Here is a 72,089-nt window from a genome sequence, read left to right as displayed (position 1 = left end):
TGGAGTGAAGCACCCATCTGAAAGCAAGTGTATGAACTTCAGGAGAAAAACCAGCTCGGGAGCAATGATTTCACACATCAGTCCTTGGAGGTGTGCTGTGCCCAATGAGGAACCAATCACGGTGTCATGCAAATGTTGCCGCTATGCACTCTCTCCTTAATCTTTGTCAATCCAGTCTTTTCTATGGATTTGAAATAACAGATAGAAAGAAAAATTGTAAAGTTGTTTTGCTTCCTTTTTCCGTCTTGTCTTGTCTTGTCTTGTTTTGTCTTGTCTGGTCTGGTCTGGTCTGGTCTGGTCTTGTCTTGTCTTGGTCTGGTCTTGTCTTGCCTTGTCTCGTCTTGTCTCGCTCTGTCACCAGGCTGGAGTGCAGTGGTGTGATCTTGGCTTACTGAATCCTCTGCCTCCTGGGTTCAAGTGATTCTCGTGCCTCATCCTCCTGAGTAGTAGGGATTACAGGCATGTGCCACCACAACCAGCTAATTTTTGCATTTATAGTGGAGATGTGGTTTCACCAGTTGGCCAGGCTGGTCTCAAACTCCTAACCTCGTGATCTGCCTACCTTGGCCTCCCAAAGTGCTGGAATTACAGGTATGAGCCACCGCACCTGGCCTGCTTTCTTTTCTTTTAACAATATGACCATGTGGCCCAATTTCCTGCCTTGAGTCTTATGAATGGATCTCCTCTTTTGGCATTTTGATGCATGCAGTGTTCCCTTTGCCATCTCTGCCTTGCCATTGCTCCTCTTGCCATGCCCATCTACTTTCCTCTTTTGATAGAGACATACATTTGTCTCTCCATTTGTTTTACAAAGGAATGTGGCTGGCTGTGAAGGAAGGGCTATTTTTCCTGTTGGCATGCTGTCAGGCATTTGTGGCATGTTGCAGTTGAGACTGTGTTTATTTTTGCATTGTATATCAGTCTAATTTAATATGATTGCTGCATAAAACTGTCCACCCATACACACACATTTATATATTTTATTTTATAGTCAGGGAATAAGGATTTTTCACCTCTAAAAGAACAAATGGCAGGCTGTGGTTGCTGCCTGCCTACTGAATAGTTTATTGAGAGCATAGTTAAATTAACATGAGACGTGTCATAACATTTTAATTTATCTTTGGAATAGGATCCATGATTTGGCTGACACTGTTTTCTCTTCTTTCTTTCTTTCTTTCTTTCTTTCTTTCTTTCTTTCTTTCTTTCTTTCTTTCTTTTTCTTTCTTTCTTTCTTCCTTCCTTCCTTCCTTTCCTTCTTCCTTCCTTCCTTCCTTCCTTCCTTCCTTCCTTCCTTCCTTCCTTCCTTCCCTCCCTCCCTCCCTCCCTCCCTCCCTCCCTCCCTTCCTTCTTTATTTCTTTCTTTCTCTTCTATTTAATGTACTTCCATGCTATGAACTTCAGGGTAGGCTTAACTCAGTAACTTGGACTTGAAATCATACCTAACTTTTAATTTTTAAAAATTCGGGTTTGAGAAATAAAGTTCCAGATCTGATGAAGGACTGCATGGTGTTACATTTGATAACTACCTCAATATAGTACATCAAATAAAAAAAGCTCCCATGTTTTCCCTGCTTCAGGAAGCTGGAGTGGTAGGACAGTCCACCTGCCTTTATCAAACAGTGTAACTCCCATTCCTCCATCCTGTCCCTGGCAACTTTGTATCCTCATTTATTTTATTTTGCTTATTTGAGGTAAGAAAGGATAGGGACAAATAAAATAAATCACTGACCTCAGAGTAAAATCGTACTGTAGGACATGTTAGCACTTACCGGCCTATTATCTGTGTTCTACTGTGTCTCTACACTATAGAATTATTAAGTTGATTTTGATCCATACAAATCGTTGTCCTGTGAATAATGTGATACCCTAAAAGTATCAAGTAAGAAGTTCTGCTCTCTCTGCTATTTTAAATGAGCCTGTGTAGTTTCACTTCTCTTCCTCTCAATTGACTCCTCCCAAAAGAGTATAATTAGCAATAACTTCTGGGTTACTGTAGCTATTTAGCATGTCAGTAAAGACCTAGAGATCAATGGGCAACATCAAGGCAATAGTCCAGGTTTCATGAATAAATTTCCCCAACCATGAAATTCAAATCGGTTCATCCGGATGCCACATAGAAAGCTGGAATGTGATGCCTCCCAAATAGAATCCCAGGGAGTGCCTTCAGCGGGGAAATAATGGTCTAGCAGACACTGCTCTCCATGAGGGGTAAGCAACAGCATCATGGAGCTGGAATCAAGACTCATTACAGGAAACTCTGAACATTTGCCTCAGATGCTACCACCCTGAGACCCCAGGCTTTCTGAGAGAATGAGTCCAAATGAATACATCTGGGACATAATAAGCCAAACCACAGAGATTTTACACTGAAAAATAAAAAGCAGCAATGCTGGAAGTGAGCCAAGGTTACAGTAAGGCATAATCATATCTCATACTGTGGATGTCCAAGATGAAATATGGATGTGCCCATATGATGAATGGCATATGGCCAAAACAGAAAACACACTTGCCCTTTGACATTACGTTCCAGGCATCTATGTGTGGGAGACATTTCCATAAAGGAAAAAGTGCTCAAAATTGGAAAACAAAGCAGTTGAGAAGTTGATGTTGATGGAAAGATGAAATGAGTTAAATAGAGACAAGTTGCCCTTATAAACAAAAAGACAGACAAAGAGTTATACAAGATCTTGAAGAATTTGTTCTCTATATCCCTAATATCTAAAAGAGTTCCTGGCACATGGTTATTATTCGATACACACCAGATGAATGAATGGCTTTCGAATGTAAACATTACTATAAAGAAGTCATCACTGTGCCCTACAGGAACATACAACCACAAAATATTTTTAATGTTTTTCTTTAAATGCTTGAGAAATAATTTAAACAGAGTAGACTCAGATATTCTTTCTAACCTCAAGATAAAGCTTATGTGGTCTCATAATTCACAAAGGGAAGGTGAACTTTTTAATAAAGCCGACGAGCAACATTCTCTTGAATGTGGGACATTCCAGGCCTGTGAACAAGCCTTTACAGCTGTGCCAACATTCATAGACAGAAGTAGAAGTTTTTAATTGATCACATATCATAGATTCTCCAGAAGAAATTGCAAACTCTAAAAGCATGTGCCCCATCTGCCACCTAGTACCCTGTTCTTGCTCCTATTTAGATGTATAAATGAAACTTAATAAGTTATATTTTGCTGTATATGAGGATTTGGGGCTTTGTCTCGGCTTTGTCTCAAATAACTTCAGAAATAGAATTATACTTTAAATCTTGGCTGATTTTTGAATAGCCAAAATGTATTCATTGTGTGGCTGCAAACATGTAATGTGGTATGCACTTGATCAAAACTTTTAACAAATTGCAGGAAAAGATATATGTTTCCCATATGGGAAGTCGGAAATGAAAGGGCAATGCTTATGATTCAACACTGAAATGTTTAAATAGTTGTTCCTGGTAAAATTAATTCAGTATTCTAGCTCTGTAAAGGAGATCAAAAGGAAAATTGTAGAAACTGTTGCTATCTTTGACAGATCATCTGTAGCAAAAACAAAAAAAGAGTAACTTCTATGGGAAGATTAGGATGTGTGAGCACTGAGGCTTTATGAAAAGGTGCATTCAAGGTCTTTCTTTTAATAGAGTTTGAATGGTTGATAATAAGTATATTGTTCACAGAGTTTTGGGACATGATGATAGAGTCTATTTTGTGACCACCCTGCTTCTTCTGGCTAACATTAAGTATATGCAGAATAAGAAATACATGTAAGATGTTAAGTGGATGACTGGAAAATAAACATACCAACATGTGGATGGGCTTTCATGTAACTGGATCACCTTCTGCTTCTAAGTAGTTAGAGTCCTACGTGGTTACTCTTAGCCTCCTATTGGTTGAGGCTATCCTTCAATTCAAATCCCAGATGAGCCATCAAGTGCAATATTTTCTACACTGAATACCTGTTCTACGCAAATTAATTAAGGGTTAGGTTGGCATTAAATGCAATTATTAACTTGTTTAAATAATGTGGAAGGAATACAGCCAGGAAGAGACATGTCAGACCATTTCAAGATCTCAAAACAGACGAACATCACGTGGGTCCTCTACTGGCTCTTTAGATCGCATTTTGTGCTCCACACTGGGTAGGGTTGCTTCAAGCCACATTGTTCTTATGTTCCTCTTCTTTTTAGAAGTTGGCAGTGAAGCCCAAGTTACAAACCCTGTGCATACCCTCCTTGTCCTCTGCAGAATTTATCTCGTTGTTCATTGCCCTTTTCATTGGATTCCAGGCCAATGAATTGTCCTCTTCCTGCCATTTCTCTGACTCTAACTTGGATGCTTAATGTTTCTCTCCTTTACATTTAATGTAAATTTACCACAAGATTCTGCCCTTACCTGTCTTTTCTTTTCCCTTCTAGAGTTGATCTTTCATTCATGCCTTTTGCTGAAGAATCCTAAACCAATACTCATATTTTTCACTCCCCCTATTTGAGAGGGACAACAGCCATTCTCCTCATAAATGTCCTGTCAGCACCTCCAATTTGGCATGCCTATAACTAATCATCTACTTTCTCCTTATATATGCTATACTACATCTCATCATACTCTCAATTGGCAGAAGCTATTGCTCCAGTCAGGCAGACTCAAAACTGTACAGTCCTTCCTATTGTAGGTCTGCATTATAAATCTAGTGCTAATCTTATAAGAATGTAAGGAAGTAAATTGCACTTCTTTACTGTCTTTCACGTGTATAACTTTCCTTTCTATTATTGCTACTAATCATCTAGCTAAGAACTGTGTCTCTTTAGTAAACAATATCCATAAGAGGATTTGTCCTACTGCAATTCCTTCCTTGAACTTACACCTCTGTTCATCAGACAAGCATTACTACTACCATTACCATTGTGTAGAATGGTAAGAAAAGTATTATTAAAGCAGAACTCTGGTCAAGCCATCCCCAATTATATAACTTTGAATGGTTTCCAAATACTTCCTAAAAAGTAAAGTACAAGAAAAACAAGGAAGACTAATTCTAAAGCAAAAAGGCATTGGGTTATATGAAAGGAAGACTGGAAGAAGAATCAAAGGTAATAGCAAGTGCTTTCCATGCATAAGCTGAAGGACTGTGGATATGTGGTAACTTATCACTAAGTTATGCAAAGAACCATAATTTGCTTATTCAGATCATTACTCTCTTAGACAACTTCATTTCCTAGACACCTTAGTATTATTCTATAGTTATACATATATAAAATGAATGTACTTCCCAATGATGTATTATGGAATACAATCAGACATATGGTTGTAGAAATGGGGCTGGGAAGACAAGTGAGGAGCCTGTGGGATGAGGCCTGCAGCTTGGGGTGACTGGCGGAAGGCTGAACAACTTCTGAATTGTGCCAAGTCTAGAGAAATTCTGCTCTGGTGCATCTCTAAATATCACCAGGTCTCTTTTTGGTCAATGACTAGCTGTGACACCTAGCAGGGAAGCAATGATATGAAGAGTTAATAGCTCTTCCCAATCTGTACCAATCACATTTATTTCTGAAGAAACCTTTTGATGTACTGAAAGCTCTAGAACAAGAAAATTACTTTCTATCTAAAAGGTTCCATTATACCTAACAATGTAAATCACATATAATCCTTCAAATCCAAATAAAAGTTCATTTTCCATAAAGCCTTTCTAGGTTATTAGAAAGGTTTTTGTCCTCTGTATTTTATAGCTATTTGTCTGAATCTCAGTTATAATCTATTATGTCAAGTGCTGAATATATTAGAAATATAATATAATGTATTATCTCTTAATGTATTCAACATTCCTCAATGTCTACAATGGAAGGAGAGAACATGAAATATAAGATCAAAAAACATGTGTCTGAGAACCATCTCTGAGACATATGAGTTTTGTGATGGACTTTGAATGAGGTCCATAACCTTTTTGCTACCCACTTCCATAATCCGCAAAACACCAACAATAATAATATTTTCTCAAACAAGTGGTATACAAGAACCCTGCTGATTAATCTAAAGGTACTTTGTAAATGATAATGTGCTCTGCAAATATTACTTACTATGCACATCCTACTCTGTACCTAACCAGAATCTTTAATATATGAGGCACTAAATAAATGCTAAATGCCTGTAGAATCAAATTGAATTTCAACCCTTCAAGGTGAAATAGGAAATATTAAAACAAAATTTAGAAATGACATTTTATATACACAGATTGTTTTTATAGATAAATGATTTCCCAGATGAATACCAACAAATAGGAAATTGTATTGGTGGTAGCTCAATATCTGGAATGTTCTGCTTTAAACCAATATGTATCTTTATCATTTTTATTTGGCATTATCAAGAAAATAGAATATAGTCAGGGTTGATGGCAGTGCCTTAGGATCTAAAAGACAGAAAGAGCACATTTATAAAAGAGAAACAAATAGAAAGTGAATGAGAAAAAGGGAAATTAATCACTAGAGAGAGACAGGGAAAAAGTAACTTCAGTCTAATGAATGCTATGATTGCACTTCCCTGCTTTCACATCAGTGGGGCAAGTAAGCATCCAGAATAACAAGGAGTCACTTTGCTTTATAGCACTTATGATCTTTACACGAAGCATGAATGTTTTCTGAAATCTGATCAGACCTGCATGTACCTTAAGTTTGAGGAGAAGAGATGAGTTTGTTTTAGATGCTAGATACTCCACATTCAACATACAATGAAGGTCCTACTACTCCTATTTTACAACTAAGAAAGCTGAAATGCAAAGAAGAGATTTCCAGTGATGTTTAAAGATAATTTAAGAGAGCCCAAAGTTGTATTGCCTTTGAGCCTAGGAAACAGAGTGAGTGCTGCGGATAAGATCCATATTCCATGCAGAACCAGTGTATTCCAATTCATCAATGACATTCACCACTCAAGGCCTGAATGACATTCACCTCTTGGGGACTGGAGGATAACACCCTGGTTACAGATAGTGTTTTAATGGCGGAACCAACCATGGTTTCCTACAGACCTGTGATTCCTAGATGACTTATCAGGAAGACGTCCTTAACAAGAGAGCCAGAGAAAGTGGGGAAAAAATAGGGCAGGCCTAACCGCAATCATAAACATAGCTAGCATTCTCTGAATGCTTACTATGTGCTGGGAAATACGTGCATTCTTGACAGCTGGTTCCTTGCTGTTCCTCACAGTGACCCTATGAGGCAGGTACTCTTATTGTGCCATTTTACAGATCCAGAAATGGAGGTAGAAATAGCCACTTGGCTCCAAACACTTTGCTCTTAACAACTGAAGGTGTCTTCATGCTACACCAATCATGTGAGATAACTAAAGCCAGCAGAGTGTTTTTGAACAGGAGTGTCAGATAGTTCACATGGTAGTACCTATAAACAATATGATGAGTTTGAGAAGGGAATTAAGGGACTACGTGAATGAGTGGGGACCTAAGCCCTAATGGGTTTTCACTGCTAAAGAAATCCAAGTTTTTCCAGACCTCAGTAGCCTGAAAGTACAACTAGACCTGCAGTTCTCTGGATACTTGGAAGATGCTCGTGGGGCTCACATTCCTTTCAGAAAAATTTCCTCGATTTTCTGGGATCTGTAGACGGTGGAAAAAATATTTCTCTGTTGCTGTTTTATTCTAGTTTTCTGGTTAGTATCTTACCAAAGCTACTCTTGCCATTGTAAATCTTTTGGTTCAATCTTAGTGTGTTTTGTTGTCTTCTGCCTTCTTATGGGTGGAAGTGTCATGGACAACAGGATGATCAAAATATGTATTAGAAGAAGGAAGTGGAGGATAAACATGTAAGGTGAAGAAGAAAGGCTGACCTTAGAGTGTGTGTCTAACAGCTGCTTCTTTGCAATGCTTTGGGGTCTGTTTTTTTGTGGAAAATGTAAACATACAGGACTGTGTGTTTTGATGACCCCAACTTGTCAGAACCTTGTTCTTCATGCATAAATTCCCTCTAAAACCACACACATGAACTACGTTTTCTACTAGTGAAAATTGCTTCTAGATCCTTCCTCCATACTATGTGAAAATTATGAGAATGATAACATTATAACTAGTAAAAATGAAATGTATGATAACAATTTAAAGCAATGATTCTCAAACCTAACCCTTTTGTATTTATAAATCACTTTAGCAGTATTGTGATACATATGGAACTTCTTCTCAGAATACTGTTATTAAATGCATAAAATATTTAAAAATAAAAGTAAAATGAAATCATTTATACTGAAATACAATTATCAAAATATTAAACAACAAATTTGTGATATAATAATCCATTTTTATTAGCATACTAAATAAAGTTCTTAGCAGCAAGTGTAGTAATTACTGTGATTTCTGAGTAATCATGAGGGTCAACAATATTTTACCATATTTGCAACAACTGTAATATGATTTGAAAATAGCTGTGATTTCCGTGGGAGATGAAGTAACTGTTGCTGCTAGTGTTACTGTGCATGTTGCACAGGAATGTTAGCATTAACAATGGAAGGGTATGTAAAATTTCAGTTAAAGATTGGTGAAAATAAAGAGGTAATTTTTTTCCATCTTTGATTGTCATTCATGATGTCTTGGAGATTCTGTGGACCCAAGGTTTAGAAGGCTGAATTAAATTGGTGTTCTCTCCAGAGACTCTGCTTCTGTTTCTTTCTTTCTTTTTTCGTTTGTTTGTTTGTTTGTTTTGTTTTGTTTTGTTTTAACAGAGGCTCACTCTGTTGCTAGGCTGGAGTGCAGTGGTGCAATGTTAGGTCACGGCAACCTCTGCCTCCCAGGTTCAAGCAATTCTCCTGCCTCAGCCTCTTAAGTAGCTGGGACTACAGGCATGCACTACCCACGTTCAGCTAATATTTGTATTATTATTTTATTTATTTTAGTAGAGAGGGGTTTCACCATGTTGGCCAGGATAGTCTCGATCTGTTGACCTTATGATCCATGATCCACCTGCCTTGGCCTCCCAAAGTGCTATGATTACAGGCATGAGCCACCATGCCCACCATCTGCTTCTGCTTTTTAAGCTTATTAATGATGAACTGTTGAATTTTCAATATCAGTTATTTTAAAACAGAGAATTTGGGAAAGCCATTGCCTTTTTCTCATTCCTAAAATGCCATAAACTAGACTACCTGGTGTACACACCGATATTTCTGACGTCATTTCTAACCATTTGCAATTGTAGGGGGTGTCAAAAGTTACAATTGCTATGTGGGTGAGGTAATGCAATTAACACTTTTATTTCTTGTCTCAATTAATATTCAATTGTCTATCTAGTTATATGCCAAAAGAACTAATGAAAGAAGTCACAGGCCAGGTAATTTTGAAGTGAGATATCTGTGTGTGCAATTACTTATAAGGAGAATTCACAAAGCACATGTATCCTAAAGAGCCAAACCGCAATTTAACCACCCTTGATATATAAAAGAATAGTGAATGGAAATAAACATAGGGAAGGATTATTTGAGGTGGATAAGTAGGTACTACAAACAAAATTTTCCTGTGTATTGCCTGCCCAATGGATAGCCCAGAAATCAGTTCATCTGCTTCTGAATGTGGAATTCTGCACTCCATAGAATTGTTTGTTTTATTTTTTATAAAAATTACCTTAAACTAGAACTTTACAAATTATTTTAATTACATATGTGATACACAAATGCATTGTTATATAATATTAGCTATTACAGATAAAACCAAAGGCCCTTTATCCCCCCTGCACAATCCAACTCCTTCTCTAGATGTGGTTATGTCTATCAATGAGTAAATGTCCATACTTTTCTATTACATATATATAGGTTCATGAGTTTATTTTTATATCATATACATATTTTATAGTTTTCTCAACAATATAATTTTGACATGTTTCCATGTTACTAAACACATATCTACCTACTCTTCTTAGCTACTGAATATGGATATACCATAGTTTATGTAACGATTCCCTTTTTATCCAGCACTTGGGCTTTTTCTCCCCAATATATTTATGTTAAAAACAATGTAGCAACAAACATCTTTTTACAAACTTCCTTGAGCTCACATGATTGTGCTTTCATCATGAATAAACTGATAAGCAGACTTTCTGGGTCTTTGAATGTGTATGTGATTGTATATACACATAGTTGTGTATATAGCTGTAAGAGACACTGCCATATTGTACTCCACAACGTATAGATTTATACTTTTGTCACTGCTGTGTAATATTTCCAATTATCTGTACCCTCGCTAACACTTGACTTTATGATATAAAATGACACTAGACTTTTATTTCTTTAGTCAGTCATAACTGGAAGAGATGATGCAAGGTTAAAGTGATTTCTAAACAGAAATTTCCAGGTCTTGTTTGTCCAGACGTCCATGCTATAAGAGCAAGGACAAGCTCTTATAAGTTTCTTAATCAAAATGAGAAAAGCTAAAGACTCTCCTCATAATAGCATATATAACCCACAAATTCAAATGTGACAGTATAATGTTTAGTTTTCAGTGTGAAAAGAAAGATGGGGGAGAGAGATAGAGAGGAAGACATTGAAGGACAGAGTTATGGGAATGCTCTGGTAGGTGGACAAAGGGTTCCCTAAAGAAACTCCCAATCTAGAGTGAGAGGAAGTAATGGACATTTATATTCAAGTATAATATGTGTTAGGATAGAGATGTGGGAATATGAGAAGGGACACCTGACCCCACTATGGGTCCAGGCCCCCCGACATGCTGAGGAAGGTCGGCTGAGAGAGCTGCTGTGTTTGACAAAGCAGCCACCATGCTTGACTTTGGTGTTTACAGTGGGGTCTGGATACAGAAAACTAAAGAGGCTTTTCTCATAACACATATAACGGAACAGCCTTATAACTCAGACAACTTCTTATTTCGTTCTTTTGCGATTTGGATGGAATTCAACATGGCTCTGCCTCCTGATGATTTCATGCTCAAAAGAGCCTTTGATGGTGGTCCTAATGCCCTTAAAACTTTGAAAAAGGAAAAAAGGCTCATAGATATAAATACCAAAATGACAAAAGAGGCAAACAAAAATATTTGAAATGTCTTTCATTTCCTATTTTCTTGTTTCTTTGTTTTTTGTTTCCATTTTCTTTCTTTTCCTTTCTTTCTATTTTCTTTCTTTTCCTCTTTTGGGGGTTTTGTTGTATGCATAGAAGTAATTCTTAGAAAATGGGTAGAATGGCAGGTGTGTAACTACTGTTGTCATGCTGTCTGTGGAAGTGGACTGAAAATAAAACTTTATAGCTATGGAGAGATGTCAAAAGAGCAGTAGAATGGATATGTCCATATTGATACTGATTTACACTTATGTTTATATTAAGCATCTGCCCATTGCCAAAGTCTCCAGGTTTATTTGCACAATTAAAAACAACATATTCGGTGTGCCAGAATAACAACAGTAACTAGATAGTGCCCCACACAAACTCCTCTGAACATTCTCTAGGAAATCATATTCCTAGTGAGCTCCATCAAACAACAAGCTGAGCAAATTACTGAGACATATTCAGTGCCCTGAAGGTCACTTTCTTTGAACAAGTATAGATACGGCATTTTATAGTATGAGAGCTTTGCCTAGAAATATCGTTTCAAATATAGAAATTTCCTCTAGTGAGCTCTAAATTCAGCAGGGCTCTTAGGAAAACAAGTGGCTTCTTTACAAGGTAGAATAAAACAATACTTTCCAATTGTATCCAAGAGCACTCAGAGAGTGTGGCTGTTTTGTTCCTGTTGTGTTTGTGAGGCATCCATGCTGAGGGAATATCAAGGAGCCAGCTGCTGCCACAGACAGCTGGAGCCAGCCCACCTCTCTCTCTCCCTCTCTTTCTCTCTTAGCAACCTCTCCTGGAAGATTATAGGATGCCTGGAAGGTTTTCTTCCCTAGATCCATGATGTGTATATAGTGAATTTTATTTCTACTTTCTACAGCTCCCAGTCATGTTCAAAGTCCCAAATGTGTTGGTTTATTTCATGCCTCTATTCAAGCAGAAGTGCTTGTGAAATTAATGAAAGAAACACTAATGGAGAAGAAGTAAAAAGGACAAAGTATTTTCCCATCCTTTCCCACTGTCATACTCCTATGAGAGAGGTGCACCACAAGGTAAACAGGGCTCATGTGCTCCTTGAGTTTTCTGAGGCAATAAAGACCCCTTTGCTCTCTATGTGGGAACAAGACTAATATTTTGTCCATGTTTATTGTGGACACTAAGTGGAAAGCATATTCTCTTGCAACAAGATGTATCATGTCACATCCACTTTCTCTAATGGTCAAAAACAGTCTGGGACCTGGCTGAGTCCGAATACAGGAATTTTTTCATGCAAAATAATTTCCTTGTCATTTTATTAAATCTTTATGAAGTTCCCTCTTAATAAATTAACATGTAAAGGATTAACATTTTCCAACCTTGGTGGATATAGACTGCTTGTTTTTAATTAAAAACATTGAAGTCTCCAGAAACAGGATTTGGTGCCAAGTGAGTTTCCCTAATGGAGCCCTGGAACTTGGACACAATTTTTGTCTTGGGGCTGTCAGTTCTCTTTTCTCCTGATTGCATCTCTCTGTAGAATATCATTTATCCTAAGAGGGCCTAATGTCATACATCTACAGGGCAATAAGCATAGCTACTTAAAACTGTGGATTGAGAAGGGATTGAAACTGAGCTCAAAATATATATAAAGATTTAAAGGACACTTCTTTTTCCACATTTGTCCTTTAGGGAATAATTGTAATTGCCATATATTCCAATTTCCATAGCTTAGTTTTTGGCATCATTTTGCAGAGTATGAGGAATTCACAGAATGAACATGCAGTGTTCAAACTTGTAACCTTGAGGATGGTTACTGTCAAGTTTAGCTTCAACTCAGTACTTTCTCCCATTCCTCTGGGTATTCTCTTTTATGCCATTTGTGTACACGCCTCTATTTTCTAGTAAATGTGAAGCTTCTGTTAAAACCTAGATAATATTTTATTCAACTTTATGTATTTCCCAACTTATCTTCTAACACAGTGTGTTGTAAGCAGAAGCAGTTCAATAAATATTGGTTAGAGGGAGAAATAGAGGACAGTGTTTCACAAAGTCAGCTACCTAACATGATTACAGACAGTAAAAAAAATAATCTTTTCATGTTAATAGTATTATAATTATTTTGTGCTTATTATTAGAAATCACAGAGCTTATGATCAGATCTGCAGCTTCAATCATATTTTTATAAGTTAAAATGCAGACAAATTTCAAAGAATAAATATTAACAATATTAAATACTAAAATAGGTTTTACGTGAATATGAGAAAAATTGTGACACTGGCATATTTCAATAGCAACAACATGAGAAAACTCAAGGGTCCATAACTCACCGGTAGTTGTTATTATCCGTGAGTTTTAGCAAAAAAGACAACATGCTGAAGTCAGTTTCAGAACCAAGAGTAGAACTCAGAACTCAAATTATATTGGGATATTGGGCTTCTAACTCCTCTAAATCTTGACTTTCTCATCTAGAAAAGAAGCTGATTGGACTAAACTGGGTAGTCCCTCCTGTGCCTGTAAGTCCAAAAATAAGAACCAAATAATAGTATTCAATGGTGTTCATGAGTACTTTAAAGAGCCATTTATTCGTTGCATTGCTATGTTTTTTTCTCTGTAATTTCTCTGTTCATTCTCAATTTATACAGCATGGCTCTGATCCAATTTGCTGCCAACCACTATACAATCTATCTCTTTATTATATAGGCCAGAATGTGAGGATAAACTTAATTTTGGGCTCTGGCAAGTCAGATCTTGATATGCTATGGTTCCCCTGGTAGCAATTTAAACAAGTTTCAGTGTCCTTTCAGAGTACATGAATGTAGGTGCTTTTTTACATTTTTTCACCTGCAGAAATTGAAGTTTTAGATAACACTTTTCTCTTGGTAAATAACACATTTTATATAACCAGTTTATACTCCCATATGTTTCTCATGGTGATATCTTTCTATTAAGGACTTTTTGAGCACTTATAGGCCTGCCTCATCAATAAAACTAGATTTGTATTGCTTTCATGAGTTCTAAAGTAGTAAATGCTTTAAACAAGGTTTATGGTAAATATAATTGAATTATAGATCAAAAGTTCATATTTATAGAGGAATTACATTACTGGAAGCCTGTGGAAAATATAGCTGATGATAAGTAATAGAATATTTACATTAGGTACAACCACACCAACCTGTAGTCCTGCCTGATACTAATGTTCATATTCTCTTGCTTTCCTAAGTATATTTTCTAGAAATAGAGACATTTGCAATTAAACTGCATACATTTTTCTTAGATTTCCATCTTTTTCTCTGACTTTAACTTTCTTAACATGTCACTCAGTGGGATCTGTTAGAATGGCTAACTGGAAGAAGGTTCCCTTTTGCTACATTTCAAGTCTGTTTAAACTCTAAAATGAATAGACAATTTTACTTTACTCCTTGCATGAAATGACATGAATTAGAACAGTCTAATATGAAATGTAATTGCTCTAGTAATGCTTGCAACTGGCCTCTGAGGAACAGTGTTTGAAGATCTCAGTGGGACATTAATGCAGTTGAAATTGTAGTATACCTCAGGTCAGCCCAACTTCCCAATATTTCTTTAGTGATACAGTAGGACACTATAGAAGTATGTTCACAATCAAATTTACTCCCCTAAGCAGATGATACAGCAAATCTTTTATTCACCTAGGTCAGTTGGCGTGATCTAAGCAAAATGCCTTATTAGATGAAATGTTCCCAGTTACTCCCTGGATTAATACAAATCTGTTTATCTGAATCTACAGCTGGCAGTGTAAACCCTTTTGTGAGTTCATTGCTAACCCTCTAAAAAACAAGGTCACATTGCAGAGTGGGAAAAAAGAAAGAAGACAGGGAAGCAATATAGTTCTTTCAGACAAATAGGGCACACTTTTGAACAACCCAGCAAAGCAACTGAGTAGAGACTGTATATCCCAAAAGGACAAGTAAGAAAGCATGATTATATCAATTGTATCCTTGAGAATTCAAAATATCAATTCCCCTCTTAAAACCTTTAGACCAGCAACCTAGAATTTCCGGAGTCATTTATTTTCATGTAATTGTCTTAACTGTCTATTTTGCTTTGGCAGCAAAGCATAGTCACACAGAAAACGTACATGTATGTAAGGGTCTACCATGAACCACTCATTACATTAAGCATAGTTACACACATTTTCTTATTGAATCTACTTAGTAACAATATGAATAAACTGTTATCATCTATATCTTTCAAGTGAGACAAAACTGAGATTCAAGGAGACAGAGTAATATTTCCCAAGGTCACGTTACTGTAAGGTCGAAAAATTAGGGCCTTAACATGGACTAGTATGGCTCCAAGTCCTGTGTTCTCTATACTGTATCATGCTTCTCAAAAAAATTTGCTATTTTTATTAGTCACAAACAGTATAATCTAAGCAACTTCATATGATTCAACCTAATAAGTTTGCAGTTGCCAAACTTCAGGTGGTGCACAGAACACATTTATTTCATATGATTGCTGGCAACACAAGAGGTACTCAATTTGGGGGACCACAAAACCTCAATTAGTAGCTTTGGATGATTTTAGGGAATGTTTCGTATAATAACCTATATACTTTTGAACAAGGTATAGGCCAGTTTTTCCCAAGCTTTTATGTGCATACAGTCACCTGGGAATCTTACTAATGTACAGATTTGGATTCAGTAGGTCTATGGTAGAGTCTGAAATTCTGCAGTTCTAACAAGCTCCCAGGCGATGTCAATGTTGCTGGTCTGGGAACCAAACTTTGAGTAGCAAGAGATTAGGCAACTATTCTTAAAAATAAGCATTCATTCTTTGAGAATAGTCTGGCACCAAGAGCAGCTGTCTCTAGCCTGCAAATTTGCTAAGAGTCATTTATGTCATGCCTTGCTTTCTGAAGCCAAGAAATTAAGAACCAGGACCTCTGGACTCTATGTAAAATGCACCACAGCATACCTCGTGGCTCTGATCTCTTCCTAACAGGAAGTTCTTCCAGGCCTAAATAAGTAGGAAATATTTAGAGAAATAATCCCTCATTCTAGCTGGATACCACCAACTCTGTGATAATTTATGTAAGTTGTAAGCAGTGAGAAAAAAACAAGATTAAAAATTTCCAGTTATTAAGTAAGCAAATGAATTAATGACTTATTAATCTTGAGAAGTTATATTATTAATTTGGTAATGAAGACACCGAAAACTAAGACTGATCATGATTATAATTACTTCGTAAAGACTATAGGTTATTACTTATTTTTCTTTTGCTGAATAACACACCACTTTAAACTTTAATGGCTTAAAATAATAAATATTAAATACTGCTCAGAATTCATCAGGATGTCTACACTGGGTCAGCTAGGGCTGAGTGGAATAAGATGGTCTCGCTTACAGGACTGAGACCTCAAGTGAGACTGCTCTGTCATCTTGGAGCTGGGACCTCTCTATGTGATCTCTCATCCTCAAGAAGATATACTGGATTCATTTTCTCATTCTTCTATTTTTTTTTCTAGTTTTACTGAACTCGCTGGAGTTTTCAGTAAAATGCCAAATATGAATATTGATAGTAGAGCCCATGTCTTTTTCCTGATTTAAAGGGAAATCTTTCAACATTTCCCATTGAGAATATTTGTTGTAGAGACTCTTTATCAGGTTTTTTTTAAAAAAAAATTGTCTTTACCATGTTTGCTAAGAGGTTTTTCATTACTTATTTATTTATTTTTTCAAATACCATATGTTCTCACTTACATGTACCCGATGTTAGTGGAACTAAACACTGGGTACTATGGTCATAAAAATGGGATTATTCACAGGGTGATTGCAGAGTTCCCAGGAGCAAAAGAGGGGAGGTGCCAGCGTGAAAGCTGATTTTTAATCCTCTTCTTGCATTGTATTTGCTTATATCCCATGGTCAAGGCAAGTCATGAGGCCAAGCTAAAATTCAAGGGATGGAGAAATAGACTTCACTTGCTGGGAGGGGTTGTGAAATACCGAGAGCATCTTTTCAATTTAATACATTTTGCTCTCTGACTACAATTAGTGATACTCCATCCATAGATAAAATATGCTTATACCCATCTCAGGATCCCTCAAAGTCTTACCCAATGTTGTCATCAAGTCTTAATCCAGATGAGGACCCTTGCATGGAATTCTTCTTGATTCAGAAACCTGTGAACTAAAAATATAAGTTGTTTACTTTCTATCTGTCCCACATACAATGTTGGACACGGACTGAGTAACTGCCACAGATACTCCCACTCAGAAAGATGAAGAAAAGGAAGGGCATGGCAGTCACTGATTTATAGCAATTCTGAAATCCAGCCAGGCTCATATTAGCAGGTCTCACTATTTGCGGGGCAAAAGATGATTTCTGATTAGACCTAGTTCTGGTCTTCGTGATTGACTCTCTAATACTACAGTTCCATATGGCTTTTGGCTCCACTCTGGGTTTTTCACTCTGCTCATTGAGACGTCCTTCTTTTTCCACAAGAAATGGTTCCTATTTGCAGCTGAGTAATTTTCACCTTGCTTCTTACAGTAGAAAATGCAAAGGCCACTGGTCTTCTTTTAAATATAAATTATCTTTGTTCCTTTTAGTCTAAGACTGGTTACCTATTGATCTGATTCAGGTTCACTCCATGCCCTGAAAGTCATATTTCTTTTGTTTGTTTTATTTTTAAAGACCAGCCTCTATTTGGTGCCATGTGTCAAATTGGCATGACACAATCCTCTTAGGTTCCTAGATCGTTAATCCAGCTATGTCTTCAAGAGAACACTAACAACAGATCTTATAGTCACTTCCTTGACTTCACTTTTGGCTCCGTACCTTGTTTCACATTTAAATAAAATTATTTTTATAAGATAGACAGACCATTTTATTTTCCAACCATGCAAGTCCTGGCTTCTCTGTAAATTCTGCCGGCAAGTTGAATAGTTCCTTCTGTAGCTCATTGACATCTTCCTCAATTTTATTATTCACAGCCATAAACATCCACTGACACTTTCAACATTCTAGTTGTAGATTTCCTTAGTCAAAACCCAAAAGCTCACTAGGTACACTCTCAGTCTTCCAAATTATCACAAACAACAGTTTTTCCAATTTGGTTTGCTTCTATATCATGAGTTGCTATTTTTTAAGTGTTCTTTAGAAATATTCATGCCACTTTCCCAGGCTTCACTAAGAGTTTACTACCCACTTTTCTAGACTTTATTAACACTTCATTCACAATTTTCCAGTCTTTTCCTGTTCGATGGCCTCAAGTTCAATGCTACACATTTTAGATTTGTGTTCAACGCCACCCGACTTCTAGTATCAATTTATGCCTTAGCTGTTGCTGTAAAACAAATCACTCTAACACCCAGAAGCTTAAAGCAATATACATTTATTCTTTTTCAAAATTCTTTGGATTTTCTGGACCATTCTTATGGTCTGAGTTCTCAGCTGTGATGGCTGAGAGTTTATGAATGTCTGGAACTCTTTCCACAAGATTTCTCAACCATGGAAAGCTTGTCTTGGCTTCTGCCCATCATGGTCTCAGGGATCCTAGTAGCAAGAAATGGCAAGCCCCAAGGTGATATAGTATGTTTTAAAACACTGCATGTATCACATTTGCTAATATCTTACTAAAAAACTAAGGTCACATGGGCAAAGAGAGATTCAAGGGGTAGAGACATAGAGTTTGTGTCTTGATGAATGGAGCTGTAAAATGTTGTGGGTTTTTTTTCTTCTATCTATTATTCTATATTCCAAAGAAATATATTTCTATTCTACTGGAAAACTATTTAAAGAAATAAAAATCTATTTTTAACATAGAATATTAGAATTGGCATTTCATGAAACATGCACATCTATAGAGAGCTATAGATATGCATTATACAGACATATATACACTTATACACACATATGTATGTGCATGCATATGTGTGTGTATTCCTAAATCAGATGTGTCTCTTCTGAGTAAAAAGCATTAGATTCTTATCTTCTTCTAGAATTTCTGTGCAATTTTTTCTCCATTCTATTTTATAGTTATACTTTACATTAATTCATATTATTTAGCTAAGGAACTTTTAAGATGGAATTTAGTTACTCAAAATCATATTAGTTATACATAAAATTTAGCATCAAATTTGCATGAATTATGTAGGTCAAATTATCAATTTTTTTTAAACATAGTTACATAACGCATTCCAAATTATAAATGTTCTTTTAAGAACACCATTTCTACAATTAGTACAGTGTTTATTTTCTATGTGTAAATTTAAGTTAGGTAGAATGTTAACAAACGTAGAATTGAGTTTGTTACCTTCAGTTACCAGTATTTGTCTTGGGCATTCTAATTTAAATTATACATTTAAACATTTCCAAGCAAAATAAATAATTTTTACATAATTGGAATTTATTTCCACCTAAAAAGTAGCCAATTGCTTCAATATTGAAAATTTAATTCATTTAGAAAGAGAAGAATACCTCTAATCATAGAGTTTATCCATTACTCTGCTTATATTTGGAATAATTGAATATGGAAATATTTTGACAATATAATTACAAAGAAGTATGTGGTTTTTACTTCTCCATGACATATTGATTTTATTCAATGTTGCCAATTTTCAAGGAGACTGTGATAAAAGGAAAATGACGAGAGAGAACTGGAAATATTGGAAAGAAAATATTGATTAAGGATATACCACAGATTCTAAGCTGAAAAGGAAAGTGAATGGTAGAAATTGATTGAGACAGAGAAAGTACAAGGTTAATGGGACAAAATAACTCAGAAATGGTCTTAAAAAGAATAAGAAGGAAAATAGCAGTGGAGAATATGTAAATGAGACAATTATTGATGTGTTTCTCAGAATATCTCCCTGTTAATATTTCCCATTAGACTGCCGCTTTGTTTTCAACTTTTAAATGTAGTAGAATATATGTATCTCGCATTACAAACGTTTTCATTAAATATTTCTAAAGTTTTTATGTATGCTCTTGTAACAGTATAATATTTAAAATATATTAATCTTTGTTTAATTCCTATTTTTATCATCTACATGATTGCACAAGAAGTGCAAAAACAGCAGATAATTAAACAATGTTTTTTTAAAATTCAACAATGACCCCTCATCTCTCATTTCTCACTCTCACTTTTTTGGCCATACAGACTAAAAATCCTGTTTGTTTTGCTATTTTAAGCATTACCTATTGACCGCCCACTGTGGATGAGGATTTTCTCTTTCATCCCTTCTTAATTACCAGCACACACATGTCTTTTCCATAATCCTATACTTGCTAAATATTGTAAATTAGGTTAGATCAACATGCAGTATTTACATTAACTCATATTATTATTATTACTACATAGGATCTCTATTCACCATCATCTGGGGAAAATATCCTTTGTCTCTCGTTTGTATTGTGTCTCTTGTTTCTTGTCTCCCACGTCTTCTTCCTTCCTTGGGTTACTCTCGTTGTGGGAGATCATAGCCTACAATAACTTCCAGAAAAAATATACATGGGATTATGGGAGGTTTTCTTACATGATGATATTTTGGCTAGGCAAAGCGTACTCTATTGGAAATAATTTCTCTTCAGAGTTTTGACGGCATTGGCTCACTACTTTCTAGTTTCAGAATTTGTTATTCAAAAGGCCCAAGCCATTCTGATAGCCTAATTCCTGTGGAAATCTAAATTCTCTCCCCTGTCTAGCCTCTGTGGAAGCTTGTAAAAAGATCCTTAGTTCTCTGAAATTTCATAGTGATTTAACTTTGTATGATTTATTTTAGCCATGTGTGTAGGTAATTAGTAAGGCCTTTCAATATGATAATTAAAGTTCTTTAGTTCATGAAATATTTTTGAATTGTTTCATAAATGATTTTCTCTATTTGTTTTGCTCTTGTCAATCTTTCTGGAACTTCTTGTATTCAGATGTTGAACTTTTAAAATTATTTGTTTAATTTTTTAACATTTTCTCATATATTTTTCCATGTATGATTTTTTTGGCTCTACTTAATAGGATTTTTTTTTTTACTAAGTTTTTCAGCATTCTATGAGTTTTCCTTTCTGTTATCACTTATTTACAAAAAATTCAAAAGCTCTGTTTGGATCATTGAGTGTCCTTTACAGATTGATAGACATCTAGATATAGACACACATTTATATATAATTACGTATATTCTGAAATTTCTTTGTGTATATATATGTGTGTTCTTGCTTCATGGATGCAATATATTCTCTTACTCATCTAAAGATATTAATAGTTTATTTGAAAATTGTTAGATTTGCATAATATGTTTTATGTTGCTTTTGTTTCAAGTGTGTGCATGGGTGTGTGTATGTGCTTGTCTTTGTAAATTTTATACTAGGAATTTCTCAGATATTGTTTTTCACCTATTTTGGTCTTTGACTTATTATTATAGGTTTTCTTCAGATAGTGAATAATCCATAAATTTCTACTCATATTATAGTGTGGAACACTGAATAGATCATTGGAATCCCATGGACTTGCTGACTGAATTTCACTATTGAGTGTGCTGCCTGAGCTTTTCTTTTGATAGACATAAGATGCCCATCATTTTGTGCCTTTTCTTTGTAAAGTCTAATTCACTAGAGAAGAATGTGTCAACATTCCTGCTAACATTCTGTAAGTCAACTGGCGAAAGAGGAGGGGTTCAGGAGTCTCAGGAATTGGTATGTAAATATCCACTTAATGCCACCTTCACCTCTCTCATTTTCAGTAGAGTATCCCTATCCACAACTATGCCTAATTTTTCCTACTCCAGAGACTCTCTTTTTTACCCTCTGGAGAGAGCAAACCTCCAGAGTTCTGCTGAAGTACTGGAGGGCTGGTTTCTTGGTTAATGGAACTGAGGGTGGGGATTGGATCAGAGATAGGCAAAGCCCATTAGGGGATCTCCTTGGTTTCAACTAAACATTCAGCTTCACAACACATAGGCCACACTGGGACCAAGCTATTCAGAGTGATCTAAGCAGGAAACACAGCTTGGCAGGAGGGCAACATCAGGCATTCCTTCAAAAAGAGTCCTTGCAGCAGCTCACATGGCAGTTCACATCCAGTAGCTACTGTCATCCCAGGTCACAGCTGGAGGGCTAGGAGGTGAGTCCGTATTAGGATATGTAAGAGTCACTTTGGCTGAAAAGACTCATGACCCATAGTATAACTTCCAGAGTTGCATGAAAAACTTACCAGCCATTACACTCAGAATACGCCAAAGCTACATCCAATCCAGATATAGTTTATCAGCAGTCATTGCATTCTAAGCGGTGTTGCCTGACAACATGGTTCATATACTATTTTTATCAAGTTGCCAGAGGATCAGAGTTAGAGAGTTAAATAAAGTTTAAATTCTGAAGCAAAAGGAGTAGCTTTTCTTAAAACTTTATCCACACAATCTAATTGCTTCTTTTACTTTTTATTTTTATTTTTTAATGAAACAGGAAGGAAAAGAGAAAGTATGAGTAGAAATATGGGAATAAAGGCAAATTAACATAGTGTGAAGATAAGGGCATTTCTGTCTATTTCCTCATTTCCCAGGAAGTATGTGGTAAGAACATCATCATAGGGAAAGGATAGATAAGGAAGTGGGTGATTTGTGGGAGGAAAAAGTGTGAAGTAGCATTTTGGTAAAGTATATAAGGAGTACCCTAACTCCTCCAAAATATATCATGGTCAGTAATTTTTTTATTTAAGAGTATTGGTGTATTACTTGCAACAAATGAAATACAATAATATGTATAATGACTTGAACACGATAGAAGTCGATTTCATGCTCATATAATCGAATTAGGCAGGAAGACAAGGTGATGGCAGGACCCTCTTCCATGTAGTCTAGCTGGGACTCAAACTGGCAGAACCACAGCCATCTTCGAAACTTAACCTACAAAGTTATTGGGTCTTCTTTCTTCCAGCCAGAATGGAAGAATGCAAATGAGAATTTTGTTTGCATTAGGCTTGGAAGTGGCAGCTATGCTTGCAAATGAGCATACCTAATTGCAAGCAAGGCTGAGAAATACCCAGCTATGTGCCCAGTGTACTAAGGAGAGCATGGATTTTGTTGTACGGTTAGTGAGCATTTAGATTTTTTAAATATTTGTATTGAATGCATAAAAATAAACATGTTAAAATCAAAGGATATATGATAGTCAGTTATTTTTAAAGACATTATTTGAAACATCTAATTTCTTAAAACAGTCATGTCAATAAAATGCTGTTTAATGAATTAGTAGCAATGATTTCAATAGCATGACATTAAGGATTATCATTATGTCATTTTAGTAGTGATTTACATGCATGTAAAAATGTATACTGTTCTGTTATAAAACATACCACTAGACTTTCCAAAACTGCCCATGGATCAATTACCTTCATAACAAATGAAGAATTCATCTTTAGTTTTAAAAAATAAATTAATAGCTTATTTTTATCTTCCTGTCTTATTTTCATAGGTATTTGTTTTTTAAAATTCAGGTACCACCATATTTTGCTCAATTGTACATGGCATCAATTTACTATCTTACAGTGGGTATGCCATTTTATAGGCTCAAAAGAAGCCAAACATGGGAGTAGGACTATCCAATTTATTAAAGTAAGTCTGTTACTCTTTCTGATATTGAATGAGCTTATTCTTTTTGGTTATCTTACATTTCTTAATGTAATATGGGAACCACAGGGGGAGGTGAACAAATATTTCTGTCTAAAAATATTCTTTATGACATTAAAATAAATTAATAATAGAAGGATATAGCTTTTCAACTTATAATTAAGATTAAATATTAAAATAGGTATTATCCCCTTAGTTTATAAATGAGAATTGTTTTAATTTTACCAGTAATATTGTCCCAGTTTTATGTACTTATGAAATGTCTTGTGTTTTACTGATGGCGGTTTAAAACATATCCATATTATTTTCTTTTTAAAAATGCAACTTCACAAAAAAGAGAAGAAAAAGAGGGTAAACCCACCATTTGACAGCCTGTTTCTATTCTTTCACATCTTTCTGTAACATTATCCTTTTGATGTATCGGGCTCCAGGAAACAATGAAAGCTTCATGGTAAGTGAGCCATACTTGCATTACTGTTTTTCAGTTACACAGGGATGAAAGGAAAGTGCTGTTCCTACTCTCTGATTATTTTTGCATATGTGTAACTTAGAAAGTGACTGTGAAAACTGAAAACTTTCCATCGGTCTAGTTTGCAAAAAGAAAACTTCTCATGGAAAATGTAGAAGAATAAACATCCAAGTTCGGATGTTGGGAAAATTAATCCAAGGCCAATTCCTTAGGATTTAAAACATTTAAATTTGCCTTCGTTAATGACAGTCTATCCATTACTAAGGAGATTCACGTGTACTACATAATTACTTCATATCTACCCAGAAGTGGACTCTTTGGAAGCCCCTCCTTTTACTCTCCAGTGGAGAAATAACCATGAACCAAGAAACCAAAGTAACTCTCAATTTCAACACTACTGTTCTGCACAATATCAGTGTGTCTGTAATCCCTCAACTTCAGGAAAAAATAGATACAATTACAAAGGAGAACAGGTCTGGATATATTGTTTAGACATATTTCCTACACTTAAAAAAGAAACAAAAAACAATATACATTTGCTAAGAACTTAAAAACCATCAGGAAATATATTTGTAGTCAGAGGTTACAAGACAACATATTCACTTATCTAATTTTCTTTGAGGATAAGGAAGAAAACTTGCTTTGATGCTAATTTAGCATTCCAAGCTATATGAATACAAAGGCTGGTAAGATGTCTCACTGCCAAATGATGCTTTTTCAGAAATTAATGCTAAAAAGATTATAGAATTGAAAATTATCTTATGGACTATCTTTTAAAAAGTCCCTCCTTTTATTGATGACTAAAGTAAAGTGAGATTATACATTGACGGAGATGAAAATCAGAGATGCAAGGTGATATCTGGTGTTCCATATCTAGCTGGGTTTTCAATATCATACCATGGTAGGCATAGAATCTGAACATCAGTTCTCTAAAAGTGTGAGCAGAATGGCAGAAGACCTAGATTTTTGCTCATTTTCTTTTTTTCTTTTGAGTGAGAGTTGCATTCTTATATATTGTAGAAAGGATAGACCTCTAAAACACTGCTCCCTTAAAATTTAGTGTTGTGTGATATTCCTGATCCTATAAGGATCTTTGGTATTGGATAAATGATACATGAGCATGTTAAAGAAGCTCTTGAAGATTATTTATGATTCAAAGTAATCTAGGCACATACCATTTAAGAAACCACAATTTTAAAAAAATAATCTGCCTAGACCTCATTCCACTTCTTTCTTTATCCATCAATTTGTCAAGTTTTTATTAAGCATATATATATATATATAAAAAGCATATATATAAAGCATATATATATATATATAAAGCATATATATATATATTTCTTTTTCCTGTTCTGGGTGCTCTTCTAGGAAATCAATTCATAAATAAGATTGGTAATATTCCTCCCCTCATGGAGCTTAGAAACCAGTAGTAGGACACTCATAGAAAACAAGAAAAAAAATAAGTTAATTTCAAAAGTGATATTTCCAGTGAAGAATATAGAAGAATATGATAGTGTTTGGGAGGAATCATATTTCACAAAATGATCAAGGAAGAACATTTTAAGGAGGAGGATTGAAAGACAATCTAAAAGATAAGAAGACTCTAACCATGAGCAATTTTGGGAAAGAATGTTTCCAAACAGAGGGTTAAGCAAGTACGCAATGAGGGAAAAATCAGGGCTGGGAGGGAAATAGAATTCATGTAAATAGAGCACAAGGAATGAGGATAATTTTGGTGTGTAACGAAATGGAAAAGTTGGCAGGGCAGATTATGAAGCACTTATGGGCTATCATAAGAAGTATGGATTTATCACACTTCAAAGTTGAAAGAAACAAAAACAGTACAACACAGACTGTCCTTTAAGGCAAACATAATATTAATGTTGTTTATTTCCTTAATACTTACCAGAGTGTCTGATATGTAGCAGACAATCAGTAGGTATGTGCTTAAGTAAACATATAAAATTTGTTGGTAGGAAATGGCTGATATTGGTAGTATAAGCAATGTGTTTTTAAGAACCTCACATTTTCATTTCATATCCAGTTCTTAAATAATATGCATATGAAGAACGATGTGAACACGGGTGTGGAGCCCACACAAGAACAGAAGTTTAGTGCATTTCTTTTTGGGAATCTCCAGAGTATCTACTTCACAATAAAATGGAAAGCTCTCAATTTGAGAACCAAACATTTAAAATGTAACCCAGACTGGACCACGCTAAACTGCCTGGGATTTCCTGGCAGGGTCCATTTGCATATATTTTTGAACATTTAAGTAAATTTTCATCTCTTTCATTGCAATTTTAACATTTTTTAAAAGACTCACCAGAAAAGATTCTGTGATGAAGAACATTACAACACTCACAGGGCATCCACACATGCATCCCAAAGGCTTCAAACTGAATGGGCAGACTTTCAACAACACATCCTGTATTATTATAGCATTGCTCTGGGATAGTCTGATTCCTGATGTATATAATTATAGGGGTCTAAACAAACCTCAAATCTTTAGCATGTCCCTGGCCTACATAACCATTACCTAGAGTTAGCTTTGGCTGAGGAGGAAAGTCCTTTACTGCGGGACTCCCGCTTTAATTTTGTAATTTCTCTCAAAGTCAAATTTACCACGAGCCCTCAAAATACAGAGTAGACTTTGAGTGCAAAGTGAAATGCCTGCTTTGTATGTCCACAGAGATATTAGTCCAGGGAGCTCCATGGTTCAAATCCACTCATGCTTTTTTTTTCTTCGCTGAATCATACTTGCTTTTGGAGAAATTAAGTCTCACCATACAAATTATATCTCTAGAGTACATTGTACACCTGGAGAATGCAATGAGTTTCAGGCAATTCTGATGCCATGGGGCAGATTCAGATCATTTAGCAATTGACTGATAGCTTTCACCAACTGACAGCCAAGCAGCTTGAGAGTTAACGTAGAGATACATGGCTGCAATACTAAAAAGGAATGTTTGACTATATCTGAGTCATACATTCTCATTACTGTTGGAAAGAAGGATTTACATTTGGCAGATCTTTCAGTTACACACTATAAAAGAAGAAAATGTTTTGTTCATCCTGGCAGAAACAATATTTTCCCTTTTACATTTATTTTAAAAATAATTTGCTGATTGAAAAGTCACACAGGTAAAACTTTTCTTTAAAAAAGAAATAATGACATTTCCAGGCCAGCAGACTTCAGTTCAAAATGTTAAACCATGCACTGTCTGGAATATTCATTTTCAAACTCTATGCCAATGGGATCAAACCCTGGCATGCTCAATCTACATTTGATTAACACTCTTTTAATATAGAACTGGCAAATCAAAACTCCCTTAGATTCCTGACCTTTGCTCAGAGATATAATGACAAGCTTGAGATGGCCTTTGCTATTTAATACACAAAACATCGACACCTGGCTGCAGTGAAGATGGAATGGAAGAAGGTGATATTTAATTATTAGAAAAGTCACACAATTGTCCAGAAACAAAGTCTGTGAATTAAATGTATATTGGAGAGCTTAGAAATGTCATTTAAATGCTCCTACTCAAAATTCTACTGCTTATTAATCTCGCCTAGACATTCTCTTGCATGAGTTATTCACTATTCAATGTGGTGAGAGTTTGGGTTTCCTAATTGCATCCTAAGTTCTGTAAGGGTAAGGGAAGGTCCATCCATTATATTATTTCTTCTGTAGCCTCCATCTCCTTTTTATTCATTGTTTCTTGAGTGCCTTCTGTTTTCCAAGCAGCAATACTGAAGGTTGCAAATATTAATATCAGTGTTCCCTGCTCTTGGGAACTTCAATGTAATGGAAAAGACAGTTACAAAAACAAATAATTATAATGCATTGGGAAAAGAGGTATACTATAGGCATGTAAAGAATGTTATGGGACAAGAAAGGGAACCACCACATTGGCCTGGGGAGTTAGAGAAAACTTCCCAGAGATTACTGGGGACTTGGCCTTGAAAAGTGAGTGGAATTTAAACCACAATAAGAAGAGGAATACCATTTTAGGCAATGGCAAAGGCCTGGAGGCCCACAGGACCCTGTAGAACATTAGTCCTTGTCCTATTTAACTTTGGCTGGAAGAGAACACCTTCCCTAGAAATCTTGCTATAATTATATGATTTTTGTAAGAGTAATAGGAACATAATAGGAATGTAAATTCTGAGCAATATAATATATCAGAAGTATGTGGTTTAAGGCAAGTAATTTTGAGCCAGACTGCCTGGGTATAGATTCCAGCCTGAACACATAAATGCTTTACTACTTTCAGCAAGTTACATAAGTATTATAAGCTTCAGTGTGCTGGCCTGTAAATTAAGGATGATATTAGTAACTACCTCACATAATTATTGTACAGATTAATTATTTTAAAATTCTTGGAAAAGTGACAGATTTGTGAAAACTTTTTATAAAAAGTAGCTACAAATGTTTGAATTGCTTTTTAATAGCTTTATTGAGTTGTAGTTCATATACCATAAAATTCACCCATTTAAAGTGTGTAAGTCAATGAATTTTAGTAAATTCATAGGGTTTTGTAACCATCACCTCAACTTAATCTAGAATTTTGTTTTTTACTCAAAAAGAAACCTCATACATATTAGAATTCAATCCTTATTTCCACCCAATCTGTTTCTCAGGTCTAAATAAACACTAATCTTTCTGTCTCTGCTGATTTCCCTATTCTGAAGATTTCATATAAATACAATTATATGTATGTGTTCTTTGTATCTGGCTTCTTTCACTTAGCGTAATGTTTTCAAGGTTTGTCCATGTTGTAGCATGTATCAGAACCTCATTCATTGCTGTGGCTAAATATTATATTGTATGAATGTGCCACATTGCATTTATTTATTTTTTTTGTTGGTGAATATTTTAGTCTGCATTTTGGTTATTATAAAAAATGATGCTATGAGAATTTTTCATAAGGATGTATAAGTTTTTGTATGAATATATGTTTTTGTTATGTTTTTGTGTATCTTGGCTGTATACATAGTAAAATTGCTAGGTTTTATGGTAACTTTACTTTTTTTTTTTTTTTTTTTTTTTTTTCGAGATGGAGTCTCACCCTGAAACCCAGGTTGGAGTGCAATGGTACAATCTCGGCTCACTGCAACCTCCACCTCCCGGGTACAAATGATCATCCTGCCTCAGCTTCCCAGGTAGCCGGGATTACAGGTGCCTGCCACCATGCCCAGCTAATTTTTTGTTTTTAAGAGAGACAGGGTTACACCATGTTGGCCAGGCTGGGGTAACTATACCTTTAACATTTTGAAAAACTGCCAACTGTTTGCCAAAGCAGCTGCACAACTTTACATTTCCAAATCTTTTACCCATTTTAACAATTGAGTTGTCTCATTACTGTTCAATTATTAGAGAGTTGTAGATTCTTGATACAACTTGATTAGATAAATGATTGCAAATATTTACTCTCATTCTGTGGGTTGTCTTTACTTTTTTGATGGTGTTCTTTGAAACCCAAATATTTTTAATGTTGATGATGTTCAAGTCACCTTTCTGATGTATTGTAAAGAATTAGTTTCACTACCTTAAAAGTCCCCTATGCTTTATCTATGTCCTTCCCTTCCTATCTCCAAAAACCTAGGAACTACCCACCTTATTTCTGTTTTGCCTTTTCAAGAATGTTGAAAACATACTGTAAGTAGCTTTTTCAGATTGGCTTCTTTCACCTAGAAATTTGCTTTTATGATTTCTCTAGTAAAAAAATCCTTCATGTCTTATTTCTTTTTATTGCTGAACAGCATAATTTGCTTCTAAATTCACCTACTGATGGACAGTTTGGTTGATTCCAAGTTCCGGTAATTATGAATAAGGCTGCTATAGATATGTGCCGGTTTTGTGTGGCCAAAATTTGCAATTTATTTAGGTATATCTGAAGAAGCACAATGGCTGGGTCATATTGTAAGAGCTTGTTTAATTTTGTAAAATACTGCCAAATTTTTCCAAAGTGACTACCGTTTTGCATTCCCATCAGCAATGAATGGTAGGTCCTGTTGCCTTGCATCCTCACCAGCATTTGGTGTTGTCAGTGTTTTGAGTTTTAGTCATTCCAATAGGTAATAGTTTTTGTTGCTGTTGTTTTAATTTTCAGTTTCCTAACGACATATGATGTTGAGTATCTTTTTATATGCCATTCACCATCTGTGTATCTTCTTTGGTAAGATATCTGCTCATATTTTTTTTTCCTTTTTAAAATTGGATTGAATTTTTTTTTATGTTTAAGAGTTTTGCATATATTGAATACCAGACTTTTTAATTATTATTTTATTTTATTTATTTATTTTTTTGAGATGGAGCCTCCCTCTGTCACCCAGGCTGCAGTGCAGTGGCGCAATCTCAGCTCACTGCAAGCTCCGCCTCCTGGGTTCACGCCATTCTCCTGCCTCAGCCTCCCGAGTAGCTGGGACTACAGGAGCCTGCCACCATGCCCTACTAATTTTTTGTATTTTTAGTAGAGACGGGGTTTTACCATGTTAGCCAGGATGGTCTCCATCTCCTGACTTCATGATCCACCCGCCTCAGCCTTCCAAAGTGCTGGGATTATAGGCATGAGCCACTGCGCCCAGCTGGATACCAGTACTTTATCACATTTTTGCAAATATTTTATCCCAGTCAGTGGTTTGTTTTCTCATTCTCTAAACAGTGTCTTTCACAGAGCAGAAGTTTTCTAATACACCTAGGTTTTCTTTTATGTTATCTTTCATAAATTTTATAGTTTCACCTTTAACATTTAGTCTATGGTCTCTTTTGAGTTTTTTTGTATGTGTGTGTGTGAAAGTTACAAGGTAAGTGTCTAAGTTCTTTTCTTTGTATAAGGATGTCATATTGTTCCATCAACTATCCTTTATTTATTGAAATATCTTGGATTCTTCATCAAAGATCGGTTGACTATGTTTGTATGACTGTATCTATTTCTGGGTGTTCTATTCTTTCCCACTGATTGATTTATCTTTTTACCATTGGTATTATTTTGCCAATATCATGCTGTATTGGTATTGGTAAGATAGCATTTTATTACTGTAACTTTATAGTAAGTCTCAAAATCAACTAGTGTCAATATTCCAATTTTGTTCTTCCTTTTCAGTAGTGTGTTGACAATTTTAGGTTCTTTTACCTTTCTCTGTAAACATTATGATCAATTTGTTGATATCTACATGTTAAGTTACTGAGAGTGAAATTGTGTTGAATCTAGAGATCAAGTAGCAGAGAATTTACATCTTAACACTATTGAGTTTTCTTACATATACATGAGCATGAAATAGCTCTTCATTTACTTGGGTCTTTTAAATTTTTCTTTAGTATTGCAATTTTCCTCATATAGGTGCTGTACATATTTTGTTAGATTTATACATAATTTGGTTTATTGGTAATGCCAATAGTATTGTTTTTAATTTCTTATTTCAATTATCAATTTCTGGTATATAGGCAAGCAACTGACCTTTATATATTAACCTTGTATGTAGCAACCTTGCTGTAATTGCTTATTACTTCGGAGAGGTTTTCTTGGTTAGTTATTGAAGACTTTGTACACAGAAAATTATGTCATGTGTGAACACAAATACTTTTCTCTCCCAACCTTTCTACCTTTTATTACCTATTATTGTCTTATTGTATTAGTTTTGACTTTCCATAAAATTGTGAGTAGGATTGGCTAAGAGGGGATGCATCTTTGGCAGGAAGGTTCTTAGGCAGAAAGCACAACATTTACTATGATGTTAGCTGCAGGCTTTTAGTAGGTATTATTTATCAGAATGCAGAACTCCCTCTCCATTACTAGTTTTTTGAGGGTGTTATAATTCATTGAAGTGTATTTCTCTATTGATATAATATGATCATCTTAATTAGTTTGTTGATTGGATGAATTATATTAATCGATTTTCAAATGTTGAACCAGTATTGCATACTTAGATTTTTAAAATATATTGTTGGGTTCAATTTGGAAATATATTGTGAGAATTTTTTGCATCATTGTTAATGAGACATATTTGTCTGTGGTTTTGATATCTTTCAATATTTTTATCTGGTTTTGGTATTAAAGTAATGCTGTTTTCATAGAATAAATTTGACAGTGTTTTGTACTTTTATTTTGTAGATATTGAAACAACTGAAGAGTACACAGTTTTAAAAAAGATTGTAGGGAACTGGTGTTGTTTCCTAAATATTAGGTAGAATTCACCAGTAAAATCATCTGAGTTTAGCACTTACTTTTTAGGACATTTATCAATTTCTTATTCAATTTATTTAATATAGGCTGTTCAGATAAACTAGTTCTCCTTGTGCCAGTTTTCAGTTTCTCTTTTTCATGGAATGGGTCAATTTTATGAAGGTTATCAAATTTGCGTGAGTATAGTTGTTCATAATATTCCCGTATTAATCTTAAAATATCCACAGGATTATCTCTCATTTTTGATATTAGTAATTTATGTCTTCTCTCTTTTTGTCTTGATTTTTAAAGAAGCAGCTTTGGTCTTGTTGATTTTCCCTATTGACTTCATGTTTGAAACGTTAATAATTTTCTCTCTAACTTTCATTATTTCTATCTTGTTGTTTTGGTTTTCCATTGCTCTTCTCCAGTTTACTAAGTTTAGATGATCAATTTTAGATCTTTCTTCTTTCCTATCATATGGATTTCATGCTATAAATTTTCCTCTAAGCACTGTTTTTGCTACATCTCACAAATTTTGATAAGTTGCATTTTCATTTTATTTGCTCAAAATATTTAACAATTTTTCAAGACTCTTTAAATCACTTTATTTTAGGTTCGGGGTACATGTGCGGTTTGTTACATAGGTAAACTCATGTCATGGGGGTTCAATGTACAGGTTATTTCATCACCAAGCTACTAAATGTAGTACCTGGTAGTTTTTTTTTTTTTTTTTTTTTTTTTTTTTTTTATCTCCCGCTTTCTACTTTCCTCCCTCAAGTAGGTCCCAGTGTCTGTTGTTCTTGTCTTTGTACCATTACTTTTTATTATTTGGCTTCCACTTAAAATTAAGAAAATGCAGTATTTGGTTTTCTGTTCCTGTGTTAGTTTACTAAGGATAATGGCCACCAGCTTCATCTATGTTGCTTCAAAGAACATAATCTCATTCTTTTTTATGGCTATATAGTATTTCATGGTGTTATATGAAGCAGAAAAATGCTAAAAAGAAAAACAAATTTCCTTTCTCCTTTGGCATAAGTAAACTGATGAGCTGATGGATTCCTGTTTTCTGTAGCTAGTAACTTCAAGTATTCTGTTTGTCATCTAAGCAGCACAGTGAAGGTCCTGAGATGTCTGAGCAGGCTTGGATTGCAGCCATCTAGGCGCCATGATGAAGGTATTGAAATAAGCCCATGCAAGGCACTTGAGCAAGCCCAGATAATAGCCATTTGGCCGCATAGCAAGAATCAGATGTAAGCCTGAGTTATGAACTTGTCACAGATTGATTAACTGCCTTTGTTCTGCCCCTGTACATTTGCTTTCATGCCGCTATGCTTCACGCCACTGTAAGCTTGTTTCAAACTAGCCAACCCCCTTTTTGAAGTATGTATAAAAGTCAAGTCCTGTCTTTGTTCTGGGCCCAGTCTCTGGATGTTAATCCACTGGGTGTGAGTGCACTCAATAAAGTCCTCCTGTTCTACCTACTGGTCTCTCCAGTCTCCCCAATCCCACAAAATACATGTACCACCGACATTTTCTTTACCCAGTCAAAAAAGTAGCCCAAATAGCCAAGGCATTCCTAAGCAAAAAGAACAAAGCTGGAGTCATCACATTACCTAACTTTATACTACAGGGCTACTGTAACCAGAACAACATGGTACTTGTACAAAAATAGACACTTAAACCAGTGGAACAGGATAGAGAACCCATAAATGAGACCACACATCAACAACTCTCTGATCTTTGATAAACCTGATAAAAACAAGCATTCAGGAATGGATTTATTATTTAGTAAATGGTACTAGAATAACTGGTTAGCCATATGCAAAAGATTGAAACTGGATCCTTTCCTAACACCATATACAAAAAATCAACTGAAGATGAATTAAAGACTTAAATGTAAAACCTCAAACTATAAAAGCTCTGGAAGATAATCTAGGAAATACTATTCTGGGTATAGAAACTGTCAAGAGACTTCTTATTTGACTCATGTGTTAATTAGCAGTACTTTTTTATTCTCCAGATATTTGGGGATTTTTTTTAGCTATCTTTATGTTGCTGATTTTTTACTTGTTAATATGGTTTATGACTCAACATATACTTTGTCTAGCTGTATGTCCCATGTAACTTGAGATGAATGTATGAATGTGTATACCACATTTATTGAATGAAACATTCTATAAATATCAAATAGATCTAGATAATTAATGGCGGTTTTCTGTAAACTGGATGAATTAATTAATTAGAAACTTTAACATAACAACCATAGTAGCTGTACATGCCAGAGACTTCAAAGTTTTTATGTACTAGTTATTTTTTCTCCCCTCTTTTCTTTGGGTTTCCCTAGATACTTTCTCTTAATTAGAGACTGTGTATCAGAGACTTAATTAGAGACTATGTATTATAGCTCTTCTAGCTAATTCACTGTTTGTATACTGAAGTCTGGTTGATCTGGTTGTAAGGTTTTGGGGAGGGAAGCATTCTGTAATCTTATGATTAAATCTCATTGTTTTAGTGGTTACGAGTCATTGGGTTATGACCTTTGTGAGCATTTCTTAGCTTTTTAAAAATCTCTTCTTATGTGAGAAAGGAAGACTAAGGAGTTTGGAGTTGTTTAACTGACATTTTCCTAAGTCAGAAAGGTCCTACGGTGTAGGCGTTTGTTATGAAGAAGTCTCTCGAAATATTTCAAAATGGTTGCTTCCTTCCCAGGTTTATTTCAAAACAGTGACTATTCATTACTCCTGCCTGAAACAAGATACATTTTTCTCATACTTTCATTGTGAGTACCTGGTGGGGCTACAGGAGGTTAAACTTCTGAGATTTCCTGATTGGGACCCCAGGAGTTTTCAATTCTCAAGATTAAGCCCCCTTTTGAAAATACGATTTAATCCTTTATTATTGGATATCTTGGAGGTGCTATCCAATTGAAGTTTACATTTTTTGCCTCACTTTCATCCAGGGATAATTTGCTAACAAATTTCCTCTCTAGTTGATTTTAAGAGGGCACACAGCACAGTCACCATAGATATCCATTCCTTCCTTGAGATTGCCAGGGAATAATACATACCTTTTTAATCCTGGCATTCTGAGAAATATCCCTAGGACAAAGTAGCTCATTGTGTAGTCAGTTGTGTTTAATCTGTTTGTACCAGTGTACATAACTGTGTTGATGTGTCTGTGTATGCTTAAGAAACGTTTCTGAGTCTTCTTGATTTCTTGATCTGATTGCTTCTGAATGAGTATAGCTTAGCACACACTCACAGCCTTCCAAACCCCAGCATGAAGTGTGATTCCAGCAGGGCTCTTTTTGGCAATCTTTCTATAGTTTCCTCTATATTACCTGTATCATAGAACCACCAGTTTCCTCTTAATTGCTCTCCACAAAAATATCCAATGCCCATAGGCATGCAGTTCTCTATGCTCTTTTCAAATAAATTCACTCCTGTCAATTTTTATGGCCTGCCTTTACCCTTGGCAGATCTCAGAGCTACTGCACTGCAACTAGGGGTGGGGCAGGGAGGGGTGGGGGGCCTGGATTTTCCTGAAGTGATTCCCTCACATTATGAATGATCACAGTGGGGTGGTCAAACTGAGAAGACCAGACCACACCTTCTTGTCTTTTCAGTTTGACTCTTTCCAGCATGGAACCACCAATCTATGAACATTCTGAGACAAGGGTCACTGGAACCTGATTTTTCTCAGATTGCTCTATGTGGAGTAGAGCTTCTACTCTATGAGTGGGATGGGGGGAAAGCAGAGGCAGGGAGACACCTGGTTCTTTTAGCTCTGCTTGCATGGAGTAGAACACCTGCAACATGGGGTGACAAGGCATTAGAAATCCCAGCAGCCTGCCCTACCCAGAGTGAAGCCATAGCCCAAGAGTAGACAGTGGTGAAGGGAGAGAGCCCCCATCTTCTAGGTCTCACTTGCAGGTTGTAGAATTCCCAGGGCAAAGCTTCTGTTATAGAGAATTTGGGGGAACAGTGGGGGTGGTAAAGGATTGGGTCATGGCTCCAATGCCACAGACTTTTGCCATTCTTAGTGAGATTTAGTACATTTTCTTGATGAAGATTTCTCCATTTGATGTATCCCTTAGGAAAATTTCTGAAGACTTTAACTGATTGTTAGACAACTGCCTTGATTGCTTTTAATTATGGTAAAATATATATAACATAAAGTTTACTATCATAACCACTTTTAAGTGTATAGTGGTATTAAATACAACCAAAATCTTGTGTTGCCTTTACCACTATTCATCTTCAGAACTTTCTTCATCTTGTAAAAATGAAACATTATACCCAATAAACAATAATTTTCCATTCCTCTCTTCCCCTAGCGCCTGGAAACAACCATTTTATTTTTCTCTCTGTGGTATTTGACTACTCTAAGGACCTCACATAAGTAGAATCATATAATATTTATCTTTTTGTAACTGGCCTATTTCACTTAGCATAATGTCCTCGAGGCTCATCCATGTTGTAACACAGGTCAGGATTTCCTTCCTTTTTCAGGCTGATTAGTATTCTATTGCATGTATACACTGCATTGTGCTTAACCCTGCATCCACAGATGAGTGCTTGGGTTGCCTCCACATTTTAGCTGTTCTGAATAACACTGCTATGAACATGAGTGTGCAAATATCTCCTTGACACTTTGTTTTCAATTTTTTGAATATAGACTATATACCAAGAATAGAATACTGGATAATATAATTCTATTTTTAATTTTTTGAGAAACCACCAAACCGTTCTCCACAGCAGCTGTACCATTTCACATTCCCAACAACAAAGCACAAGGGTGTTATTCCTTTAGTCCTTTACACTATCTTGTCAACACTTGTTATTTTATAACTTTTGGTAGTAGTCATGATAATGGGTATATGATAGTATTTCATTGTAGTTTTGATTTGCATTTCCCAAATGTTTACTGGTGTTCAGCATCTTTTCATCTGCTTACTGGCCATTTGTATATCTTCTTTGGATAAAATGTATATTAAATTTTTTTGCCCATTTTAATTTTTACTATTTTTTATTTTCTGTGGTAAACAGAAAATGATTTAAAAGAAAAGAATAAAAGATATGAAAAACTAATGAAAATATGAACAAAAATCTAACAAGAAATGCTATTAAAATAGGCATCAATTATAAGACACTCTAAATGCATAATTAAAACAAACAAATAAAAAACCCCCCCAAAAAATTACAGCTCTTCCCAGGAATGCTGTTTGCCACAAAATGTTTCTTACTGAGCAGAGTAACATGAGTTTTACTTTGCCTGTGGTACCTATCATAAATGCAAATTTCATAGCAGACACTAGAGACAATGTTTCACTGAATACACTTTTTAAAACAATAGCTGACGTATTACAACATTCTTGCCTTCTAAAGAGATATTCACTGATCTTCCCACACTTATCAGATATTTAATAACTTTTTTTGTTTTCTTTTTTGACCGGGGCCTCATTCTGTCACCCAACCTGGAGTGAGGTGGCACAATCTCAGCTCACTGCAACCTCTGCCTCCTGTGTTCAAGCAATTCTTCTGTCTCAGCCTTCCCTCTGGAGTAGCTGGGACTACAGGCACCTGCCACCACACCTGGCTAATTTTTGTATTTTTAGTAGAGACGGAGTTTCACCTTGTTCATCAGGCTGGTCTTGAACTCGTGACCTCAGGTGATCCATCCACCAATGCCTCCCAAAGGGCTGGGATTACAGGCATGAGCCACCGTGCCCTGCCTAAGAACATTTTGTTGTACTAGAATGTTAGAAATATTGAACTTTGTTGGAAGCCTGGCCAACAAAATGGTGTTTGTGAATATGATTGGGTGGGTGGGGGGAGAAGGATTAGGAAATTAGGGGGTGAGGTTTAACAATCACCAATGCGCGCTTCTTATTTCCCTTAAAAAAATAAAGTTTCATAATATTAGGAAATACCAATGTGTCATAAAATTAAGAATTGAAAAAAACATTTACAATAGCTTTTTTACATTTAAAAAAGTGAAATCATAGAAGAACTGACTGATAGTTGTGCCTATATTTTTTGTGTGGACACTCTATACACTGTACATATATATGTACATATGTTAGCAGCAACTTTATAATTTGCACCTCCGTATTGATTCCAAAATCAAACCAAAATAAAATTTTCTTTGACTATTTTAAGAGAATGGATACTTTCTTACCAATCAAAACTGTACAGAAGTTTGTACCAATCAAAACTGTACAAATCTAATCAGATATTATTATCTGCATATATATCTGTAGATATATCTACAGATATTATACTGTAGATTAAATTATTGTACAAAATATGCAAATTTTCAAATTATTTGATATTTCTAGAGCAATACATTACAGATAACAGTTCTACAGCTTAAAACTAGAATCTGGAAATAAAAAATAAAGAATTATGTAACTTTAAAAATTCACTTCATTGAATCATAAATTTTGTTGAAAAAAGTTTACAAAGTTCGAAATGAAGTACAGCAGATCTTTACAATACTAAAAAAATTAGTTCAAGAACTTTCTTTTTAAACATTCCCACAGCCTTTCGCCTAAAATCTTATGAGCAGCATGGCGGGAAGGAGTGATGTCAAAGCAGAGTCCGTTTCATTGTAAGGAGCCACACCAGCACATATCTTGCAGCGCTCAATTTCTCTTCACTCCTATCAAGCAATCCTGAACGAGGTGGTTGTTCATTACTGTGATTTCTTCTGTCCTTGATTTTGAATCCTTGAGGTATCGGTAAATAAAAACCTGCAGATGCCTTGTCAGTAAGGATTCAAGTTAGGTTATTAAAGTGTGAAATCTTACTCCACTGGAACGATTTGGTTTAATTGTGTGCATGTGTGTTATAGTCCCACTAAGTAGTTGTTAGTTAAAAGTTAAGAAAGACTTCTCAGACTCCATGAATATTGAAGGACTATAGTAAAAATCCAGAATGGTTCAGAGATTTCTACATTGTATATTGATCAAAGCTGCCCAGCTACTCTAGGACAACTCAGTAGCAAAACGAATGCTCATTCTCTGTACCATGGCTGGCCATTGTGTTCTTAATGTTTTGGTGGTCTGGAAGATATCTACAATTCCTTCATACTGATTATTTCCAAAACAATGCTCAATGTTGTGAAGATTTTACTTCTTCCTAGCTCACATTACAATGAACTGAAATAGGTCCATCTTGACCACAGTACTCTTTTGTTTTTATGCACTTGGTCAATGAAGTCAATAAATCTTTTTCCAGACTTTGGCACTTTTTACTCTGGCCAGTCAGTAAACCGGAACTGTCTCACTGTTCAGGACCACCTGTCCTTGGCATCTATTCCCTTGAGATAAACTATGGCATCTTGTAGTCAGCCATAGGATCTACCACAAAGTACTGGTATCTTGTGGATTATTATTTTGGCCAGTATTGGTGACAATTTTCTCTGCCCATTTCACACAGCTGGATGAAACTGTGTTTCCAGAGCATCCACTAGAAGTCCTCAGTGATCTCTTTCAAGGGTCCCTAATGTAAGCTTTCTGTTGTTCTTTACTCATCAATAAAACTGGCATTGATGTAACCAGATTCTTCTACTCCATGGATAAGCTGCAAGTACAAGTACAACCTTGTGGATTCATGTGGTGTAATATTAAAAAGGCGATTTTTGAAATTACTGCATGGAAGATTGGCACTGATGAATCCTGAGATTTGAGCTTTTGAGCTGGTTAGATGCTTAAATTTGAGCACCATTCCTATGACATTTTGTCCCGTCTCTATTTGTGTCAGCTTCTAATATATGCATACAAGTTTCTAGCTGGCACTTTGGTATTTACACAAGTAACTGCTTCTAACCGTGCATCATGGACAAAGATAGATTGGTCTCCTGCTTGAACCATGTAATTCCTCTGGGGTCTCATTAAAGTTGCATGGGCATAATTATCTATAGTTTTTTCATGCTTGATTCTTTCTAACATGGCATCTATGACAATGAAGCAACCAGTTCAGCCAACTCTTGCAGATTCTGCATGGTGGAAGCTAAAGGGGGAGTAAGTATGTCACATGGTGAGAAAGGGAGCAACACAGCCCTTGTCAATTTTTAAATCAAATTGTTGTTGGGATTTTTTGGTTGTTTTTAGTTCTGTATATATTCATGATAGTAATCCTTTATAAGTTATATGATTTGAAAATATCTTCTCTCATCTTATGGTTTGCGTTTATCACACTTGGTTGACAGTGTCTTTTGATTCACAAATGTATTATTATTATTATTATTTTTTTTAGAGATGGAAGTCTCCCTATTTTGCCCAGGCTGGACTTGAACTGCACTCAAGCGATCCTCCTGTCTTAGTCTTCTGGGAAATTGGGACTACAGATGCATACCATCACATTCTAATTTTAAAAACTTTTTGAATTCCTATTTCTCTATTTTTGTCTTTTTCTATGCCTTTGGTGTCATATCCAAGAAAGCATTGCCAAATAAATGTCATGAAGCTTTTTCTTATGCTTCTTATAACAGTGTTAGAGTTTTAGTTTACCTTTAGGTTTTTGGTACATTTTGAATTAATTTTTGTATAAAGGGTCCAACTTAATTATTTTGCATGTGGATATCCAGTTTTCCCTGCACCATTTATAGAATAGATAGTCCTTTCCCCATTGAATGGTTTTGGTACCTTTGTCAAAAATCATTAGACCATGTATGTGAGGATCTATTTCTGGGCACTCTATGCTATCCCACTGGTCATAAGTCCTTGATGCTAGTACTTTATGGTTTGATTATTATAGCTATGTAGCAAGTTTTCAAGTCAGGGAGTGTGTGTCTTTTGAGTTTGTCCTTTTTCAAGATTACTTTGACCAATGTCCCTTGAAATTCGATATAAATGTTAGGGAGGTTTTTTCTATTTCTGATAAGTACATCACTGGGATTTTGATAGGTATTGCATTGAATTTGTAGCTCACTTTGGGTAGTATTAACATCTTAATCATCTTAATAATATTAATCCTTCCAATTCATGAACATAGAATTTCCAATTATTTATGTCCTCTTTAATTTCTTTAAGCAATATTTTGTAGTTTTTGTTGTACAAGTTTTTAACCTTCTTGACTAATTCCTAAGCATTTTATTCTTTTTGATGCTATTGTAAATGCAATTTTTTAAGTTTCCTTTTCAGATTGTTCAGTTCGTCTATGAAAATGTAACTGATTTTTGTGTGCTAACTTTATATCCTCCTGCTTTGTTGAATTTGTTATATCTACATTTTTTTGGTAGAATTTTTAAGGTTTTCAATATATATGATTGTGTCATCTGCAGGGATAATATTACCTCTTCCCCTCTTCCTTTTCCATTCATATGTGTTGTATTTCTTTCGTTTGACTCATTCATCTGGCTAGAAATTCTAATACTATACTGAAGAGAAGTGCCAAAATTAGCAACCCTCGCCTTGTTCTTGATATTAAAACTTTTAGTTTTTCATAATTGAGTATGATATTCACTGCAGGTTTTCATATATGGCTTTTATTATGTTGAGTGGTTTCCCTCTATTCTTAGTTTGTTGAGTGTTTTATCATGAAAGGGTGTTAAATTTTGTCAAATGCTTCTCTTTGCATCAATTGGGATGATAATGTGTGCTTTTTTTAGTACTTTCTTTCTGTTAATGTGGTGCCTTGCATGGATTGGTTTTTGCATGTTGAATCATCTTTCCATTCCAGAAATAAATCCCATTTAGTCATAATGCATAATGCTTTTAATATGTAACTAAATTTAATTTGCTAGTGTTTTGTTTCAGATTGCTATATCAATGTTTATCAGAAATTTTGGTCTGTAGATTTGTTTTTCTTGTGATGTTTTTGTCTGACTTTAGTATCAAGGTGATACTGGCCTTATAGAAAAATTAGAAAATGTTCTCTTCTCTTCCATTTTTTGAATAATTTGAGAAAGATTTGTGTTAATCCTTTGAGTCTCCTTTAAACGTTGGTAGAATCCACCAGTGAAGCCATCAGGTCCAGGAATTTTCTTTGTTGGGACATTTTTGAGTACTGATTTAATCTTCGTACCAATAGTTACAAATCTATTTAGGTTTTCTATTTCTTCAAAATTTAGCCTTGGCAGGCTTAATGTTTTTTATGATTTCTCCATTTCACCTAGATTAGCCAATTTGTTAGTGTACAATTATGAATGTTTAATTTTAATTTCTCTGGAATCACTAGTAATGTTCCCATTCTAATTTCTGAATTTAGTGATTTGAGTCTTCTTTTTTTATAGCTGTTCTATTCGAAGTTCTGTCAATTATTTTGATCATTTCAAATAATCAACTTTTGGTTTCCCTAATTTTCTCTATTGTTTTTCTATTCAGGGCTTCATTTTTCTCTGCTATAGTCTATTATTTCCTTTCTTCTGCTATATTTGGCTTTAAATTGTTCTCTTTTTCTGGTTCCTTAAGTTGCCAAGTTAGGTAGTTGATTTCATATCTTTGTTGATTTAAACATGTTTATAGCTATACATTTTTCCCATTAGCACTACTTTCACTGTGTCCCATAAGTATTGGAATATTGTGTTTTTGTTTTAATTTATTTCGAATTATTTTCTAACTGTTGCTTGTTATTTTTTCTTTGATCCACTGGCTGATTTGGAGTTTGTTTTTTAAGTTCCACAAATGTGTTCATTTTCCCATTTTCTTTGTGTTATTGACTTCTAACTTCATCTCATTGTGTACAGAGAAGATACTTTGTACAATATCTATATTTTATATCTATTAAGACTTAGTTTGTGGCCTAACACGGTCTGCCTGGAAAATGTCTCATCTGCAGTTAAGAAGCATATGCATGTAGTTGTTGCTGAGTGAAGTGTTCTGTACATGTCTGTTAGATCTAGTTGATTTATTGTGTTAAGTCCTCTGTTTTTTTTTACATATCTTCTGTCTGGTTGTCTATGGATAATTGAGGATGAGATATTGAAGGCTCAGACTAATACTGTATAACTTTTTATTTCTTCAACTTTGTCAGGTTTTGCTTTATATATATTTATAGTCTGTTATTAGGTATGAAAATATTTATAGCTTTTATATCTTTCTGCTATATTGAAACTTAAAAAAATAGTTATATTTTAAGTTCTGGGATACAGGCGCAGAACGTGCAGGTTTGTTATATAGTATACATGTGCCATGGTGGTTTGATGCACCCATCAACCAGTCATCTACATTAGGTGTTTCTCTTAATGCTATCCCTCCCCTAGCTCCCCATCCCCTGACAGGCCACAGTTTGTGATGTTCCCCTCTCTGTGTCCATGTGTTCTCATTTTTCAACTCCCACTTATGGGTGAGAAAATGTGGTGTTTGGTTTTCTGTTCTTGTGTTAGTTTGCTGAGAATGATGGTTTCCAGCTTCATCCATGTCCCTGCAAAGAACATGAACTCATCCTTTTTCATGATTGCATAGTATACTATGGTGTATATGTGCCACCTTTTCTTTATCTAGCCTAACATTGATGGGCATTTGGGTTGGTTCCAAGTCTTCGCTATTGTGAACAGTGCTGCAATAAACATAAGTGTGCATGTGTCTTTATACTAGAATTATTTATAATCCTTTGGGTATATATCCAGTAATGGCATTGCTGGGTCATAAAAATAATGACCAAAAGAGAGCAGAGGTGACTATACAAAATCAGACAAAATAAACTATAAATCAGAAAAGTTGGCATGAACAAAAATATTATATATTAATAAAAATGTCTGGTTAGAAACACTAAGATCTTGGAGAGAAAGAAAATGCACTTAGGTACATTTTTACCACAGTTTTCCAGCACAGGAAACTTGCAAATAAAAACGAAAAGAAAGAGATGCTGAAGGAAAAGTAGCAGCTTGAACATTTGCAAAGTCACTGGGCTAGGAGAAAAGAAAACAAAAATAAAAACCAACATTCTTGAAGCTACAAGGAAGATAGCACTTAATGAGGACAAGATCCTGAAGAAAAAAGTTATATATGCATGAAGTGATATGTAGGAAATTAAACAAAAATCATATACTAAAACAGCTAAATAGGAAAAAAGTTTATAGAATAAGAATATGAAGAAAAAGTATTTTATACAGCTGTACAATGTATTTGTGTCTTACTTTAAGTGTTCTTCCAAAAGAGTCAGAGTTAAGAAAAATAAGTTTATAAAGTAAAAAAGTAATAAGGAGCTAACATTAATATATTATTGAAAAAAGAGTTTTCAAAATGAATCTAGTGTAGCCTAAGTGTACAGTGCTGCTAAAGTCCACAGGAGTGTACATAGTGTCCCAGGTTTTCACATTCACTCACCACTCACTCACTGACTCACTCAGAGCAGCTCCTAGTCCTGCAAGCTCTATTCGTAGTAAGTGATTTATACAGATGTACCACTTTTAACCTGTTTTAATATATTTTTACTTTTCTATGTTTAGATACAGAAATATTTATTATTGTGTTATAATATCCTATAGTATTTAGTACAGTAACATAATATACACGTTCATAATCCTAAGAGCAGTAAATGACAATATCATATACCCTAGATGTCTGGTATGCTATATCATCTAGATTTGTATAAGTACACTCTATAATGTTCAAATAACACTGAAATGGCCTAATGAAGCATTCCTCAGAATGTATCCCTGTACTTAAGTGACACAGGACTGTACATGATCAAATGTGTTATATTATATTTGTAATGAATTGAACACCACAGACTCTTTAGCAATTCTACCAGATTAACTCATTTCTGTGCATATATAAATAAAACTTTTCTTTCCATCTGTATGTACATGAGGGGTATACTGAATTGGCATGAGGAGTAGTTAAATTACTACAACCCTTTGCAAGCAATTACAGAATGAATTGGATTTAAAAAATATTATGCAACTAAAAGATATGATTGAGACTGAATTATAATAAATATAATAGAGACTGAATTGGGACTTTATAATATAAAATCGAAAAATAGTGATTGTATCATTTTTATTATTTATAAAGTTTTATAAGTTTATATTTATAAAAAATTCATACTAATAAAGTGTCAGTTCTGTGGTTTCATGTGTTTATTAGCAAAAAATCAAGTTGCTTCTATAAAAGTTGAAAAACTACTAAAGAAAAACTATAAGAACATTTATGGAAGAGTTTGTACCTGCAGTGCCTAAAGAGTGCTTGATGATGCTTATTTGATGATTAAATGGATAAGCTAACTTATGTGGCTAATAGCCATGTATATATAAGCCTATATTTGATGGTCTTAAATTTCTTGGGCAATAATACTTTTCATATCCATGTATGAAAATAATCAACTTTTACAAATCGTACACATCTTCTTAGTTACAAAGCCAAATGACCAAATGGCTTCCATAAATATGTATCAAATGTAATCTCTGTTTCAGCTACCATTGTGGCACAGGTGTGAACTTAACATCTGCATCAAATTAGGATGATCTTTTCAAGAGGTGAATTGGAATGCTGCAGAATTCCACTAGAGACTGCGTGAAATGTGGATAGGAATAGCTAAAAACACTACAACTACTGAATTAGCCAAATCCTTCGAAGCTGACAATGCTACATCCTGGAATGTAAAAATAAAAACAAGGATGCAACTGGAAAAATACATTTGAAGGTGCAAAGCATGCACTTGGTTGAACACTTATGCCAAGGATAGAGGAAGTAAAATGCAGCTGCACAGAACTGAAAATATTTTCTGGAAAGTAATGCTGACAGGTGATATGCTTTTGAAGAATGACTTTTTATTAGCCATGCAAAAATATGCAAAGGTTGTTTTCACCCAGCATGTTCTGGGTCTACAAGACATTCTGCAAATGTACTGAGGTCTGCTACCAAAAAAGGAAGAAAAACAAAAATAAATATTTCAACATTTCTAATATTTCTCCTGGTAAAAGCCCTGAAGTGATGTAAAGTGCCTACATTATAATGAAAATGAACTTGAGCAAACCCTGCATTTGGATGTGGATTTTTCTCATGGATCACAATTGTTGAGTATGTGGGAAAGAAAAGGAGCATTATTTGTTATAATACTTTAACAACTATTTCAACACTGCTTGTTAGACAATTTTTAGTAAGACTACACAAAGCATTTTAGGAGATATGTGGAAAAATAGATGTTGACCAGTATTACTGTGGTATATAGGTGGAATGCAATTGCTCTTTGATACAAAGCTCCACAACAAGTTTTGTTTTTTTTTTTTTTAATTACAGGTTTTCCCAGTTAACCTGTAACTGTATTTTTTTTTGTTAGATAGATAAAGTGATGGAAAAGAAGGATGAATAGTCTGCCCAGGACTCAAAATGTTGGTATTTCTTTCTTATAGTTAATTCACAGAGGTGGTTATCACTGGTAAATCTTTGTGGAAAATTCTCCATTCTTTTTTCTTTAGAAGTAAAAAGGGACTGTTTCATGTTTTATCCAAATTTACAACCAAATTGGTAAGGAAAATATGAGTCAAAGTATTTTCTAAGTCATAAATATTTTTGAATGTTTTTGCTACTAAAGTTTCACCATAACAAATCTCAAAGAAATAACAATATACTAATAGGGCTTTTATGCTCTTCAAGGAAGTTCTGATGGGAGCATTTAACTCTGGCCCCAACCTGGAGACTACCCGGTTACTTATTGTCCCTGAGGTTATAATCAAACCCTGAGGTCAATGGCTTCAATTCTTCTGTAGTTGCTGGTCACCTGTGGGACAGAACTGAGTCCACCTCACATTCTGTGTTGGGCACAGCTGAAATTTAGTGAGTTCAGTTGGGCACAAAGCTGAGTAATGTTCAAATAGAATAAAGTAAAGCATAAAGCTGTATCTTTTTCTTAACCACCCTCTGTACCTACCCATTAGTAATAAATTTGACTGAGTGGTTAGAGTTTGGGATGTAGAAGCAACTCTAATGTTTAAGAGATGAGTCTGATAGTTTACTCTTTTTTAAAATAACTTTTGAATATTGAAATTATTAATTTCTAATATTAATTTCTAAATAACACTCTCTAAAAAATCTAGATCAAAAATTGTTATTTCATCAGGAGCATTAACTAAATAAACATTGCTAATAATAACATTGAAAAGTATTACACACCTATTGGCTCAAGATTATGGCTTTTGGTAGAAGAAATAGCAGACCATAATTCAGACTTCATTCATTTTACTCTCAGCAGTGCCCATCAGGAGGAAAGGGTTTGCCAATCTAAATTTGAGCAGGTTGGTGAAGTATGCATATGTCTTTACAAACTTACTGCATAGTTTCATTTAACAAATCTTCAGGTTCAATTTCACCCTCGATACTTGCCTTATAGAGATACATATCACAATTATTAGGTGAATTTATGCTTTTAGGGTTTGCAACATACATATATATTCACAGGTTTATAAATTCTGTTTTTAAAGCCATCAGATGTTGTGAGACTTACTATCATGAGAACAGCACAAGAAAGACCTGCCCCCATGATTCAGTTACCTCCCACTGGGTCCCTCCCATGACATATGGGAATTCAAGATGAGATTTCGATGGGGACAGAGCCAAACCATATCAAGAGCTTAATTGACAAGTGCAATCATCCCACACACCTGACCCCACTTGCCTATACCTTTCATCGGAGGTCCGATAAAAATGCCTGAAGCTCAGTGTCCATTTAGGGTTCCACTTTCTCACCAGGATGTCTGTACAAGAGATGCATAGTCTTATGAGAGAGTAAAGTATATACCTTTTTAAAGAATTTGTTTACTATAATATTCTACTAAGTGCATTTATTATCTTGCTTTCTCGCCTACCAAAAAAGGAAAAAAAATCATCTTAAATACATTTTTATAGATGATACTATCTTCAAACTTTCAACAAATGTTTTCCTGTGTAATTTTTTTAAAGGTTTATTGATAATTACTTACTGATAGATTATTGTATAGAAACTTTACTGGAAGGGATTCAGGAAAACTGAAGAATTGAAGAAATCACAGAGAAGTTCAGCTTCTGAATCACCTTTGCGGGTGATATGGTTAGGCTCTCATCTTGAATTGTAATCCCCGTGTATCAAGGAAGGAGCCTGATGGGAGGTGCTTGGATCCTGGGGGTGGTTCCCCTATGCTGTTTTCTTGATAGTGAGTTCTCAGGAGAGCTCATGGTGTTAAAAGTGGCTCTTCATTCTTCACTCTATCTTTCCTGCCACTATTTAAGACGCGCCTTGCTTCCCCCTTAGCCTTCTACCATGATTGGAAGTTAGCTGAGGCCTCCCCAGCCACGTGGAACTGTGAGTCAATTAAACCTCTTGATATGGTTTGACTGTGTCCCCACTGAAATCTCATCTTGAATTCCCACGTGTTGTGCGAGGGTCCCAGTGGGAGGTAATTGAATCTTGGGGGCGGGTCTTTCCTGTGCTGTTCTCGTGATAGTGAGTAAGTCTGATGGCTTTATAAACAGGAGATTGCCTGCAAAAGCTCTCTCTCTCTCTCTCTTTTTTTTTTTTTTTTTTTTTTTTTTTTTTCCGGCCGCTATCCGCGTAAGATGTGACTTTCCCCTCTTTGCCTTCTGCCATGATTGTGAAGCTTCCTAAGCCACGTGGAACTGTGAGTTCTCCATTAAACCTCTTTCCTTTGTAAATTGCCTAGTCTGGGCTATGTCTTCATCAGCAGTGTGAAAACAGACTAATACACCTCTTTTCTTTATAAATTACCCAGTCTCAGGTAGTATCTTTGTAGCAGTGTGAAAACAGACTAATACAGTGGGCATGTTCTGCTCCATACAATCTGACACTTGATTATAAACGACCATTTATATTGTCTAATTGTTGGCTCTACGTTTGTTCTTTTATCTCAAAAGAACCTGTTTTCTAATTAGTTAGTGCTTTATAGAGTGTTACTTTAGCCTTAGCTTGCTGCAAAAGAATAATTTGGCCAGAAATTGGCTGCGTATCTATCTGATCTCTCTTCCCTCCTTTTCTGCCTTTCCCTCTCTGGCGAATCTATTATCTGTGAATGATGGCATTTGAAAGCAAAGCAAAATGCAAAATAAGCAAAAATAAAAGTTCTCTGGTGTTAGAAGACAGAAGAATCTTTTGAAAATTCAATTAAAAATTAAGTTACCAAGCTTCTTCCTTAGAAATTCTGATTTGGTAAGTCTGAGGTGGTATCCAGGAATTTCCACTTAATAAGCTTCCTTGTAATTCCATTGCAGGTGATTCTTCTACCCATGTTGAAAACACTGGTTTAGGGAATCTATATTAAGGATGATTCTGGTTGGCAGAATTTACCTATTTTCTAGCTATTCTACTGATATTTCCAGAACTGGTGGTCTATGATAAAGTGTTTGAAACTTAAGTATTCGATTTTGGCTATTCAAAACCCAGATTTTTCCCAGAAGGGCATTATTATCCTACTATGAACCCAACAGCCATTCCTGCTTTCCTTTTTATTGACTTTTGCTTGACCTACTCAGAAATAACTATTATTTGGGTCCAGCGAGGCCCCAGGCTGTTACATATTTAGCACTTCTTTCTCCAACTCTAAGCCATCCAGCTTGGTTTAGCTATATAAAAAGCCCTTTCACAGTGGTGTGTCTGCCTGGTTGTTTATTTAGTGCATATCAGTTCACTGTTGCTTGCTGAATTGTTTCTTTTTGCCAGGCAGAGATGTTAAGTTCCCTGCTCCTATTGCTACATATTATCTGCAGCTTTCAGCCAAAATTATTAAGCAGATTTTGTTTAGTGAAGCTTCATTTATCTAAAACAATTTTCTTTACCTGTAATCATTTGACTTTTTCATGATTTTCCTGTCTGATTTGCTTGAGATTTTTAATGGTAATTCACCAAATAGTATATGGAAAGGTGGTTTATAAAATCATGTAGGTTTTTGAACAGTTCAAAGGATTTTACTGTTCCTCCCACCCCAATATGTACCTCTCTTCATTGTAATTTGCTTGTGTGTGTGTGTGTTCATCCCTTCTCAGTTCTTGAAAAAGAAGTTGTGCCATATAATTAGCGGCCATTTAAGTCAGAGGTAATTTTTGGTTTTACAGTAGCCGTATGTCCTGACAGCACAGTTATTTCAGATACATTATTCTATTTTCTTCATGAATGTATTCATAGTTAACATGAGTGAGTCCTGAATTATGGGTGAGGGTTTATTTTCACCATTGCTCAATTTCAACAATTTGTGTTAATTCTACCTTCTAAACATCTTGTGTGTTCATTCTCTCCTTTCCATCTCAACTGTCACTGCCTTAGTAAGCTGTCACTGTATTCTGCGGTGGACCATTAGGGGCCTGAACCTGCACTTCTGTTTGCTCTCTGGATTACTCTGTTTAAATTCTTTCACTACACTTGAGTGATCCTGGACAATCTGCTTTTTCATCCCTCTATATCAGTGGTCCCCAACCTTTCTGGCACCAGTGACTGGATTTGTAGAAGACAATTTTTCCACAGACTGGGGTGGGGGGAAAATTGTTTCAGGATGATTCAAGTGCATTACATTTATTGAGCACTTTATTTCTATTACATTGTAATATATAGTGAAATAATTATGCAATTCACCATGATGTAGAATCAGTGGGAGCCCTGAGATTGATTTCCTGCAATCAGATGGTCATGTCCAGGGGTGATGGGAGACAGTGACAGATAATCAGGCACTAGATTCTCATAAGGAGCTAGCAACCTAGCTCCCTCACGTGCAACCGAGCTCCCTCAGATGCGCAGTTCAAATAGGGTTTGTATTTGCTCTTGTTAGAGTCCAATGCTGCTGCTGATCTGATGGGAGGTAGAGCTCAGGAGGTAATGCCAGCAATGGCGAGTGGCTGTAAATATAGATGAAGCTTTGTCCGCTTGCTAGCCACTCACCTCCTGATGTGCAGCCCCGTTCCCAAGAGGCCTCAGACTGATATCTGTCTGGGGCCCAGGGATTGGGACCCCTACTGTATGTGTTTGCCTGTGGCCTTCCCTGGCTTGAAGTTCACACTGGCAATTCCTAAGCATTATTTAAGAAAGTTAGTGTAAAACTCTTCTCAGTAGCTTCAAAACTCCTCTCTGTGTCAAGTGGGCCACTTGAGTCCTTGTTCTCATCTATCTCCTGTGTCCTTTTTTGTTGCAGAAGTTGTGACACGTCATGGAAAATATTGATTTCTTCATCTGTTTCTTTGGAAAATTGAGGTCATTTTGCTTATTAAAAATCTTTTGCCTAGCCAAGTATCTTGCAGGAAATAGATGTTGATTTAAGAAATAAGTATTTACATGTGATAAAGGAGAAAGAATATAGCAAATTAACATTTGTATTCATTGGCCTCCATTATTTTTTATGTAAGCCCTATTTCACTTGCCAATTTTTTGAGTCTACAGGAAAGTTATTTCCCTGCCTGTTATAAAGACTTTATGTTTTTATGTCTTTGTTGAAGAGCTGAGCTCCAAATAATTTTTAAGAGACCGAGATGGCCAGGTGCAGTGGCTCACACCTGTAATCCCAGCACTTTGGGAGGCCAAGGTGGGCAGATCATGAGGTCAGGAGATGGAGACCATCCGGGCCAACATGGTGAAACCCTGTCTCTATTAAAATAGAAAAAAATTAGCTGAGCTTGGTGGCACATGCCTGTAGTCCCAGCTACTCGGAAGACTGAGGCAGGGGAATTGCTTGAACCCAGGAGGAGGAGGATGCAGTGAGCCAAGATCGTGCCTTTGCACTCCAGACTGGTGACAGAGTAAGACTGCGTCTCAAAGAAAACAAAACAAAAAAAAAAAAAAAAAAAAAAAAAGAGAGAGACAGGGTCTCACTCCATCATCCAGTCTGGAGTGCAGTGGTGTGATCATAGTTCACTTTAACCTCAAATTTCTGGGCTCAAGCAATCCTCCCACCTCAGCCTCTCAAACACCTAAGACTACAGGTGTGAGCTACCACACCTGGCTAATATCCTCTGTTGACCTCTGTTGTCGTTGCTTCAGGTGGCAGTTTACATATAATCTAAGAAATGAAACTTGACCTCAACTCACTACAAACCTCACCTACATGACAGTTATACCCATAGGAGAACATCACGTATATGTTTATCTCTGTTCCCATATGAAAATGACAGTTTTGAGTCTCTTTAACCTAGTTTTTATCCTAGTAATTCCCAGAATATCAGAACATTGTTTAATTTTTATATTCCTACTACAAGATGACACATTGTTCTGTCTAGATCTTTCCCTGCCTGTTCCCTACAAAGCTATTCTGTGTTGCCTAACTCATGGGTTTAGTTCAGATCTCAGCTGAAACTTCAAGAAAGGTTTTCATGATTGTCTAAGGCAAAGCCCAATGATTGTCACTTACCTCCCTGAGCCCTGCTTTCACTCCTATGAGAGCATTTATTACTTTGCAATATGACAACATATTCACATCTCTGTATTTAAATGTTAAACTATAAAATTGAAAACAGATTATCTCCTTCACTGTTAAACCCATGTACTTAAAGAAGTGTCTGTGTAATAAATATTTATTACATAAATAAAAACATTTTTGTGTTAGAACTGACAGTACCGTTGATCCTTGAACAACATGAGTTCGAATGGTGTACACTTTCACCTTGATATTTTGCAATAAATATATTGAAAAATTATTTGGAAATTTGTGAAAACTTGAAAAAACTAACAGATGAATCCTGTAGCCAAGAAATAAAAACAATAAGGAGAACTTAGTTGTGCTGTCAATTCATAAAATACATGTAGATACTACTTTATTTTAGCATTTGCTATCATAAAAATACAGAAGTCTATTACAAAAATTTAAAATTTATCAAAACTTACATATGCAAACACCTACAGACATGGTGCTATTTGTAGTTGAGAGAAATGTAAAGACATATAAAGATGCAGTATTAAATAATGACTGCATGTAATTAACTGCAGTACATACCATACTACAGTAATAATTTCATAGCTATCTCCTGTTGCTATTGTGGGGATCTCAAGTGTTGCAAGGATCTGCTAACCTGCCATGTAACACTAAGTATCTCCTTTTGTGCCGTTCTCTCCAGTTAATTGTGTATCTCAGTAAAATTGATCTCTCCAAGTTCTTGCATATTTTTCATTGTGTTTCGTGTAATACCTTAAACATTAAATAACACCATGGGACCCACATAACGTGTCACTAGTGTTTCTGGGAGTGCTCCCAAGAAGCAGAGAAAAGTCATGACATTACACTAAAAAGTAGAATTACTTGATATGTATCATAGATTAAAGTTTGCAGCTGCAGTGGCCACCATTTCAGACAGATTATTTATCTTGTAAACAGATGACATAAACTTACAGCATCAATGAATACTGTATATTTATTTTTCTTCCTTATGATTTTCTATCATGTTCTTTATCTTTATTATAGGAATACAGTATATAATACATAGAGAAAATGTGTTCATCAACTGTTTATGTTATTGGTAAGGTTTCCAGTCCACAGTAGACTAATAGTAATTACTTTTGGAGGGAGTTAAAAGTTACATGAGGATTTTTTATGGCACAGGCTGGAAACCCCAACCCCTTCATTGTTCAAGGGTTGGTTGTAAACGTTTTGAAAATGAAAAGTACATTCTTTGAAATGACCATATAGAAAGATCCAAGCCAGAACCTGCAAAACAAAGGTTGGAATTGCCATTTTATGATTCAATATAGGCTTTCTTATAATTAAGAAAATTTAATCTATGTTATCTTCTTACATGACTTACGACAAATGAAAAGTAGCATGTGTTGTTTCTATGCTAGGAAGCTTTAAAAGTGTCATTGTTTGGCTCTGTTTGAGAGCTTTTGAGTTGCCCTTTTAAAAGTAGCTGACTTAGAAAGTGCTCAGGTAATGTCAGTGTCAGTTTTCTTATGAGCTACCAAGCGCCGGTGTGCTCCTGAGTGAGGGCACAACCATGTTTGAGTGAGAGTCTCAGCTGAGTGGACAGGTGGTCATTTGGCTGGATAACAGTAGGGCTGTCACTACAGAAGAATTCACAAGGTGATGACAGAAGTAGAAATGAATCCTTTATGGGCGTGAGGTAGGTAGATTCAATCATAGTTAATTAAGGATGACAGAAAAGACATAAACTGAATTACAGTCTAATGAAGCACTTGGCCTTATTTGCTGTGTGACAGACATTCTGGCTATTGGCTCTCTTTTACTGTGAGGACATTTGTATTTTGTCTTTTAGACACACATGGTCTTGTGCACAATAACAGAGTCTGAGTGCAGACTAATCCCATGATAACCTTGGATATTGTGATTATTGTCCCCTATGCCCCAAGAGCTCTGATTCCCACTTAGACATGGAAGAACCAGTATAGGTACCTGGAGAATTTTGCTTAATGACCTGCCAGTTGCTCAGTGATCTGATGGTTTGTGTCTGAAATTATGGAGGCATACCGCTCTTCTTTTTGAATCAATGAATATGCATCTATTTGACTAATTAGTACTCCAAAATATCTAAGCTCTCAGGTTTCAGTATATGCCTTTTATTTTTTCTAATAACCTTCTCACTTGAATTCTTTTCATAAATGATGTTTAGAAGATACACTTATGAAAATGACAGTGCACTCTATGCCAGGTCTTATTATTGTGACTGTCATTCCTGATGTTTAATAAACCCACATGTATACATAGCCCATCCATCTCTTCCCCTTTCCAGGACACAGTGTTGTTTTCATTTTACCCAGGCACCTTTCCTTTTAATGTTCACTGCATTGTCAAACATACCTTATCTGAAGTAAATGATGTTACTGGCTGTCCTGGGGGAACACAGTAAATATCAGTAGGTAAATAGAAGCTCTGGTAACTTCTGCAATGTCAACTTTATCTCTGTCACCATTATGATGATGGAAAGCATGTGAAGCCTGCTGGTCTATTTCATCTCCCTGACTGCATCTCTTGCAGTTGGGGGAATGTGACTGATGTGCAGCTACACAAGAGTTTTAATTAACGTGAAATACCACAGCAGCAAGTAGAGATAAAGTTTCAATACTCAAATGTATTTAGAGGCCCAATATCATTAGCAACATTGTCAAAATTCATTCATCTATTTATTCATTTATGGGAGTCTCATGCTTATATAACTAGGAAGATTTGAGCTGTTTAGGGAGATCAACCAATCTTCCCATGGGGAAGGGACACTTGTTCTAGTATATTAATGATCAGTGGAAATTAAGTTACACAAGAAGAAAGAGAGGAGCATTCCAAGTAGTGACTATATAAAATTATTTTAATATAAAAAATCTGTTGAGTACAAAGAATAGCAAGAACATTTGTGTGACTAGACTAAGAAGGATAGAGTATGGTTTGTGATGATGTTGGAGAAGTACGTGGAAACCATATCGAGCTAAATATTGTTACCCATGTTAGAAGTTTTTGTCTTTATCATTAAAACTATGAGAAACCTCTGAAAGTTTTAAGAAGCATGACTGTGTATCGTTTGTGGTATAAATATCTTTCTGAGTGTGTCTATTTGGTATCTTTAAGTCTGTGGCATGTAGCTGTGTTTCTCTAGGTGCATGTGTTTGGATGAGCCGCATAATCAAATTTTATTAACCTATTCAACTAGTATTTTGAGCACCTGTTCTGGGTACTCTTCTAATTCTTGAAATGAGACCTGTAGATAAGATATACACGATTTTTGATTTCATGGGAACATTCTTGTGGGAAAACACAAAATTACCCAAAGTCAAATAATGAGATAATATAATTTTGTGTACTGATATGTGCCATGAAGAAGATTAAGTAAAGTAAGAATGTAGAGGATGTGATGTGACAGTGATTAGGGGAAACCAAAGTGAGGGAGTGTATTATGAGAAGATGTAGGGAAGAGCATTCCAGACTGTTATGAGTAAGTGAAAGTCTTAAGAGGGGTATGAGCTTAGCGTGTCTGAGGAGCAACAAGAAGACTATGAAAGAGGCACCAGGCTAGGACATGAGTTAAGATGAGTTCAGAAAGGTAGTTAGGGTTTAGATTTAAAGGCCTCACATGGCATATTTATTAGTGCCTTCCCACTATGAAGTATGGTTAAAAGATTATAGAGAGCAAGGGAGGATATAATGATAGATGCAGAGAGTAAGAAGTCTGTTGCAATAGATTTGGTAAGATAGAGTAGTTGTTTGTGGAGGAAGATCAGATTCTGGATACATTTTGAAGGCAGAGTCAACAAGACTTACTTATGGATTAGATATAGACAGTAGGTGGAGAGATAATGGACAGAAAAGCTAATTTTGTTTTGGGCCTGTGCAACTGGGTAAATGGTGATAGCACATACTGAGATGGAGAAGATCAGGGGGAGAATGGAATTAAGGAGAAATTATTCTATCATGTATTTGGGATTTTTTATCATGTCAGAATAGGCATTCTGACATTCCTATTAAGTATACAAGCCAAGATCAATTATGAAGTTGAACATGAGTATGGTTTGCATTTTTAAAATGTGTCTACCTTTGATGTAGAGCAGATTGTTGTGAAAGCACTCTTGCCTCCCACCCTATTCTCTTAGTAACCAAACTGTAGTCAAAGTGTGATTTAAATGTACATACTTAAAGGAGGAGGTGGTAGAAGGAAGTGGTATAGTAACATTGAAGAGTTCCAAATGTAACTTGAGCTTCACAGTGGAGTGGGATGGAGGAGATTTAAAGATTTCCAGGGTGTTGGCTGTGAGCCTAATGAGTTTAGTCCTAATTTCCTGATGGAGGAGGAAAGTGAGATATCCTCCCCTTTCCCTCCAGTTATAGAACCCTCTGCAGATCATCATGCAAGGCTATAGACTGTGCATGTACAACTTCAGGAGCAATGGACCTAGAGTGAGACAGGAGAGGTGACTGGTGGTCCTCGGAGTGGAGCAGATTGGCAGACCTCCTTCTACCACTTTCATTATTACAAAGCTATGCTGTCTGATACAACAGCCATTAGCCATAGATAGCTACTTAAATTTCATAAAGTCAAAACTAAATAATATTTAAAATGCAGTTGTTCAGTAGCACTAGCTACGTGTCAAGTGCTTAATTGTCACATGAGGCTAGTGACTACCAAACTGAATGGGGCAGATATAGAACATTTCTATCATTAAAGCAAGTTCTTTTAGACAGTATGATATGTAGAAAGAAGTGGATTGGATGATCTGCTGCATATCTGCCTTCTAGTTCAATTTCTATCTCTTGAGACTAAATGCAAATATTTTATATTGTAGAGAATCCAGTATGAATTCAAATTTAATCAGGAGTTTGTGATAGGAAATATCCAATAGGTTGGAGCCGTATACTCCTGCAATTCTCCTATATGGGCTTTACCTTTAAAATATTAAGCGTGTGTGTGTGTGTGTGTGTGTATACACATACATATACATACATACCATCTTAGATAATAAAACCAAAAATAACTGCTATTCTTACGTTGAGATGTGGGAACACAGCTTCTGCATTAATTCAAAGAAACACAATAAAAAGTAGAGTTGGTCAAAGCTTGTTTGTTCTATTTAGAGTCCCAGAAATGTACTTCCTATTTCTTTTGTTCCAATTTGATGAAGCTTTGTCACTACAGCGAATTATGTAAGTTATAAACAAAGAACTACATCATTATGAGCAGAACCTAACATAATATCAGCCTTTAATGGTCTTTTGTAAACCTGTCATATGAATAGCAGTGCCTTACAGAAAATAGCACAATTGATCTAAAGAAAGCACTTTCATTCTGCACACCAACTCATTCAAGAATGAAGGACACCACACCATACAATGAAGTGTATTGAAATAGAAAAGTACATGAAGCCAAGACTGCCAAATTATTTATCTTTCATTAAAAGAGAAAATCACACATTATTATCTCTGGTAAATGAACGTGTTTGTCAAAGTTGGCAGTGGGCTCAGAAATAATAATCATAAGAAATTCTATCCTCAATCAAGTAAGCATAACTGTCTGTTTTAATATAAATTTTAGGAAAGGGATTTCTGAGCATGGAATACTTTCAAAGGAAAGTGTAAATAGCCCTGTGGGTCTTGCCTGACCATCAGTAGGGATAGCACATGCATCTGTGCAACCTGGTGGAGTGGCTCATCCAGGCTGAAGATATTTTTCTATCCCTGTAACTTAGTTACTGATCAATTCATGCATAAGCAAGAATCTTAATAACGGTTGAAGATTTTCAGCTATAGAAGCTTGGAATCCTATGCCCAGAAAGGAAGCAGATATGCAACACTTTTTAATTTTAATAAGTCTTCCTTTTTGCTTTTTTGAAAATTTAAATAATATGTGCCAGAGAAAGATACCAAACAAGAATTTGCATTTCAAAACAGTTTCATTTGAGGCTATACAATGAATAGCATGGAGATAATGCGCAGGTGTCCTCTCTTGGTTCTCACTGTCAAGAGAAAAAGTTTTCAGCCTACTAAGACTGAGAGCTTGCAATTTAGAATCTCCTTTGGTTCTAATGATAAACCTATGCATTTGCAGAAAGCAAGGACATACCAAATTAAATAAAAAAGTTTCCTTTCCTGTTTCAGAGAAACTCTGAAGAAGGTTTTCCTTTTCTAATTAATTATTTATTTATTTGCTTTTATTTTTAGGAGCAAACTGCCAAGTCTGTGAATATTCCTGGAATAAAATTCTGAATAGGCATCTCTTGATATTTTCATTGAAGAGTCTTGTCACCTTAGAAAAAGGGAAAATATGCTGCGTCCCTTAGCTATTCAGGGAGAAACTTGAGTTACAGTGACAGATTTCTGCTATGTTTTTAGTATGATTTTCTGAAAGTTTTGTAGATGCTGAAACTTCTGAGGGAAGTTAGAACCTTTAGAACCAACCTGGCTGACTCTGACCACTGAAATGTTTTCCATTATTCATAGTTGCTTCAGGAGCTCATATTAACTTTCACTAGTACTGTTGTGATAACTAATGATTATGGCACCTCCATCCTCCAGGCCCTGCCCCTTTATTTTGCTGTCCTCTTGATGGAGGTTTAGATTATCTTTCTATAGAAAATATTTCATTTTAAAGAAAGTTGTGTGCATTATTTTATAAAACAATATATTCGGGTTCCATCTCATTCCTCTTTTTCTTTTCTTTTTCTTTTCTGGCTTGGGGGAATCTATTGGATCTTTCTCCTATTTTTACTACATTCCAACTCACAGAGATGATCTGAGTTCACACCTCTTTTTTGTCAAAAGAGGAGAGACCTTTGGAAGCCACACTGGTGTACTTTCAGGTACCAAAGGAAGAAATTTAGACTTAGAACTACCAACTATTCAGAGCATTGTAGAATGCCAGAGGTGGAGAAAAACCTGAAAAAAATGCCTGAGAAACATAGCAAGACATTGTCTCTAAAAAGTTGTTTTGAAAGTTAGCCAGGAGTGGTGGTGGTGTATGCCTGTAGTCCCAGCTCTTTGGGAGGCTGAGGTGGAAGGATCGCTTGAGCCCAGGAGTCCAAGGCTGCAGTGAGTTATGACTGTGCCAGTGCACTCCAGCCTGGGCAACAGAAGGAAACCTTGACTCTATAAGAAAAGATTGAAATTTTTTTTTTTAAATCTCTAAAAAATAGAGTCTATCTCCTTATATTTTAAAGATGAAGAGAGATTTACATACAGAGAGATTTTGTGAATCAAAGCTGAATCTAAGTTTCAGGTCTCTGGATTGCCAGTAGAGCGCTCTTTGCCAATACCCCGTACCCTTGATGCTGTCTTTCCTGAGTAGCATTTAGTCTCTCTAACTTATTGCATTAATCCCAAGTGGAGTTGCCTACATTACTCCCTTTCTGGTCTCTGGAGCGTGTGACTCTTTGCTGTATGCCCCAGACCCATCCCTGGCCCTCTGGAAACTTTGTGACTACCACCCACAAACAGCTCCATCCCTTTCTGTGAACCTCTGATATCCATTTCTCTAACCACCATTTTCTTTCTTCTCTTTTGTCTCTGTTCCTAAGGGTTTATCTGAAATCTGTTCTCAGGGTAAACAAGTCAGGCTATAAATTCCCCTTACAGGAATTTTGGACAGGAACAGCCTGACTTATCTTAGAACTTTGACACTTCAGAGAATTAGAAAATTTACTTCATCTTCTTGCAGGAGGCATCCCTCAGCATTTTTAGCAGGAAAAAAAATGTTTTTTTCTGCTAAGTGCTTTTAGTGCTTCTCAATCATATTCTTTTCTCTTTCTGCTTTTCCTTCCAATTTTTCAGTAGGTAATCCACTTGGATTTTCATGAGCATGTGAAATTTATAATAACAATAATAAAAACTCATAATGATGTAGAGTATTTAGGGTGAAAATAAATGATGGACTGAGTAAAGTAGATTGAACCATATTCCACCTGGAATTGATTTTATCTTCTCAGAAAGATGCAATTCCCTCCAAGTTGGGGAACCTACTTCATCATAGGCAGGAGTTGGGAACAGATAAAAGTCCTGATGGAGATTCCTAAGGTAAGCAGTAGGTTATGAGACAGAAACTCAAGGGACCAGCCTCCTCCCAGCAATCTCCTCCAACTCAATCACCCTGTCTAGTCCAAAATTGTGCACTAATGGAAGTGAGGCTCCATCCAGTCTTCTTTATCAGGGAAGTCCCTCCTTTCAGGAGAAAGGAGGAGTGTGGAAAGATTTATTTCGAATACATCTAGAAAGGTGGAAAGTGATGGTGAAGCCACCCATTTATGTGTGGAATCAGGAATATGGGAAGAAAAACTTTAAAGAATTTTCTTATTTCTGTCTAAATAAGAATTAACTAAGTTTAGAAAACGATGTTTCTCTTTACAGAGCATCCATCATGCATTAGAAAAGATGCTATTGTTTTACATACTTTATCTCCATCCTATCAATAACCCTTTAAAATGGTATGACAGAACAATTCACCTCTCTCCCCATATTCTTCCCAATTCAGTCATTGTATAAGCCTCTGGAATTTAAATATCATCCTAGTGAAAAGTAAGGAAGAAAAACCCTGAATCGATCAATAATAACTGAATTCACCTGAAACTTACTAAGATCTCAATATTTTCTAATGGAGCAGAACAGGAAAAGATAAATAAAGGAAGTTGCAATTTAAATATATTTGAGTGCTTGGATTTAAAATTTGTGAATTTGTTACAAATTCTTATATTGCAATGTTACAAGTGATACATTTGTAAACATTATGAGGTGAAACTGGCAAGCACGAGGCCAATGGGGTTGACCTTGGGAAGGAAGGCTTCTGCCCATGGATAGTATTTTAGGTTTAGGAGAACCACAGGAATAAGACAGACTGCTAGGAGGAGTTACATAGTCTTATTTTTGAGGGAAGAACTTAGACACAGAACTTAGGCTCAAAGCTAACATGAGGTCACAACCACTGTTGTTACACAGCATCCCGACCTCCTGGTCTGGGTTCTTCTTGCTCAGAACAACAACAACAACAAAATCTATCTTGAGGTCTAATTTAGAATTAACTCAGCAGGTAGGGACTATTTGGCCCAGATAAGGGAACTGGCGAGCGTAGCAGCAGGTGGCTTCGTTTCTTATAATTGAAATGCACCTGGTTTGTATTTCTGTTAAAACAACTCTCACTGCCGGCCTTGAACATTAAAATACAGTGTTTCAGACTGTCCATATGAATTTTAGTAGTGTTAAGTTTCAGCCTCTTCTTGAAAAAGCATTTTTCATTCCCAATCACGTTTTATGTAGTATTCTTATAGATGAATCCTAGTTGTACATATTGTTGGCATATTTGTGATATTTTGATACATGTATGCAATGTGTAATGATCACATCAGGGTAATTGCAGTATCCATCGCTTCAGACATTTACCTTTCTTTATGTTGGAGATTTCACAATTCTTCTGTTCTAGCTATTTTGGAGATAGAATAAGTTTTTGTTAAAATTTTCTACTGTACTATTGGATACTAGAACTTGTTCCTTCTATCCTACTATGTTTCTGTAACTGTGGTAGTTTTCATTCTACTGTGGTGGTTTTCATTGAGCTGCATGTTGGAATCAATGAGAAAAGTAAAAAATGTTCTGATGCTTGGACCACAGGAAATTCTGAGGTAATTAATCTGGGGTGTGGTCTGGGCATCATCAGGCTTTTTAAATCTTCCCAAGCATTTTGAACATGTAGCCAAAATTGCGAACCACAGTACAAGTGTAAAATAGGTAATATTTTTAATTTAAAGCAAATATTTTATATTGAATTCTGTGTCATACTCAATATCAGTGCTATATATATAGCATATAAACTCTAGAAAATGAAACAAGTTAAGAACTATTTTTTATGAGAGTTATTGTAATTAAGAGACCAGATATGAAACTCCAAATGGACTTGTAATTATAAAGCTGAAACATGATGGTAGAAGAAGAGAATAAGACTTATAAAAACATCTTAATCAAATGATTATTCTTGGGGTACATTATCACATTGCATTTTGACACCTGAATTCTTTCAGACAAGCCACAACATGGCAGTAGTGTTTTGAAGCAAAATTAAATAATTTGCTTTGAAAATAAATGTTTTTCTTTCGCATCTTTTCTTCAATCCAAAATCTTTCCTTAATGAAAAGTTGTACACAGGTAAGTGTAAGTGTATGTGGCTATCATGTTTCTTCCAGTGAATAGGGAGTGGATATTGGACATGAATGGTTCTTAACGCACAATTCTTACTTCAGACCATGTACCTAGTACCCCAAATCCAAGAACTTATATATATTTTTTTAAGTTGTGAATTTATGCCTGTGGTGGACAACTTGAAGTAGTAGGTTTCTTTTTTTTTTTTCCCCAAAAAAACACTTTTCTTTTGGAAGAACTGACTATCCAACTGTATCACTACCTCCTCCTTGTGTCAGCAAGTCCGAACATGTGGAGCTCTTTTTGAAAACAGTGCCTATACAGGTTTGCATTTAAATATGTCTCTCTCATGCTTATTTATTTGCTCATTTGAAATGAAGTAGCCTGAGGGCTTCTCAAACTTTAATGTGAATACAAATCACCAGTTGTCAACAAGAATGGAGATTGAGATTTTCCCTTACCTGCAAACTAAGTTAGCCTCCCACAGTTTCATGTATTTTGGCAGAACACATGAAGTTGTGGTCCAGAGAGAACCTATTACTCATGACACAGAAGACAGAATAAGGCTTACGTTACCATTGTTTCCCCTTACTCCTCAAGTACATGCTGAATATGCAGTGGGTTTGTATCACTGTTGAGGAACTTCAAATATAGGAAAGTCCAATCTTTAAAAAAAGTTGCATACAGCTCTTCTCTACCTTTCCTCCAATGGGAAACATTATTTTTATTACCTTGGTCAGCAAACGAATCTGTCGTCTGCTTTTCAGTGAGATACCACGTCGTCTTTCTTTTGAGACCATTTGCTATACAAACATCCTTGAAAACAAAAGCTGTCAATGCCTTCTTTCAGAGGACATGAAGAAGTATGAGATACCCATGGAGAACTGTGTCCCAACACTGAGAATTTTGTCTACATAAAAATTCTGATTCAGGTGGTTTGGGGTTGGACCTGATATTCTTCATTGCTAACAAGTTTCTGGGTGATTGATGCCAATGACCAAACAGCAAGCAGTAGTGGGCATGTTTATTATACTCTTTAACCTAGCATTCTGTCTTGATTTTAATATTCGACAGAATCCTATGTGGGTATATGATGACAATGCTATGGTGGGGGAAGGGGAACAAAACTGATGCATCTCCTGACATACTGTTTGTCTGTGTGTGTGTGTGTGTGTGTGTGTGTGTGTGTGTGTTGCATGCACTGACAACCTGTCTAAATGTGGCCAACTTGGAACACTGCATAATGCCACATACTACATATTCCTGGCATTATAAGAACTCTTTGCTACCTAGGCTTTTAAGGAGAAAATCTTGTGCAGTGATGAAGAGTATGGACTCCAGAGTCAAAGTTCCTAGATGCACATTTGGATTTTGCCATTTACTAGCTCTGTAAACTTTAGTTACTTATTGAACCTCTTTTTGATTCAGTTCCCCATTTATAAAATTGAGATGATAAAAGTCAATAGGGGCTAGATATGAGGACTCACACCTGTAATCCCAGCACTTTGAGAAGCTGAGGCGGTTTTATCACTTCAGGTCAGGAGTTCGAGACCATCCTGGCCAAGGTGGTGAAACCTCATCTCTACAAAAAAAAAAAAAAAAAAAAAAATCAGCCAGTATTCTGGCATGTGCCTGTAGTCCCAGCTACACAAGAGGCTGACGGAGGACAGTCGTTTGAACAGGGAGGCAGGGGTTGCAGTGAGCTGAGATTGTGCCACTGTATTCCAACCTGGGTGACAAGAGTGAGACTCCCCACACCCCAAAAAATCAATAGGTGTCAAGTGCTTAGAAATACCAATCCACTGATGATAGCTACATGAATCCTTGCTATTATTGCTGGGTTCACTAACACACTTTTTGGATTGATGCATTAATTAAAATCAAATTATGAAATGAATTGTCAAAAATACTTGCTCTTCCATAGAGCAACATGAAATATGAAGTTTATGACCTTAAAAATTTAATCAAATGATTCTCACCTATATCATGTTATTAAGGACTCAGTAGCTATAAACTTCTAGTTATTAAAAAGTAAAATTATTCTCTAAGTTACATAAAATAATTTTATTATATGAAATATCACAGATTGTATATATGATTAATACACCTTAAGTGCCATATCTTAAGAATAATACCTTAAAGTAACCAAAGTAATTACTATGCTATTGAAACACTGAGGTGAATGAATGTTCAATTAATACTTTTGTTGGCCTTTTTGAATTTAGGAGAGGCTTTTGTATAATTCTGTTCAACTTAGTGAAACGACTCTGTTGTCTGGGGTATACATCCTGGTTCTTGGTCTCAGTCGAGAAAGAATTCTGGACATTGATGCACACGGGAGTGGGTTTTAGAAGCAGAAAGTTTAATAGAAAAAGAAGAGAGATAAAAAAGGCTTCCTCATATTGAGAAAGTGGGTCACCCAAAGGAGGGTCTCCTCTTTGTGGTGGAAGGCAATCAATTTTGTACAGGGGCTTGAGGAGGTGATTGATTTACATAGGGCTCGGGGATTGGATCCACCAGGTGTGTCATTTACATAGCCAGCGAAAAGACTGGCCCTCCCACCCTGGTCTTTTATTATAAGAATGTAGCCTCCACCTGGCTGGTCGCCATGAGGCCTGTACACGTGGGTTTATCTGGAGGCTGCCATGACACCTGGCACAAGTAGCGACTAGAAAAAGAGGGCAGGAGACACCAGTTACGTATTGAATGTACCTGGCTTCCATATACAGCTGCCAGCATTTGCATATAAGAGCTTCTAGTTTGCATATCTATGCCTAACTTATCAGGCTGCTTTCTATTAGAGAAGAAATGGTTTAGAGGCTGCTTTTTGCTAAAGGAAAATTCCATGAAGAACTTTTACCCTTTCTAGCTGCCTAAAAACTATTTCCTAATAACTTCTGTATTATCAGCAAATATAAATAAATATCTCTTATTTGATGGTTGTCTTACCAGACATTGGGGATATAGAAACAAGTAAGACCTAGCTATTAAGTACCTCACAATATAATGGAGGAAGAAAGGTACTCTTTATATGCCATTATTTAATTAGAGATATAACATGAGAATTTGTGGATACTGAACAAGGAGCAATAAGTTTTGGCTTCCTAAAACATGAAATACATCAGAATTTGACATAATCGTGAATTGTTTTCCTCTCAATAACATTCTCCAAAATAAAGAGCATCTTTCCTTTTGCCATTCATTTTATGCAATCTATTTAAAAAATCATTAATTCAAAAATAATTTATTAACTGTCCTGCTATGTGCAAGGAATCTAAAAGAGGTGCCAGGGTCTGTGGTCTGTGACTTCAAAGATGCACCATGTGTAGTGAAGGAAGACAAATAACCGGCTGCATGAACCTTGATGTGATGATGATGGAGGTGACACATCTGGCTGTGAAAACGTGCCTTGAAGATCATGCCAAGGCATGCTTGTGTTCTTCAATTTAACTTTGTTTTGGGGGTAATAGAGTGACTTAAACTATTTTTGCATTTATTATCTATTTGTGTATTTATTTCAGTAACTGCCTGTTCATGTGCGTTATTCCCTTTAGTTTCTATTGAATTATTCATCTTCTTTTAAACTAATTTCCAAGGTCTTTATCTTGATGGCACTGCAGCATCATTAAAGGATTTTAATAAGGGAAGTAGGGAAAGGGTTTATGAGTGCACATAAATTTTGTAAAACTTATCACTATTCTATCATGTTTTTCTTATACCCCATATGGATATTTCAAAAAATCAAGCAATAGAGTGGTATAGAGCAAGAAACAAAGTCCTCTGTTGTCTGACTCCAGCAGTCCTACTCTCTAATGTAAGCACTTTTAAATTCATTTTGTGTTTGTTTCAATAAACTTTATAAACAATCAAGTATGTACAGTTGACACCTTTGAAAAACATGGGATTTAGAGTTACCTAAACACACATACCCCTCCCCGTGCAGTTGAAAATCTGTATAACTTTTGACTCCCCAGAAACAACTGTGAATACCCTACTGTTGCCCAGAAGCCTATATCAACAGTCTGTTAACACACATTTCATGTGTTATATTTATCAGAAGTTGTATTCTTACAATAAACTAAGCTAGAGGAAAGAAAATGTTACTAAGAAAATTATAAGAAAGAATATATTTACTATTTATTAAGTGGAGGTGGATCACCATGAACGTCTTCATCCTCACCGTCTTCACATTGAGTACGCTGACAAGGGATTGGTCTTGCTGTCTCAGGATGGCAGAGGCAGAAGTAAATTCCAGGATAAATGGGCACACACAGTTCAAACTTGTGTTGTTCAGGGTCAAGAGCATCTATTTCTATCTTTATCTACCTATATATAGATATACATATATAAAGCTTAATAATAATTTTAATAGCAGTGAAATCATTCTATTTGATATACATTGACTTTTCTGTTTAATGTGATGTCTTGAATACTTTTTTATATATCATTTTACTTAGATTTATCTCATTCATTCTAGCTTTTTAATATTAGTAACAGCCATTGTTGATTTATACATATAATGTTAAATATGTTTTCAATCTTTTGTAGAGTGCGTTAATGGAAATAAAATTGCTGAATTAATGGACATGTGCATTTAATTTTAGTTGATAACACTAAAATATTTTTTCACAAAGACAGTACCAATTTACACTCCCATCAAAAAAAATTGATATTTTTATTTATACCAATACTTACCAACACTAGCTATAGTAGGCTTTCTAATATTTTCTAAACTGAATAAAAGTTACTACAATTTTTTAAGGTGCAGTTTCTTAGTTATAAGTAATTTAGGGTATGCTTACAAAATCGTATTGGTTATTTTAAGGTATATCTAAGGGGATGTGTGTGTGTGTGTGTGTGAGAGTGTGTGAATTGCCTGTTCATGTCCTTAACTGATTTTAGAAATTGAGCTGTTTTTCCTTAATCTCAAATGTATTTATATTAATTATCCATGTTAAAACCTGGAGTTATTCAAAAATCCATAGATGCTTTAGAGGATGGGGTTTAGTTTTGCCAATATTGTTTTCAGATAAGGAGTTTTCAAGAGAGAACTTTGGTAAGAAATACTGGGGAAAGCCACAGAAGTTAATGGCTAAAGATTTACCACTCAATATTCTTTCACCTGCACCAGGCAATTAGCACCCTACTCGTTCAGTCAAGAATATCTTTGAAAAATAACATGAAGTTGAAGTTCATTCTTCTTTTAAAGCATAATATAATTCTCTTTTTCACCTTATGAGCACTTTAGTTTTAGGTTCTTAGACTTTTTTCCCCCCAATACATTTGTGCAGCTTCCATGCTGAAATATTCAAGAAGAGTAAAACACATCAAACATATTTAAAGATAATGCTTGGGCTTGTGACCTCTGTATACTTGAATATATTGCTTTTATGTGTTCTGAATAACTTTCTTCCAAAATAAGTTTCCACATCATTCAGGTTTGTTAAAGTAGTTAACACAAGGCTATTAGCAACTTTTAGTAATATACTAGCTCTAAGTTGTTCATTAGACATATTTTCCTTGGAAAATATTAACAGTATAAACTTTTCATGATTAATAATAAATATATATATTTTTTTTTTATATATATTTTTTTATTATTATTATTATTATTTTGAGACAGAGTTTCACTCTTGTTGCCCAGGCTGGAGTGCGGTGGCACAATCATGGCTCACTGTAACCTCTGCCTCCTGGGTTCAAGTGATTCTCCTGCCTCAGCCTCCCAAGTAGCTGGAATTACAGGCATACGCCACTACGCCCAGCTAATTTTTTTGTATTTAGTAGAGATGGGGTTTCACCATGTTGGTCAGGCTGGTCTCGAACTCCTGACCTCAGGGTGATCCACCTTCCTTGCCCTCCCAAAGTGCTGGGATTACAGGTGTGAGCCACCGTGCCTGGCCATGTTTGTTTGTTTTTTAGAGATGACGTCTCACTCTTTCACCCAGCCTAGAGTGTAGTGGCATGATCATAGCTCGCTGCAGCATCAAGCCCCTGGGCTCAAGTGATCCTACTGCTTCAGCCTCAGTAAGTATAAATATTATCCATAGTGACAATCACATATAAGCAGATACAAATATATTCATTAAAAGTATGAATAAGTTTATTTTAGTATATATGGCAAAGACTAAATGGAAAATTTCAATAAAATTTACCTTAATTAGAAAGCAATCTTGGCCGGGCGCGGTGGCTCAAGCCTGTAATCCCAGCACTTTGGGAGACCGAGACGGGCGGATCACGAGGTCAGGAGATCGAGACCATCCTGGCTGACACGGTGAAACCCTGTCTCTACTAAAAAATACAAAAAACTAGCCGGGCGAGATGGCGGGCGCCTGTAGTCCCAGCTACTCGGGAGGCTGAGGCAGGAGAATGGCGTGAACCCGGGAGGCGGAGCTTGCAGTGAGCTGAGATCCGGCCACTGCACTCCAGCCTGGGTGGCAGAGCGAGATTCCGTCTCAAAAAAAAAAAAAAAAAAAAAAAAAAAAAAGAAAGCAATCTTTACAAAACATATTTAGATGTTAAAATGTTGTCTTATGAGGGAATTAGCCTGATTTAAATGCTTTGTACAGCAGCTATTTTAGAGATGAGTCTCTATTGCTTGATATGATCCTCTTTTTAAAGATGCTGAATATAGATTTTAAATTCTCAGAAGAAATTTAATAAAAACCTATTTTATGGTTCTCCTTATATATATGGAGATATTTCTGGTCTATTGGTAAGTTTATCTTAACTGGTAACTGAAAATAATATGTTTCAAGAAATGAACTCATATAATCAAAATATGATTCCCTTTAATACACTATTATATTTTTGCAAGACTTACCACTGTTTTTGAAGAAGTTAGATAATATACTAAATGAAGTTTTTGTAGATGTTTAATAGTAGTAGATTAGGTATGTGCTTTTTATTCCCAATATTTCATTGAGTAGAGACTTAAGTGATATTTTAATTCAAATTCAGAAGAATGAAGAAGAAAACCGATTTTTTTCCTTATTAAACCTTATGTGTAAAATGTATTCTATCTTATAAAAAAATGTTATTTGCTGATTCATGCAGAAAACATTGATCCCAGCTCATATCAATAAATGGAGGGAATTTGTTCCAATATTGATTTTTAATTTGAATTACTGAAGATAGCTCTAATCAAAACAAATCTGAAAAATATCACTTTCTCCAACTATCACTGAGTAGGGTCAGGAAATTACTTCCATCATTATTTGTCTTCATTATTTAATGCAATATTGAGAGTTATCTTGAATTTGCAGGAACACATAATTTCAAGGTGACTATAAAACACGAAGCCTTTTTTTCTGGTGCATGTTCTTTGAACGTTTGTTAGAAGGCAGTAAAATATGGAAGGTCAAGGCAATGAAGTTTGGTGCTTTAGACCAGGGCTTCTCAAACTTTAATATATCTGTGAATTACTTGGAAAGTAGGTCTGAAGGGACAGGGACTTAGAATCTTTATTTCTTTATTATTATTTTTTTAATTTCTATGTCAATGAGTTTTGAGGTACAAGTGGTTTTTCGTTAAATGTATAAACTTTTTAGTGGTGATTTTTGAGATTTTGGTGCACCCATCACCCAAGCAGTGTACATTGTACCTAATATGTACTATTTTATCCCTCACTCCCTATCATTCTCACCCCTCAAAATCCCAAAGTCCACTATATCATTCTTAAGCTTTTGTGTCCTCATAGCTTAACTCCCACTTATAAGTGAGAAAATACACTGTTTAGTTTTCCATTCCTGAGTTAGGAATTTAATCCACTTAGTTCTCAGTTCACTTGGAACAATGGACTCTGGCTCCATCCAAGTTGCTGCAAAAGACACTATTTCTTTCCTTTTTATGGCTGAGTAGTATAATTAAATAGTCAAAAACCAATAGATGTTGGCAGGGATGTGGTGAAAAGGGAACACTTCTACACTGCTAGTGGGAATGTAAACTAGTACAACCACTATGGAAAACAGTATGTAGAATCCTTAAAGAACTAAAAGTAGAACTACCATTGAATCCAGCAATCTAATTACTAGGTATCTACCCAAAGGAAAGGAAGTCCTTATATGAAAAAGACATGCACATGCATGTTTATAGCAGTGCGATTCATAATTGCAAAGATATAGAACCAACGTAGGTGCCTATCAGCCAATGAGTGGATAAAGAAACTGTGGTATATGTAAACCAGAGAAGCTTCATTTCTAACAAGCTCCCCTTTGATGCTGATGCTTCCAGACTGTCAGCCACGCTTTCAGTGGCAAAGCTTTAGGACACTTTTTACTGTGGAGTCACATGATGTATCCTAGCCGTTGCCCAAATGTGAACCTGGATAAATTACACTGTACTTCAGTTTTTGAATCTGTGAAACGTACTAATAATGAACTTACCTAATAGGGTTGTTGTGAGGTTTACACGAGTTAATATACAAAAAGTTCTTTTAATAGTCCCTTATAATTAGTAGACATTTCTGAAGCTATCATTTTTTTTATTTCTTCCCAGTTGAGCAATAATGTGTTGTGATAAAGATATAGAAATTATCATTAGAGAATTTAATTTGTTTAAATCTAGACTTTAGAAATAATCTAAGGAAAATCCTATATTTTACAGTCTAAGGGTTCAGATTAGCTAAATACAGAGAAATGGGGTTTGTTCATCTCCTGGTACACGTTCTGCTTCCTTTTGCCACCCTCACCATTGTCCACTGTAAATGATTTTTTTAACTACAAATGTCTCAAATGCTTTTGAGAAATCAATAATTTACCATGTGGAGGTAAAAAAATGAAAAAAAAATTGTGAAAGGCAAATAATATACATTGTTACCAAGAAACCCCAGATTTTCCTTCAATATGATGCAATAGTATTGACTTGCTGTGCTAGCCTCTGTATCTTTGTCCTTAGCATTTGTTACAGTAGTGAAACATCTGTAACCTCAAAGGTATAAGTGATGCCCCTTCCACTTAATTATTTTTGAATAAGATAGAGTGGTGGAAAAAATATAGAATGGGCTTCAACTTCAACCAACTGCAGCCCGTGCATTGATGATCTTTGCTAATAAGAATGTTGAACAAAATGAAACATGCATGAGAAGATTGAAAAGTGGGTCATAAAAAACAAAACGCCTTTGCTGCCAGGATGCCACTCCGGCTTCTGGGTTAATCATGCACTGCTGGAAAAAGCATTTGTGTTCACATGCCCGAATGAATCTAAAGACCATAATGAACAAAATCTTGTTTTTTTTTTTCTTACCCCTGTATAATGGATATTGGTATTTGCTTTTCTGGGGATGTAATTGTAGCTATCTTTCTCTCCCAGGGTTTTTTCTTTTTTATAGCCTAGATAACTGGATAATGCTTTAACAGTTATTAAATAATTACTATATTTG

At 35.6% G+C, this 72,089-nt stretch overlaps 1 pseudogene; it reads right to left on the bottom strand.

Annotated features, from left to right (window-relative positions):
• Positions 1-39,207: 39,207 nt before the first annotated feature.
• On the bottom strand, positions 39,208-47,540 carry LOC126956133 (receptor-type tyrosine-protein phosphatase S-like; annotated as a pseudogene).
• Positions 47,541-72,089: the final 24,549 nt, after the last annotated feature.

Source organism: Macaca thibetana, chromosome 6 (assembly GCF_024542745.1).
Source record: "Macaca thibetana thibetana isolate TM-01 chromosome 6, ASM2454274v1, whole genome shotgun sequence".
In the NCBI taxonomy this organism is placed as follows: Eukaryota; Metazoa; Chordata; class Mammalia; order Primates; family Cercopithecidae; genus Macaca; species Macaca thibetana.
The sequence above is the reverse complement of the archived record's forward strand: the minus strand, read 5'-3'. Positions and strand labels throughout refer to the sequence as shown.